Below are 72,089 nucleotides of genomic sequence, written 5' to 3'. Positions count from 1 at the left end.
ACGCTATTTTCTGTGTCTCTGTTAGACCATGATCATGAGATCAGCTCCACCCTGTGTGTGTGAAGCTATCTGGATCTGTTAGTGTGAAGATGACACATCTTCGTCTGATGTGCAGTGTTCAGCCTGGATAGACTCTATCTATCCCAGGTGATGATGCTGTGAGGGTATAGTGATGGAGGTGTGTGTTCAGTTTTTATGTCTAGGAGATGGGTGTAATGTAATCTATAACAATTGTGTTGCAAATTTCGATCCAGTTCTAAACTGGGAGGCCATATTTATGCAGTAATGTGATAGTGTGACGTGTGGAAAGGCCTTTTATAATGTCTTTTCACCCATCTCCCGAGTCTCAGGTTATGTTCTAACAATTCGGCTGTCCTGGCCTTGATCCAGGTGGGGTCCGCCCCATCCTGGCGTCCGTCCTTCGAGGAATTTGCAGAAGTAAACCTGAGACATAAAACAGAGGAGAGCGAACCACAAACAGATAATTCTAATATTTCAAAACATTAAATTCAGACGTGTAGAATTCTTTTACTTGTTAGCAATTTTAATTCCAGATGTCACATGAAACTGGTTTCATTGACCAAGTCTGAATTGTTGCTGTTGTTTCAGTGTGTTGTGACACCTGAAGCTGCTTTCTCAGTTCAGCCTTCAGTCCGCTGCATGTGCAATGCTCATTGCTCATCTCATTACAGCCAGATCTGTTATGGTGTCATTCACACATTTTAGTTAGTGCAGATATTTTTTGACCTGCAAAAAACTGTGGTACTTCTGTCTGCTGTTTAGCATTTTACACCCTCCTGGTAAATTTACTTCTCTGATTAGATTACATTTTAGTTGTTGCACACCTGTGCCACAATTCTAACCGTGTTTTAAATGCATACCCCTCCCCTTTTTTGGCACTGGGTAGCACACAAATGAAATTCTGTTTCAGAAATTGATGATTTCGAATTGACGAAAGTGACGAAAGTCACACTTCTCCAATTATTGTCCTGCTCGGCGAGTGTAATATAATGTTTATTATAATTCAAGTTATAATATAATTATAAGATCTACATTTGCCGTTTCTCTTTTTTCTTTTCTAGGTTTCAAATACCTTTTCTTCTCATTTAGTCTTTTTAAATGGCCATTTTAACGTTTGATTCTTCTATTTACTCTTTTTTAATTTGTATTTTCCGTTTATAGATAAGGAAACTATATCGCTTTGCAGTCCTTCTCCTAAGGATGCACGACACAAGTGGTCAGTCCCGAAGATCAGAAGCTGAGGCAGTTAGCTAAATAGCTAAGATTTTGCCGTAATTCCCACGTGCAACAATCAAAGATATATTCAATAGCCCCCTTGGATGCCCTTCAGGAACTTAATTCAATCGTTTTCCAAAACTATTAAATTAGAACAGAAGTCATCGGAAGCGTCCAAGCTAGGTTGATCAACCAGCATCTCGCTGATCCTAGTCGGACTAACCCATCCTCTCATCCAAGTCGCCCGCACACTTCCTGATATCAGTTATTAGCCGTGGCTAATCTCTGACGCAATCTTGTGGTAATATACGAATCCGTTAATCTTATTTGGGAAAACAAATCTCAGAGTAATTCAGAATAAATTCAAACGTAATAATTTATGATTTTTGTCCAAAGTTCAGAGTTGCTACGTTCTCTGACGCGTCTCTGGAACTTTGAATATGAAAAGGTTTTTGTTTTCAGGATTAATGAGATGCGTTCGCTGTTTCTGATTTTCAAATTCATTGTGAATCACATTATAGCCACCAAATTCAGCACAGACACACGCGTTTAATTCAGTTTACAGGATACATGGCCTAGAATACAACATCTACAACCTTTACCTAAGTGTTCCAAATACACTCACAGCAAAGCAATAGAATACAACATCTATATCACCTTTGCCTAAGTGTTTCAACTACACTTACAGTAAATCAATCCTGTGTTTCAAGAATAAACTTTAAATTAGTCTATGTGCATGTTGTAGCACAAACAACCAAATTGTGTTCTATGTGCACGAGGTGTTAAGCACAATTTCAAATTTGAAAATGCAGACAGGTTCAATGAATTTAGATGTTAAACTATTAAGCTATTTGCTATTGGGCTGCTACCCAACTAGCAAATGACGCTAATAGCTGAGGGCCTTGAGTAACCAAAGTTGTCAGGTCAATAAGAGTTTTAGATGCATTTGAGCTTAGGTTACTTGCTGAGTGCTGGTTCGTGTCATTAGATTGTGTTTGTCTGCGTTTTATGAAATAGGGTGGAGGTCTGCCTCTGCCCAGTGACCAACACTTTTCCTCTGTATGGCCTGTTTTGTGACAGGAATTACAGAATCTGTTCAGTTTGCCACAGTGTGGCTTTCTGAATTCTCCTGTAGATGGAGGATCTTCATGACATTCTAACACAGCTACCTCACCATGCATTTGTTTCCGTGACTCAATTCTTGTTGCCCAGCTAACAATACCTTCAAATGTATTTTGTGCTGGAGAAGCACCACACATGAGTGATTGCTGTACACGCGGCCCTGCATTTGTAAGTAGGAATTCAAGGAGAATTACATTGTTGTGGTTAACACCTTCAATTCCAGAATACTCCTCAAAAAGTTCAAACATATTTTCTGCATATGTCTCAAACAATTCTTCAGTACTCTGTTTCCGATTGAGAATCAGTTCCCATCCAACAGCACTACAACCACGCAGCTCGCGAAGGCATTGTTTTAGTCTATTCAAGATTTCGCACTCAGGCTCATTTTGATGCATTGACTGCACAATGGTGCCCGTCATCAAAACTTGTGGTATCTTATAGATCAGAACATTTGGAATTGAGCTGATAACAATTTGCCAAACATCTTTTGGTTCGAGCTGAAATGCATGTTTTAGGCTAACAATGCGTCTCCACCATGGTTCGAATGGCCCTTTCAGAGGGAATGGTCCGATCTCTGCTTTAAACCAGCTACATTCAGTTACTGTTAAAGGACGCCGGATGGTTGACTCTGTGCCGTTTGGGTGTTGTATCACCTTAAGGGCTGAAACAGGCACTCTTTTCATAACCTTGTCACGTGCTTCATCTGTCTGAAAAGGTACAAGATTATTAGAGCAGGCTGCCTCATCTAAGAAGTGTACATGTTTAGCCCAATCGCTGTTAAGCTTGTTGGGAGACTTGCTTTTAGCATTTAGCTTAGCCCTAAGATCTGCAATGGTGTCTTTGTGGTTTTTACACTTTTTAGTCAGGGCTAACAGCTCAGCCATTAATTTCTCTAGCTGTGTTTGAAGATCTTGAATCTTTTCCTCAGACTTTTGTGCCTCTGCATTTTTAGAATGCACTTCTTCACATTTAGCATCCATAAGCGAAGATAGAAATTTTGTTGAGTCATTTAGCCGTTTATAACTTATGAAGTTTAAAGCCTCAATTATTTCACCATGTTTTGATTTCTTCTGTTTAGTGCCAACTGTTCTCCACCAAGTGAAAATTTCATTGTCAATAGCATCCATGTTAAGACCTTTTCTACTTAGTTTGTACAGTGTAGGCTCAACCTTTTCAGCCCATAATGTAAACAGGACATTATCAGTACACATGATTTCACAATAATGGGCCTACTTAGATTATTCTGATACTTCTAATATCAGTTTCATACAATTCATGCAAATGGAGACCTTCCCTCCTAATCAGCCAGTGACACAAAACAAGGGTTAAGCGTTTTGGGCGCAGCATGGCTTTAGCATTTAGCATTAGTCTTGGGCGCAGCATGGCTTAGCATTGACAATAGCTTTTAGCATTAGCTTTGAGCGTTTTGAAAACAACATGGACAATAGCATTTAGCATTAGCCTTGAGCGCAGCATGGCTTTAGCATTTAGCGTAGCCTTGAGCGTTTTGAAAACAACATGGACAATAGCATTTAGCATTAGCCTTGAGCGCAGCATGGCTTTAGCATTTAGCATTAGCCTTGAGCGTTTTGTAAACAGCATGGACAATAGCGTTTGGTGTTATCCTTGATTGCAGCATGGCTTTAGCATTTAGCATTAGCCCTTGAGGGTTTTGAAAACAACATGGACAATCACATTTAGCATTATCCTTGATATTTGAGTTTTAGCCTGTAAATTATATCATCTTGTTTTCCCAAAATTTTCTTTCCATAAACAATGCATCGATCTGCCTTTTTATTTATAAAATCACGTGTTTTCCGATCGTTTACAAACTTAGATTTGTCTTTCTGTTGTTTGCTCATTGTCATCAAGTGTTGCTAGTGTTTAAACAAAGCCAACACAACAATGGCCAGAAAACATGCTTCTGATTTTAAAACTTTTTAGGCTTTACTTTTTCAGATCTTCATCGAGTTATTAATTATTTGGGAGAGGTTATTCTCACTTTAGGTTTCGTTTCTTGTTGCTTAGGCAAAACAAGATCTTTAAAATCTAATACACAAGGTTTTTCAATCTTCATCTGGCTGCCGCATCACATTTCTAAACAAAGCAGGGCTTTAATTCCGACCAGTAAACAATGCAAACATTTCTTCAACACTTCTATAAAGGGCAGAAAAGGTTTACTTACCATACCGGCGGAAGAAAGAGAAGATGTTTCAAAACCTCATGCTGTTTTTAGAATCCCAAATACTTGCTGGAAAGGACGTTTTCTCGTGAAACTGTTTTTATCTGTTTAGAGATCACGTTTCGGAGGTCACCACTTTGTAAGGCCTGTGAAATTGGCCCAATGGAGGTTTTCCAATAACACAGGGAAGGAATCACGTGTTCTGTCCTCACTCATGCAAAGTATTTGGTTGGTTAAATTTACAATACATTTAGTCATGTATTCTCTCGTAATTTCATCTGACTCCATAAATGAAAGGTTTTGATAATATCTGTGCCTCACTAATAGTGAGCGAATGACTATTCCTTTTAACCATTAAATGAACAATGTCAAAATCAGTTAGAATAATCACATGTAACAATTTAATATTTCAGATATTAGAGATCAATTCCACAATCAATTCGAATATCTAAAACATGGTTATACATTGGTTACACCAAATAATCTTACCCAGCTTGTACCTGAGATAGGGAGAGAGAAAGAGAAAGAAAGAAAGAAAGAGAGAGAGAGAGAGAGAGAGAGAGAGAGAGAGAGAGAGAGAGAGAGAGAGCTACCACCTATTCCGTTTCGTGACCAGCCAAGAAGAAGAGACCCCAGAGCCAGAGCTCACCTTCCTTTATTCCCTTGACCAGGTGACATGGGGGATGGGGAAGACCACCCTCAAAATGGCTTCTTATTCAGCAAAAGGGGGGTGACATTATCTGGACCAGTTTTCTCTAAACTTCTATAAACCTTATTTCCCTTTATTTTATCTATCTGGATATGAGATATCTGTACCACTCACTTTGAGACCTTTCAAATGACACTAAAAACATAAGTTATTGATCAACATTCGCATCAAACCATGTTCTTGAGTGTGTTCTTTGTTGTTTCTGAGGGGAAGTGAACCTCACTCCCTGTACGGGGGAGGTCGAATGTTAATTAGCTTGCAGGGCCCTTTGTCTCAGACCCCAACCAGTATTTTCAGTCTTACAACTCCTTCTTCAGCTTGACGGCATCCCTTACTTCCGGTGTCCACCACCGGGTTCGGGGATTGCCGCCTCGACAGGCACCAGAGACCTTAAGGCCACAGCTCCGAGCGGCCGCTTCGACAATGGAGGTGGAGAACATGGTCCACTCGGACTCAATATCTCCAGCCTCCCTCGGGATCTGGTCGAAGCTCCGCTGGAGGAGGGAGTTGAAGATCTCTCTGACAGGAGACTCGGTCAAACGTTCCCAGCAGACCCTCACAGTACGCTTGGGTCTGCCGAGTCTGTCCAGCTTCCTCCCCCGCCATCGGATCCAACTCACCACCAGGTGGTGATCAGTTGACAGCTCCGCCCCTCTCTTCACCCGAGTGTCCAAGACATACGGCCGCAGGTCAGATGAAACGACCACAAAGTCGATCATCGACCTACGGCCTAGGGTGTCCTGGTGCCATGTGCACTGATGGACACCCTTATGCTTGAACATGGTGTTCGTTATGGACAGACAGTAACTAGCACAGAAGTCCAATAACTGAACACCACTCGGGTTCAGATCAGGGGGGCCGTTCCTCCCAATCACGCCCCTCCAGGTGTCACTGTCGTTGCCCACGTGGGCATTGAAGTCCCCCAGTAGAACGACGGAGTCCCCAGTTGGAGCACTTTCCAGCACCCCTTCCAGAGACCCCAAGAAGGCCGGGTACCCGTAGGCACACACGACAGTGAGAGACCTATCCCCGACCCGTAGGCGCAGGGAAACGACCCTCTCGTTCACCGGGGTGAACTCCAACACATGGCGGCTGAGCTGGGGGGCTATAAGCAAACCCCCACCAGCCCGCCGCCTCTCACCATGGGCAACTCCAGAGTAGTGAAGAGTCCATCCTCTCTCGAGGAGTGTGGTTCCAGAGCCCAAGCCGTGCGTAGAGGTGATCCCAACTATCTCTAGTCGGAACCTCTCAACCTCACGCACAATCTCAGGCTCCTTCCCCGCCAGCGAGGTGACATTCCACGTCCCTAGAGCTAGCTTCCGTGTCCAGGGATTCAGGTTGTCGAGGTCCCTGCCTTCGACTGCCGCCCGATCCTCTCCGCACCGGCCCCTTACGGTCCCTCCTGCAGGTGGTGAGCCCACGGGAAGGCGGCCCCACATCGCTCCTTCGGGCTGAGCCCGGCCGGACCCCGTGGGGGGGCCTGGCTCCAGGGTGGGGCCCCGGCTGCGCCATACCGGGCGACGTCACGGTCCTCGGTTTAATTTTTCTCATAAAGGGTTTTTGAAAACCCTAATTTATTTAGTTTCAATTTATATTTTCATTAGTTTCTTGAAAAGCTACGTTCATTATTATTGGCACAAGAATAATTCCATAGTTTTTGCCCTGGAAAAACAATCTGCATCCACTGTTCCTAACGCTGGGTTCTTTGGGAATCTGAACACGGTAAGCTTTCCCTCACATCCAAAAACACACTTTGGAGACACTATGCAGCGCTGCCGATGATTTCCTGTTGAAGCGCGTTGATGTGCGCGGTCTCGCTCTCCTCTGGTCGGCGTGTGCGTGAGCGAGCTTTTCCAGGAGAAAATGCTCATATAAGGAGCAAGCACCAATGCTCCAGTGTTTGAGCTAATTTAAAAGTCTTGAGTGTGGAGCCAAATAAACTCCCAGGAGAGTTAATTTAACACATGAGTTTTTTGTTGTGTAGAAGTGAATTTGCGAGGTCAGGCACTGATGTTGGACGAGAAGGCCTGGCTCGCAATCTCTGCTCTAATTCATCCCAAAGGTTTTCTATCGGGTTGAGGTCAGAGACGTATGTGACATAAAACCGAGGTCCTGACTCTCTGTGGTAATTAAAAATCTATGGCACTTCTCGTAAAGAGTAGGGGTGTATCCCCGGTGCCCTGGCCACATTCCACCCATCGGCCCTTGCCAATCATGGCCTCCTAATAATCCCCATCCACTGAATTGGCTCTATCAGTCTCTCTCCTCTCCACCTGTTGCTGGTGTGTGGTGAGCGCATTGGCGCTGTTGTACTGTGGCTGCCGTCGCATCTTCCAAGTGGATGCTGCACAGTGGTGGTGTTGAGGAGAGATCCCCTGATATGATTGTAAAACGCTTTGGGTTTACAGTAATACATATGAAAGCGCTATATAAATGCCTTATTCATTCATTCATTCAAGTTCCTCCACACCAAACTCGGTCATCAATGTCTTTATGGACTTTGCTTTGTGCAGTGGTGCAGGAGCCGGAGGCAAATTCTGTGGTGCAGGAGCCGGAGGCAAATTCTGTGGTGCAGGAGCCGGAGGCAAATTCAGTGGTGCAGGAGCCAGAGGCAAATTCAGGGGTGCAGGAGCCGGAGGCAAATTCAGTGGTGCAGGAGCCGGAGGCAAATTCAGTGGTGCAGGAGCCGGAGGCAAATTCAGGGGTGCAGGAGCCGGAGGCGGAGCCAACTTCAGTGGTGCAGGAGCTGGAGGCAAATTCAGTGGTGCAGGAGCCGGGACCATCTCATTTATCTGTCTTACCCCTTCCCCTTTGTCTGCATCTTCCCCTTGACCCTCAATACCGAGTGAAGGGGTTAGGGGGAAGAACGTTCCTCTAAGTAATGAGACACCACTCGATTTACCGTTTGCAGCATTTTCTCTTTCCGCTAGCTGTCTGCTACGTCAACAGAGGTGATAAGCGTTGACATAAACAAACGAAGATGCCGTCATCTCAGGTTGTGATATCAATTGCCTGGTCTCTCTTTATCTTTGCACGCTTGTGTGCCATCAGTCAAAGACATTGTAGAAGACGAAGATTGTTTCTCAGATGCATACGACTGCTTACGGATCAAGTCATGGTATGTTCGCGAATTGTATTTAACGACGGCGCCGGCGACACCATAGCTAAGCGAAACATTAGCAACCGGCAAATAGCGCATAGCTGCTAGCTAGCGGTTAACTAGCGATTGAAAACAAAAACATTACAATTAAAATCGCTTGAACATTTTATTAAAAGTATCATAAAACACGAGTGTCATTAAACTGCTGAAAATACTTTGTGCGACTCACTTCTGAGAAATTCCTACCCCTCTCTTTCAAGTGCGATCCTCCGCAAACTTCGTTTCAATGGCTATGTAACCCTACGCCTTGGCCCTAGCCCTTAATCAAAATGAGAATTGGGACACCACTTCCCCTCACATGAACGCACAAAACCGAGGGGAAGGGGTAAGAGTAAGGGGTAAGACAGAGAAATGAGACGCAACCTTAGAGTGCCTCCAATCAAGTTCCCATTCCTCCCATCCCACCCTCTGTCTTTCATGGTTATGGTTCCCCTAAGCTGGCACCTCAAAGTTTGAGATCTGTGAGGGGAATTTTTGGGAATCGATCCCAAGTGTTGCTGTTGCCATTTTCATGTTTTCCTTTATTTCTTTTTTTTAACATTTATCTTTGGCAGATTACTGTATGAGTAATGAACGAGAAAAATTTCAAATCTATACATCCATGAGAATATAGAGAAATATTAATGAAGTTTGACAACGGAAACTTTACATGTTAATGATTTAATTACTTCTTGCAATTAATAGTTATTATAAAGTCGAACTAGTTTTAAATTGACATATTATAGTGTTGTAGTTATTTGCCTGTAGAGGTTCACAAAGATAGGTTATTTATTTAATTATTTTGTTCCATTATTGATGATTTATCCATGTTAGGCTATATTGTGAGGAATAACAGTAATGTCTTTCAATAGAGCAGTTTTACAGGCTTTTATCATGTATCCTGACTCAAATAATGTGTTTCTAACAGCAAACACTCAGAATAAAGTGAGATGATCTGCTGATGATCCTGAATGGCTTGTTGAATGAGTGTTGATAGTCTGAGGCTCATCAATATTAACAGATCTGCTGAAAACACTCTTTATTTCATGACAATAGTTCCTGTTTTCACCTCATTTATTATGCTGATGTCTTCAGATCTCCTGTAAATTGACACTTAAAGCTCATTTCATTGGTGTCAACAGACTGAGGGTATTTGATGGTTACTATATGTTGCCTATGTTTATTTCTGTTGTGGTAGAAATTGTATATTTTCTATGTGTTTGCATTTTCTTATATTCCTAGAAACTAGTTATAACTGAGACATATCTTCATTTATCCTAGAGAATAACCTTGGGGGAGTCAGGACAATAATGAAGGAAGGATGTCCTCCTCTCGCGGTCATTTGATACATGTTTGTCTTTTATTCAGTAATATAAAATTGCTTGCCACCACACTGTTTATGCTTTCAACTGTTTTTCTTACCATTATTTATATTTGGGAAAATTGACATTATTATATTCTGTAGTCCATGAACATAAAACAAATTTAGTAACTTATATATTTTTGATTTGGGCAGATCAACTCCTCACACTACAATTCATCATCAGTGAAGCTCCTTCCACAGCGGTCGCTTCATCAGTGAAGCTCCTCCCACTGTAATTCATCATCAGTGAAGCTCCTCCCACTGTAATTCTCCAATAAATGCTGTAAATTCCCATCAGCTACAAGTGAAGTCGAGCATCAGAGCATCAGGAAGAGCTGAAATCTGCAAAGACTGAGTTTATTAAAGAGGACAGTGAGAACATGAGTGATCCAGAACCCTGCAGAATGAAACACACTGAAGATCCTGAAGAACAAAGAGGTTGGTGTTTATTCTTCATTCATTCATGATGCTGAAGAACATTCATGTTAGAAACATTCAAAAACATAATCACTTTTAGATCAACAGTTAAACTGTGAAATGGCTGCAAAAGTTTCTGTTTTTTTTTAACAAATGGTCAGTAAAAGGAGGTTTCATATTGATTGTCAACATCAGGTCAAACTAAATTTAAATAGTTTAACAGTTCTATTTTACATTTATTTTATATATGGTTTACAATTTGTTGACCAGTTGACCAGTTCTCAGAGAATCTCCCACAAGAAGAAGCTTTAATTACGGCCGGAGGATCTCAGACAAATTTCAGAGAGAATCCCACCAGTAAACTTTAGAAAATTGAAAATGAGAGTTTTCTTTGATTTCAGACCTGATAGAAGTGAAGGAGGAGAGTGAAGTGAAGGAGGAGAGTGAAGTGAAGGAGGAGAGTGAAGAACTGAGTGAAGTGGAGGAGGAAAATCATGTAAAACCTGGAGGAAAACCTTTGAGTCGCTCAAAGACTAAAAAGACATTTTTAAAGAGAAGAAGAGTCAAGAAATCTTGCACCTGCACTCAGTGTGGAAAGAGCTTCACAACCAATTTTAGTCTTCAGATTCACATGAGAATTCATACTGGAGAGAAGCCGTTCTCCTGCACTCAGTGTGGAAAGAGTTTTACATGCAAACAATCTCTTAAGATTCACATGAGAGTTCATACAGGTGAGAAGCCACATGTATGCCATCAATGTGGGAATAGTTTCAGTCAATCATCAAACCTTATTGTTCACATGAGGATCCACACCGGAGTGAAGCCGTTCTCATGTGATCAATGCGGCAAAACCTTTCCTAGGGCATCATACCTGAAGTCACACCTGGCAGTTCATATGAAGGAGAAGCCGCATTCATGTTCTGTGTGTGGAAAGAGTTTTTCACTGCAGCTATATTTACAAAGACATCAGAAAAGTCATGCTGATGTAAGAGAGTACATGTGCTTTGAGTGTGAGAAGACTTTTACTACAGCGTACAGTTTAAAACTGCACCAGAGAATTCACACTGGAGAAAAACCTTACAAGTGTTCACACTGTGACAAGAGATTCAGTCAGTCAACAGATCTGAAAACACATGAGAGAATTCACACTGGAGAAAAACCTTACAAGTGTTCACACTGTAACAAGAGATTCAGTCAGTCAACATATCTGAAAACACATGAGAGAATTCACACTGGAGAAAAACCTTACAAGTGTTCACACTGTGATAAGAGATTCAGACTGTCAGGAGATCTGAAAAAACATGAGAGGATCCACACTGGAGAAAAACCTTACAAGTGTTCACACTGCGAAAAGAGATTCAGTCGATCAACATCTCTGAAAACACATGAGAGGATCCACACTGGAGAGAAGCCGCACACGTGTGATCAGTGTGGAAAGAGTTTCTCTGATAAAAGAGACCTGAAGCGACACATGAAGATCCATGCAGTGGAGAAACCACATCACCGCAGTCTGAGATCACGGTAAGTAGTTCATCTTTATGTGCTGAGAAACAAAAGCTGCTTTTCCACCTTCAGAAAAGGTTCCAGTTGTGTTTCCACTTGAGCCTGGTACGGCACGGCACAATTACAAACCGCTCTCGGCCCTGAACTCTCAGCACACTTGGCTGACCGTGCCGAACCGTGATGGTTGAATGTGTGTAGTAGTGACATCGCCACTCAGGATTGGTCACTTGTCTGTTGCCTGGTTACCAGTGTCTCTGTAGCTGGCTAAGCGACGTAAAAGCAATGTGAGCAACGTAAACACAAACTTACAATAAAATTAATAGGAATTACATGGTTTCTGTTCTCACCAACCATGTTATTTTTCAGATGCGTTTTGTCCATAGAAATGTTTTTCACTGCTGTAAATTGACATGATTGAGCATACACAATTAATCTATAATTAGCTTGGTTGTTGATTATTTTCATGATAGATTTCATCAAAAAGGTCCAGCAGCCCTAGTTAAAGTTTGTTTTGATCCTCATAAACAATTTAAGAAAATCAAACATCATATGACACTGAAGAACTAAGATTTACATTGTTTCAGGTCAAGAATATAAAAGACATTCAATTAATTATTTTGACATTTAACTTTCCTGATTTTGTCCTTTTATATTAATTTGACCCAGGAAAATCCTAAAAAAAAATTTGTTCAGATAATATTTCTACTATTTGCTTTGCCCTTTAAAGACATGTGCTGACCAGATATAAACTCTTAGCTGCTACACATTTAAGAGCATTTGGTGGCACTCATGAAACCAGCATTAAATATTGGAATTACTTTAAATAAAATATTAGCATTTCATGTACACGTTGAACTACACACTAGAAAACACTGGATTAAAAACAACCCATTTTGGGTTGTTTATTGGCCAAAATATGCTGTGACTGACTCCATAACCTGTCCATAAACAATCAGTGTACAGTTCTGAGAACACATTTTTAACTCTCTAAACATTTATATTCTGTATTGAATTCAAATTTTCAATTCAAATTTATTTGTATAGCGCTTTAAAGTGCATTTCAGAAATCTACATAGAAAAATTAAGTTAGTTAATCATGTATTAATTTAGGGCATAACATCGCTGGCGTTGAGTCGTCTCTTCACAGGCGTCTAGCGTCCCGAGATAACAACAGAAAAGCAGATGGGGAAATAATTAGCATAGCTGCTGTTCATAATATTAATGCATTCGATCTGATTCAACTGTAGTATAAAAGGTAATCATTATGTGAATGCTTGGCTAAAGAGATGCATCTTTAATCTAGTTTTAAACTGGGAGAGCGAGTCTGGGCCTCGAACAATATCAGGAAGACTATTCCAGAGTTTAGGAGCTAAATGTGAAAACACCCTCCCTCCTTTAGTGGACTTAGATATCCTAGGAATGACCAGAAGCCTCGAATTTATTGATCTTAAAGAGCGCGATGGATTATAGGGCGATAGAAGATCCGTTAAATAAACTGGAGCCAAGCCGTTTAGGGCTTTATAGGTCAGTAGCAATACCTTGTAATTAATACTAACTTTATAGGTAACCAATGTAGTGATGATAAAATTGGTGTTATATGATTATATTTTCTTGACCTAGTAAGAACTCTAGCGGCGGCATTTTGGACTAACTGTAGCTTGTTTATTGAGGATGCAGGACAACCAGCTAATAAAGCATTACAGTAATCTAGTCTCGATGTCATGAATGCATGAACTAACTTTTCTGCATCAGAAACATGTTGTTACATAGCTTAGCAATGTTTCTAAGGTGGAAAAAGGCTGTTCTTGTAACATATAAAATATGATTTTCGAAAGACAAGTTGCGGTCTAGTATAACACCCAGGTCTTTTACTGTAGTGGATAAAGTAACAGGACATCCTTCTAAATTAAAGTTGTATTGTAAAAGGTTTTGTGGGCAGTTTTTTGGACCAATAAGTATTTCAGTTTTATCTGAATTTAATAGCAGAAAATGACACGTCATCCAGTATTTTATATCTTTAACACACTCTGTCAATTTAGATATTTTAGCGTTTTCATCTAGTCGTGATGAAATATATAATTGAGTGTCATCAGCATAACAGTGGAAACTAATTCCATGTTTTCTTATAAATTCAATATATATATTGAGAATAGGAGAGGGCCTAACACAGATCCTTGCTGCACTCCATAGTTTAGAGTGTAACATTTAGCACAAGTACTTCAAACGAATTAAACCTGTGACCTGTTTTCTGAGTAACATTAAGAATATCTATATAGATTGTAGCAACACCGCCGCCACGACCAATCAGACGGGGTTCGTGCTTATAGGAGTATCCTGGTGGAGTAGACTCATTAAGACCGAAATAATCATTTGGTTTAAGCCAGGTTTCAGTAAGGCAAAGCACATCGAAACTATTATCTGTGACTATTTCATTTACAATAACTGCCTTAGGTGTGAGTGATCTAATGTTTAGAGGACCTAGCTTTAGAAATTGTTTTTGTTCACTAATATTGAGATTTTCTGGTTTAATCACAATTAGATTTTTCCTAGATCCTGCAGTAGATTTAATTTTTGACCTCACTAAACGAGGAATAGACACAGTTTATATATAATGTTCTACATTGGTACTTATGTCAATTAAGTTGGGACAGCAAAGACTGTGATTTGGACTTTGACTTACTAGTCATATGGTGTGTAACGTCTTGGAGATGTTGTCCTACAGAAGAGCCGCTCCGATTCTGCTGGGGTGAAGGCCATCGGCACGGAAGAGCCTAGGTCGCTTCCTGAACAGATTCCAATTATTTACAAAGAGCAGTTTCTGTTCATTACACCATGACATTAACCATTCAGTATCTATTCTGTATCTTTTTTTGAATAAATTCATAGAATTTTATGTAAGGCATCAGGCGTTTTCATCGTGCAAAAAGACAGACGCGAGACTTGTGTAGGTGACTCACATCACACCTCTGTATGTTCCTTAATTTGCATTAAATTATACAATATACAGAACAATAACTAATTTATAGATAAAAAAAATTATACATTTTACCGAAGACATGCACCAATTTGACAAAGCACTGCTCTCTCCTGAAGAGGTTGCAAAAAGCCTGTGATAAATAACACAATTCCTGGAGAGTTACGTCTGACCCATGATCTGGGTAACACAAAAACTACCCAAACACTGGGTTGTTACATCTGAACCCAGATCTGGGTTACACAAAAACTACACAAACACTGAAAAAATAACCCAAAAGATTGACCTAAAAGGCAAACCCAGGATTTGGGTAGAAAAAATAACCCAAGATTTTTTAGAGTGTAGTCCAAATCAGTTGAATCAATAATTATTCACTATTTCGAAGCGTTCGAAACGCCACACACTGGTCAGAACAGTGTAAATGCAACAGAAACTCAGGCTAAACATTCATCATAACACCTTTTATTAGTCGTTATTGAAGGAAATCAATCAAATGCAATCAACAAATCATCTTATATCATAAATATTAAGTATCTGTATAATATGGGAATTTTAATACATTTTCAGAGCTTGTTTTATTTTTTTCCATGGATTGCTCAGCTAAACAGACGAATAAGAGATTATTAACTACTATTATTCTTTTTAATTATTCAGATGTCTCATTAAAATGTCTACAAATGTTTAAAACTATAAATCTGGTAAAACCCATAGACACTTGTTCAATGGTTTACCACATGATGGGTTCACAGAGGTCATTGACGTTTTGAAACGGTTATGAGGCAACGAAGCCTCATTTACTGAAACCACGGGAATTTCACAGTTTGATTCAAGCTCTGAACCACCACAAATCTGAACCACTGATTTGAATCAAAAGATTAATAAAGGTGTCTGAGCTTCGTGAAGCAGTGCTTCGAAATCGCCCATCACTACTTTAACTACATGAGTAAGACATGATTAGCAAGTTGTTTGCATAAAATAGTCAATTAAAACTCACTTGATTTAATGTTTCTTTTAGACCATGGACGTGAACAAGAAAAGAAAAACAGAAGCCAAAAAATCTGTGTCCTGCCCTCAGTGTAAAAAACGCTTCACATCACTTAAGCTTCTCATTCTGGAGAAAGACCATTTAACTCAGGGGTGGGGAACGTTGATCCTGGAGGGCCATTGTCCTGCAGAGTTTAGCTCCAACCCTAATCAAACACACCTGAAGCTAATTAATGTCTTCAGGATTACTAAAGTTGCAGGCAGCCGAATGTTTTTTTCAGGGTTGGAGCTAAACTCTGCAGGACAGCGGCCCTCCAGGATCAACGTTCCCCACCCCTGATTTAACTGATCAGTGCGGTTTCATTGGGCGTCAGTCCTGAAGAAACACCTGAAGATTCACACAAAGGAGAAGATTCATTATTAATATTACAGCAGAAAAGACACGGCAGTGTGAGTTTCAGTGCTGAAGTCCTTTACTACAGAAGATGAACTTAAAGAGCACCAGAGAATTCACACTGGAAAAAATATATATATATATTTTTAAGGCAAAGTTCAGGAGCTGAAGAAGAGGCCATATTACTTTTAAGAGAGACATGAATCTGATATTAATTTTTGTTTTCATTGTTTTTCATCAGAACATCTAGTTTCTCTTCCACTTCTACTTTTCCATGCAAATACAAGATATACTTTCATGGATCTTTGAAACTGGACACTTTTCTTCTCTTCTTCTCTTGAGATGAGATCTGTCTCATTCACTTTCAATTCTAATGTTTGTATTTGCTTCATGTAATTATTGATTAAACTCTTTAGTCGTTTTATCAACATCTCATTGTTATTGTCCTTTTTTATTTTCTGCTGATTCTGAAAGCCATGAAGTAGCCTGATATGATTGCTTTTTTAAGCTTCTCAATAGAGCTTTTAAATGCCTAATAAATTATATTTCACTGCACACAACAAATTAAAAAAGATACACATTACACATACACAACTTAATATACAAATGAAATAAACAGTTCTTTATTTTTTCAGCTACAGTAGGTGTATTTAAAGGGATAGTTCACTTTGAAATTAATTTTTGATATGTTTTAGCTTATCTCAAGGGCATCCAAGATGTAGGTGTCTTTGTTTCTGCAGTAGTTTCAATTTTGATATTTTTAGGTCAAACCGTTCTTGTCTGTCAGTCATATAATGCAGGTCGATGGACACTGTCTCAAAACACAAGCACAGAGTCCAAATTAAAACAATTCCCCATCGTCCAAATTAAACAATTCCCCATCATAAGAACACATTGATGGCCTAAGACACGAAACGAGCGGTTTGTGTGTGAAAACGAACAGTATTTATATCATTGTTATCTCTTGAAAACAGCACACGTCTAAATGATCTGACGGCGCTGGCGGGTATAGATGTATATACATAGATGTCGCCTTGGCTACGCAGTTCATTGGAACGAAACCGTAGCCAAGCGACATCTAGTGTATATATCTATACCCGCCCGCGAGCGGGTATAGATGTATACACTAGATGTCGCCTTTGCTACTGCAGTTCGGAACGAAACCGTAGCCAAGGCGACATCTATGTATACATCTATACCCGCCCGCGCCGTCAGATCATTTGGACGTGTGCTGATTTCAAGAGATAAAAACGATATAAATACTGTTCATTTTCACACACAAACCGCTCGTTTCGTGTCTTAGGCCATCAATGTGTTCTTATGATGGGGAATTGTTTAATTTGGACGATGGGGAATTGTTTTAATTTGGACTCTGTGCTTGTGTTTTGATACAGTGACCATCGACCTGCATTATATGACTGACAGACAAGAACGGTTTGACCTAAAAATATCCAAATTGAAACTACTGCGGAAAAAAAGACACCTACATCTTGGATGAACCTGAGGTAAGCTAAAACATACCAAAATTTATTTTCAAAGTGAACTATCCCTTTAACAGTTGAACTGAAGAAAGTATTTAAATTGCCGGAGGCAAATTCAGTGGTGCAGGAGCCGGAGACAAATTCAGGGGCAAATTCACCTTTCAAGATCATCATTCACCTCTGAATTTGCCTCCGGCTCCTGCACCCCTGCCAACTTAAGTGGTGCGGGAGCCGGAGGCAAATTCAGTTCTGTCTTTGCCCCAAAGTCTGTCAAGCCCAGTTGGAAGTGCAGACTAGTTAGGCTAGTTCCTGTGTGCAAGAGTGCCTCCAATCAAGTTCCCATTCCTCCCATCCCACCCTCTGTCTTTCATGGTTATGGTTCCCCTAAGCCGGCACCTCCTTGGTCAGCCTTGAACTTTTTGCCCAGTTCAAGGAGTTCAGTGAAGTTGTCAATTCACATATTCAAACTTCCCGGGTCAATAACTCATAAAACACAAATTACAATTATTTGCAATCACAGTAACATAGACAATGAGCTACAACCTAAATTTCCTAAATATGAGCTTTATAATATAAATTGATCTCTATGAGCAGGCGGTTGAGAGAGTCTGAAGGCACTGTCTGCAAAGTGCAATATAACCCAAAAAACGTTAAATAGTCATTCATTTCAATATTACACACTAGAGTGTCTACGTCACCTGGCTTCTTCAGTTGGGTGCTGTTGTGGTTTCAATCTTTTTGGGAAATCACTTCTCAGAGATCTTTGATTCCAGAAATACTAGATTTTATTTCACAAACAAAGCCGAACAGGTCCTGCAGAAAGACGCTCCAGCTCAGTGGCAGCTTCTCACATATATACCTACATCCCTTCCAAAAATGGTAATATATTCTATAGATATTTTGAGAAATATTTTGTACCATGTGACATTATTGAAATAGAATTCTCTGTTGCATCAACATTCTGGCCCTTCAGGCTTCCAAAGTCAAACCCAAATACACACACAGAAAGGAAATAATAGTGTACAAATATATAGCTATCGCACCGTCTCTTCCCTCATTGAGTTTCAGCGTCAAGTCTTCTGAGGTGAGGAGAGCAGTTCACGGTATTTCTCATCTTTACACAACCATCACACACACTTTATACAGTTTGAAATTTACTGAAATAAACATTTAGTGCCGCAGCAGCGAGCATGATCTGAGCCTAACCCTAACCCTAACCCACCTGAGCGATTTTGTGTTCGTTTGTGTGATTGTCTCAATGTTTGCAGTGAGAACTGTTACTGATTGTCAAAGTTTGAGATCTGTGAGGGGAATTTATGGGAATCGAGCCCAAGTGTTGCTGTTGCCATTTTCATGTTTACCTTTATTTATTTGTCGACATTTATCTTTGGCAGATTACTGTATGAGTAACGTTACATTTTCTTTTATTTTTAAGAGTTTTATGATCATTGTCAGTTTCTGTACATACAAATCTGTAACATGTTAATGATTTAATTACTTTATTGCAATTAATAGTTATTATAAAGTCGAACTAGTTTTAAATTTACATATTATAGTGTTGTTATTTGCCTGTAGAGGTTCACAGATAAGTTATTTATTTAATTATTTTGTTCTATTATTGATGATTTATCCGTGTTAGGCTATATTGTGAGGAATAACAGTATTGTCTTTCAATAGAGCAGTTTTACAGGCTTTTATCATGTATCCTGACTCAAATAATGTGTTTCTAACAGCAAACACTCAGAATAAAGTGAGATGATCTGCTGATGACCCTGAATGGCTTGTTGAATGAGTGTTGATAGTCTGAGGCTCATCAATATTAACAGATCTGCTGAAAACACTCTTTATTTCATGACAATAGTTCCTGTTTTCACCTCATTTATTATGCTGATGTCTTCAGATCTCCTGTAAATTGACACTTAAAGCTCATTTCATTGGTGTCAACAGACTGAGGGTATTAGATGATTACTATATGTACCTTTATTTCTGAGTTTAACAATTTTTCTTATTATTATTTTTTATTTGGAATAATTTACATTAAGATATTAATGTTTTTCTTTATTTCTGCATATTGTAGAATATTCGTATTGATTATTAACTGGATCAAGTGAAATCAATGAGAATATTATCAAAGACATGATACTATTATATCTGGCTCAGGGCAGAAGCATAAGAAAAACACATGTATTGATCACCTTTGAGGTGTATATATGTTTGATACTGGACTCTGGAGTTGCTTTTGCAAAAGCACTCGACTTTGTTAGATAATTTCTTGGATAGTAAAGTTTATTTTCTGGCATCAAGACTTCAAGATTGATTTTTAATGAAGTGACAGACTCCACAACAATATGCCTATATTTGAATGAAGAAGGAGAATTACTTTAGGGTTATGAATTGAATGAGCATCACTTACTTTATGATGGACAGAAAGACATGATGTACAGATTTTTTTACAGATGTGTATTTAGTTTAAAAACACTCACTAACTGATATATTTTTGTATAATATTATTTTTATTTTAATATAATTTTATTTTGTATATTTTGGCAGATAAGCTCCTCCCACAGCAATCACATCATCAGTGAAGCTCCTCCCACATCAATCACATCATCAGTGAAGCTCCTCCCACATCAGTTACATCATCAGTGAAGCTCCTCCCACAGTAATTCTCCAATAAATGCTGTAAATTCCCATCAGCTGCAAGTGAAGACGAGCATCAGAGCATCAGGAAGAGCTGAAATCTGCAAAGACTGAGTTTATTAAAGAGGACAGTGAGAACATGAGTGATCCAGAACCCTGCAGAATGAAACACACTGAAGATCCTGAAGAACAAAGAGGTTGGTGTTTATTCTTCATTCATTCATGATGCTGAAGAACATTCATGTTAGAAACATTCAAGCGCTTTGTCACTTTTAGATATGCAGTTAAACTATGAAATGGTACAGATTTTCAACAAATGGTCAATAGAGGGAGGTTGGAGAAATTTGTATATTGATTGTCAACATCAGATCAAATTATCTCCCTTATTTACACTTATTTTATATCTGGTTCGCTTTTTTTGCTACTATTTTAGCAAAATGTCACACATCTTCTAATATAGTTTACAACATTGTGTTTAAATACAGTGTATATATTTTAGATTATTATTTTATTATTTTTTTAAGCAGCAAACAGCAAACTATCAAGTAAGTGAACTTTCCAGAATGGCTTACAGAATTGTAATTAAATTACTTTGTGCACCGATAAGACAGAGCATGCAGAAAACCTTCTACCACACCATTGGATTCAGACGTTGGGACAATTGTTTTACCTTGTTAAAAAAATCGTAACAAATACTGAGAGATACTTTTATTTGCACACCACTAGGCACTATTGTATAAATGTTAATATTACATTAAATAGTACACAAAGTAATTGTGTCATTAATCAAATATATTTAATATTTCTCACTTTTGTGCCTATAATGTCTTGAAAATAATAACTGAAATATCAATATACCTCATTCATGCAATTAATTAATGAAACCATATTATTTATCATAATATTTTATAGCAATTGTCTACTAGTACTTTCTGCCATTACATCAGGGCTCACTTTCATATTTCTCTCTTTGAATTATTGATGTGCTGAAAATTTGATTAAACCCTTTTTCTTTCATGTCAGAGCTGAGAGAAGTGGAGGAGGAGAGAGAAGAACTGAGTGAAGTGAAGGAGGAGACTGAAGAACTGAGAGAAGTGAAGGAGGAGAGAGAAGAACTGAGAGAAGTGAAGGAGGAGAGAGAAGAACTGAGTGAAGTGAAGGAGGAGAGAGAAGAACTGAGTGAAGTGAAGGAGGAGAGAGAAGAACTGAGAGAAGTGAAGGAGGAACATCATGTCAAACCTGGAGAAAAACCTTTGAGTCGCTCAAAGACTAAAAAGGCCCTTTTAAACAAAAGAGGAGCCAGGAAATATTTCACCTGCACTCAGTGTGGAAAGAGTTTATCAAGCAAACAAGGTCTTGAGATTCACTTGAGAGTTCACACTGGAGAGAAGCCGTTCACATGTGATCAATGTGGGAAGAGTTTCACACAAAAACCACATCTGACCGAACACAAGAGGATCCACACTGGAGAAAAGCCACATATGTGTGTTCAGTGTGGAAACAGTTTCAGAACCAAACAACATCTTAAGATTCACATGAGGATCCACACCGGAGAGAAGCCGTTCACATGTGATCAATGCGGCAACATTTTTTTTAGTGCATCAAACCTGAAGTCACACCTGATAGTTCATACGAAGGAGAAGCCGCATTCATGTTCTGTGTGTGGAAAGAGATTTTCACAGCGGGGTAATTTACATAAACATGAGAAAATCCACACTGGTGTGAGAGAGTACATGTGCTTTGAGTGTGGGAAGACTTTTATTACAGCGGACTATTTAAAACAGCACCAGAGAATTCACACTGGAGAAAAACCTTACAAGTGTTCACACTGTGACAAGAGATTCAGTGATTTAAAAAGTCTGAAAACACATGAGAGGATCCACACTGGAGAGAAACCTTACAAGTGTTCACACTGTGACAAGAGATTCTTTAACTCATCACATCTGAAAATACATGAGAGGATCCACACTGGAGAAAAGCCGCACATGTGTGTTCACTGCAGAACTAGTTTCAGACACAAATCATCTCTTAAGCGTCACATGAGAGTTCACACTGGGTAGAAGCGGCTCAGGCTTTCGCTCTGAAATCACATCTTCTCATTCTGAAGAAACACCATTTAACTGTGATCAGTGCGGTAAACAGTTTCTTTGGGCGTCAGTCCTGAAGAAACACCTGAAGATTCACACAAAGGAGAAGATTCATTAGTAATATTACAGCAGAAAAGACACAGCGGTGTGTGTTTCAGTGCTGGAAGTCCTTTACTACAGAAGATGAACTTAAAGAGCACCAGAAAATTCACATTGGAGAGGAAGAGGCCATAACACTTTAAAGAGACATGGATCTGATATAAATGTTTAACTCGTTCTTCATTGTTTTTCATCAGAACATCTAGTTTGTCTTCCACTTCTACTCTTCAATGCAAATACAAGATAAATTTCCATGTATCTTTGAAATTGGACACTTTTCTTCTCTTCTTTTGAGATGCTTTGGCTCAGTCAGTAAAGAGAGAGATGTGTTTCATTCACTTTCACTTTTACTTAATGTTTGTATTTGCTTCATGTAATTATTGATTAAACTCTTTACTCATTTTATCAAAATTGTATTGTCCATTTTTATTTTCTGCTGATTCTGTTTGAATCAAGAATAATTTTATTTATGAAAGCCATGAAGCATTGTTTGCTTATTGCGCTTTCCATGATTTAATTTTCTCAATAAAGCTTTGAAATGGCTAATAAATTATGTTTCACTGCACACATGACTGACATTGAATGAGATTGCTGTCTGTCTACATTATTACCGGGTTCACCTAGGGGTGGGAATCTCTAGGCACCTCACGGTTCGATTCTGGGTTAAGGAATAGAACAAAATAAACATCAACACCAAAGCACAATACACATACCAAGGGCAGAAAGTATATGGAGCAAATGATGTGCCATAATTAAACAAACAAATCCAGCATTTTGCAAACAAACTCGATCTACTTCACAAAGGAAAGCTCGACTCGCAAACAAACAGAAAGCAATGTGCAAGTACAAAGGTCAGTTTGATTGAAAATGCAGTGGACAAATATGTATTGTGTTTTACAAATATAAATAAATGAGCCAAGATAATACTTCACAAATAAATACAAACCATCCTACAAATTGCATGTAACCTTTGAACAAATACCACATCTAGTGCATACAAATGCATATCTGTCTTTTATAGTGTGACACTAGGCTTTTCATGAGATCTCTCGGCTCGATTTTCTCAGAAATGCAGTTAAGCAATTTCCTCTTCTAAAACAGTAGATGGCGCTAAACTATGGGATTCATTTAGCGCTAGTCTCCTGGAGAAGCACTGATTTGAAACTTGTCTTTGCCATAGCTGAGGAAAATGACTGGTGAACGGGTGTGTTTCTGTCTTATTTGATCTATAATTAACCTTTTTGAGGTTTTCTTTTGCAAAATGTTTTACCAATGTAGTATTAAACCTTACTTTTCTTGCGGTTAATTAATTTTAATGAAATAAAAGTGTGATGAGGTTCAAGAGTCAGGAAGGAAGACAGGGGTCGGCGTGACTGGGACTCGTACTTTATTAAAATAAAGCAAAACAAACAAAAGTCATGCACAACGCGCATTCACCGTGGCAACCGCGACGGCACAAAACAGTTCAAAAATGAGAGCTCGGATCCACAGGTTTTCTTTCTCTGCGTCCAATTTTCTCTTCAGTCTCTCTCTCGTTCCAGCGCGGCTTATAAGCGGTCTCTCCACGCGGATCACAGCAATAAGACACAGGTGTTCATCATTTGAACTTGACCTACTTGCGTCCCGCTCGTCTCGAACTCTCTCCCATTAGCTACAGACCGCACTGAACAACGCCCCCCTCGCCACAAAAAGCATGTCATTATAAAAATAGAACTTAGCCTCATCCATGAACATGATTTTTCTATTCCCGTCTGACTGATTTACATCCACGGTGGAGTTTAAAACGACAGTTCCCATCATTCCACTCTCCTTCACATCGTCATCAAGCTACGACGTTGTTGTTGTTTGGAATGTAGCGCCCTCTAGTGGCAAAAAATTATTGCGTATTGTACCTTTAAATAGTCTAACTAGTTTTAAATTCACATATCATGGTGTTGTAGTTATTTGCCTGTAGAGGTTCACAAAGATAGGTTATTTATTTAATTATTTTGTTCTATTATTGATGATTTATCCATGTTAGGCTATATTGTGAGAAATAACAGTATTGTCTTTCAATATAGCAGTTTAATCTATCCTGACTCAAATAATGTGTTTCTAACAGTAAACACTCAGAATAAAGTGAGATGATCTGCTGATGATCCTGAATGGCTTGTTGAATGAGTGTTGATAGTCTGAGGCTCATCAATATTAACAGATCTGCTGAAAACACTCTTTATTTCATGACAATAGTTCCTGTTTTCACCTCATTTATTATGCTGATGTCTTAAGATCTCCTGTAAATTGACACTTAAAGCTCATTTCATTGGTGTCAACAGACTGATGTTCTATGTGTTCAAAGGCTACAGGTAGGATTTTGGCTACAGGTAGGATTTTGCATTTTCTTATATTCATAGAAACTTAGAAAACATGATGGTAATAAAATGCACGGGATTGCATGTGAAGTCCCATGATTCTCTGCTACATTTTACATTTTTTTTACATTTTTGGATTATCACCTTTTCCTTTGAGTGCGTGTTGTGACAGGAACGAGTAGTGAGTTGAAGTCGAAAAAGATGGATACTGCAAAAAAGCTGTCGGAGGCTAAAAATAGAAAAAGAAAGGGGAAAGGAGATGGCATGTCAATTGATGTGACAGCAGCTAAATAAGTGGATGTTGAAAGGCTACAGGTAGGATTTTGTTTTGTGTGACGTCCTGGCACGTAACGTTAGGCTAACGCCAACGGGACTACCGGGAGATTCCCGGTGGGCCAACGTGCTTTTTGGGCCTGTCACGCCGCTCGGGTTGCTTCATATGAGACCACTTCAGCTTTGGCTTCGCGATCGAGTCCCGAGGTGGGCATGGCACCACGGCACGCTCCGAGTTCCAGTGACTCCGACCTGCCGTCAGACCTTCACCCCGTAGTCGAAATTCAGTTTTCTTCGGGCCGGAGTGCCCTTGGAACGAGTGTCCAGGCATGTTGTTGTGTCAACAGATGCCTCCACCACGGGCTGGGGCGCCATGTGCAATGAACATGCTGCCGCGGGCTCCTGGACAGGACCCCAGCGCCTTTGGCATGTCAACTGCCTCGAGTTGTTGGCTGTACGTCTTGCCCTGCACCGCTTCCATGCGTTGCTCAGGGGTCAACACGTACTGGTCCGATCGGACAATACCGCGACTGTAGCGTACATCAACCGTCAAGGTGGTCTACGCTCCCGCCGTATGTCACAACTCGCCCGCCACTCATCATATGGAGTCAGAAGCATCTGAGATCGCTTCGTGCCATTTATATCCCGGGAGACCTGAACCAGGCGGCCGACTAGCTGTCTCGGCTTCGGCCTCTCGCTGGAGATTGGCGACTCCATCCCCAGACGGTTCAGCTGATTTGGGATCACTTCGGGGACGCACAGGTAGACCTGTTTGCCTCCCACGACTCGTCCCACTGCGACCTGTATTATTCCCTGACCGAGGGCACGCACGGCACGGATGCACTGGCGCACAGCTGGCCGCGGGGCCTCCGCAAGTATGCGTTTCCCCCAGTGAGCCTTCTTGCGCAGACCTTGCGCAAGATCAGGGAGGACGTGGAGCAGGTAATTTTGGTTGCCCCATATTGGCCCAACCGCACCTGGTTCTCAGGTACTAGTACTCCTCGCGACAGCACCTCCCTGGCCAATTCCTCTGAGGAAGGACCTGCTTTCTCAGGGACGGGGCACCTTATGGCACCCTCGTCCCGATCTTTGGAACCTCCACGTGTGGCTCCTGGACGGGATGAGGCAGGTTTGAGTACCCTACCACCAGCGGTGGTGGCTACCATCACTTCCGCTAGAGCATTGTACACGAGACATGCCTATGCGTTGAAGTGGAACCTCTTCGTCAACTGGTGTTCTTCTAAAAATCTAGAACCCACGAAATGCCCCATCAGTGTCGTGCTTTCCTTCCTGCAAGAAGGGTTGGAGCGAAGGCTGTCTCCCTCCACCCTGAAAGTGTATGTTGCCGCCATTGCCGCACATCACGACGCAGTTGATGGTAAGTCCTTAGGAAAGCACGACCTGATCGTCAGGTTCCTGAGGGGAGCCAGGAGACTGAATCCTCCTCGTCCTCCCCTCGTACCCTCTTGGGACCTCTCAGTGGTTTTAACTGCCCTGCAGAGTGCTCCCTTTGAGCCTCTTCAATCAGTGGAGCTTAAGTTCCTGTCAATGAAGACAGCGCTCCTGGTTGCATTGGCCTCCATCAAGAGGGTAGGGGACCTGCAGGCATTTTCGGTTGACGAAGCGTGCCTGGAATTCGGACCGGCTAACTCTCACGTGATCCTGAGACCCCGGCCTGGATATGTGCCCAATGTTCTCACCACACCCTTTCGAGATCAGGTGGTGAACCTGCAAGCGCTGCCTTTGGAGGAGGCAGACCCAGCCTTGGCACTGCTCTGTCCAGTACACGCCCTTCGTGTACTCGCTTCAACTAGCCGGTAAGAGATTCTGCTCAGGTGTCTTCGCTTGCTCGCCATTCCTCTCCACGGACGGGATACGTGCGTTATTTCCTCAGGTGAGCCTGATAAGCCCTGAGTCTCCTCCAGCACTGACGACGTCAACGCCAGAGTTATGCCGCTTTATTATGTTATGCCGAGTTATTACGGCAGCTTTCGCGCTTGGCTAGGTGCCTCCATGTGCATGGTTCCCCTCCGGGTGACCCCCACATGTGTATTCCACTGTAAGCCTCTTTGAGCATGTGTCTTTCCCTTGGCAAGCCACCTTGCCACCCCTGGGGTTGAAATATTCCACCTGCGGCTGGACACCCCAGTGATTCTCCATATGCAGTTCCTTCGGGTCATATGTGTATTCTTAAGTCCCCCCTTCGGGTTGGGCATGATTGCATATTTCCACTGGATATGCTTCCCAGTGTACCTTGGTATTCCTGTGTTAAGTAGGACTCCTTCGTCCGTGCTAGTCTCACGACAGGGAGCTCAGACTTACGCAGGGCACTGGAAGACAGTCGAGAGGTGGCGTGATTACACTGGGAACCCCATTCGTCGTCATCCGACGTAACTCGGAGTGACAACGAAAGGGAACGTCTCAGTTACGGATGTAACCCTCGTTCCCTGAGTAGGGAACGGAGACGTTACGTCTCCCTGCCACTTCCGCTGTACCGCTGGAACGCCTGAGTTCAGTCTCGGCTCCTCAGCGAAGACATATCTGCATGTTGCCAGCGCACTTCCTTATATACCCCCAGGGTGGGGCGGAGTTACGCTATGCAAATTCCGCAGACCCATGGCATTTCATTGCCATTGGCTCGTTTTATATACTCGAAGATGATAGGATTTCTAAGCGAAACCCCATTCGTCGTCATCCGACGTAACGTCTCCATTCCCTACTCAGGGAACGAGGGTTACATCCGTAACCGAGACGTTTTAATTAATAAACTCAGAGGGCCCTATCTTGCACCCAGCGCAATTGACTTTGTACACTGACGCATGTATCATTCCTATTTTGCACCCGCGCAAAGAGCGCTTTTCCCTCCACAGAAGCACGTCGCTAAACTACCTTCAGAAAAGGTTCCAGTTGTGTTTCCACTTGAGCTTGGTACGGCACGGCACAATTACAAACCGCTCTCGGCCCTGAACTCTCAGCATACTTGCCTGACCGTGCCGAACCGTGATGGTTGAATGTGTGTAGTAGTGACATCGCCACTCAGGATTGGTCACTTGTCTGTTGCCTGGTTACCAGTGTCTCTGTAGCTGGCTAAGCGACGTAAAAGCAATATGAGCAACGTAAACACAAACTTACAATAAAATTAATAGAAACAACATGGTTTCTGTGCTCACCAACCATGTTATTTTTCAGATGCGTTTTGTCCATAGAAATGTTTTTCACTGCTGTAAATTGACATGATTGAGCATACACAATTAATCTATAATTAGCTTGGTTGTTGATTATTTTCATGATAGATTTCATCAATAAGGTCTAGCAGCCCTAGTTAAAGTTTGTTTTGATCATCAAACACAATTTAAGAAAATCAAACATCATGACACTGAAGAACAAAGATTTACTGTCATGGTTACAAATGACGGAAGCAATGTGCAAGTAAACTCTGTTTATTGAAGAAATATAATAAAGTCCGGTAATGAAGCTGAGCAGACTGGTGACACAGCGACTAGATGATCAGCAGTGGTGTCCGTGAAGTGATGCAGACATGACGATCCAAGTGAAGACGATATCCAGGTGAACAGAGAACGGGAACACGAACACGAACACGAAACGCCGACAGGAACAGGATCACACACGGGAGACATCAAACAACGATCTGAGGAGACCCCGGTGAGGAGAGTGCGGTGAGGTTTTAAAGGTGCGTGAATGAGCTGCAGCTGGAGTGATGAATGAGATCAGCTGGAGCGCTGATCAGTCGGGAGGAGCGGTCACGCCCACTCACACACACCCATACACACATAACAACAGAAACACGAGACAAGAAGGAAACAATGATTTTATGAACCGTGACATTTAGGCCACATTTACACATAGCCGGGTATTTAGAGAAACTAATATTTCTCCCCCTCCGTTTTCAAAAATAACATCGTGCACACAACATCGTTTTCAAAAAAAGTTGTCGTTTACATCAACCCGCATAAATACAATGGGCGGCAGTGTAGGGAGAAGGATAAAGCCATGCAAGCCAATCAGAATCCTCAAAATCGACAACAACGAATAGCACGAGCGACTTCCTGTTCCATTCAAAACAACAGACATGGCGCGAGGTTCGTTCGTGTGGACAGACAGCGAAGCAAATGCAAACAGGCCAAAAGCGTTTGCACAAAAGTAAAAATGAGTACCACTTTAACAGCATCCATGATCAAATAGTAGCCAAACAAACTCTAAACATAGGGCGCTCACATGACGTAAGCATTTTCTGGCGCATAATGTGACGTTTGAGAACCTAAAACCCCGTTTCTCCCAGTTGACACGGCAACACATAACCGGCGTTTTCAGAAATCTCCACTTTGGCCGGAGTTTTTAGAAATAATCGTTTTCTGGGATAATACGGCGTTTTCGTGTAAATGACAGGCCAAAACGCAGGGAAACTGCGTTTTCCCATCGTGTAAACGGGGCCTTACATTGTTTCAGGTCAAGAATATAAAAGACATTCAATTAATTATTTTGACATTTAACTTTCCTGATTTTGTCCTTTTATATTAATTTGACCCAGGAAAATCCTAAAAAACAGGTGAACTGGGAAGTCTGAAAGCCTTTTTACACTAAACACAAATGTTTTGTTCAAGCTGATTTTGAATAAAGCAGTGTTTTTTTGTTCAGATAATATTTCTGAATAATATTTTGCCCTTTAAAGACACGTGCTGAGAGATATAAACTCTTAGCTGCTACACATTTAAGAGCATTTTGTGGCACTCATGAAACCAGCATTAAATATTGGAATTACTTGAAATAAAATATTAGCATTTCATGTACACATGTAACTACACTCCATTTTGGGTTGTTTATTGGCCAAAATATGCTGTGACTGACTCCATAACCTGTCCATAAACAATCAGTGTACAGTTCTGAGAACACATTTTAACTTTTTAAACATTTATATTCTGTATTCAATTCAAATTTATTTGTATAGTGCTTTTCACAATACACATTGTTTCAAAGCAGTTTTACAGAAAGTGCATTTCAGAAATGTACATAGAAAAATAAAGTTAGTTAATCATGTATTAATTTAGGGCATAACATCGCTGGCGTTGAGTCGTCTCTTCACAGGCGTCTAGCGTCCCGAGATAACAACAGAAAAGCAGATGGGAAATAATTAGCATAGCTGCTGTTCATAATATTAATGCATTCGATCTGATTCAACTGTAGTATAAAAGGTAATCATTATGTGAATGCTTGCCTAAAGAGATGCGTCTTTAATCTAGTTTTAAACTGGGAGAGTGAGTCTGAGGCCCCGTTTACACGTACATGGTTATTTTGAAAAACGGAGACATTTCCCTTCGTTTGCGCCCTTCGTTTACACGCAAACGGAGGATTCGCCAATGAAACCGATTCTTTCTAAAAACTCCGGCCAGAGTGGAGATTTTGAAAATCTTCGTTTGCCCGTTTGCATGTAAACAGAGAAAACCGGAGTTTTAGGCAGCGACGTCACAGAATGTGACTATTTTCCGGATTCTGATTGGCTAAGGTGGGCTTGAGCTTCTCGTTACACTGCCACCTAGAGGTTTGGCATGCTCTTGACAGCATATACACAGGTTCGTGTGCACGATGTTATTTTTGAAAACGAAGAGTGGTGAAAAGTCCGTTTATGAAAATAGCCACCTACGTGTAAACGTAGCCTGAGCCTCGAACAATATCAGGAAGCCCATTCCAGAGTTTTGGAGCTAAATGTGAAAACGCCCTCCCTCCTTTAGTGAACTAGATATCCTAGGAATGACCAGAAGCCTCAAATTTCGTGATCTTAAAGAGCACGATGGATTGTAGGGCGATAGAAGATCCGTTAAATACACTGGAGCTAAACCATTTAGGGCTTTATAGGTCAGTAGTAATACTTTGTAATTGATACGGAACTTAATAGGTAACCAGTGTAGAGACGATAGAATTGGTGTTATATGATCATATTTTCTTGACCTAGAAAGAACTCTAGCAGCTGCATTTTGTAGCTTGTTTATTGAGGATGCAGGACAACCAGCTAATAAAGCATTACAGTAATCTAGTCTCGAGGTCATGAATGCATGAACTAACTTTTCTGTATCAGAAACAGATAGCATGTTCCGTAGCTTAGCAATGTTTGAGGTGGAAAAAGGCTGTTCTTGTAACATATGAAATATGATTTTCGAAAGACAAGTTGCAGTCTAGTATAACACCCAGGTCTTTTACTGTAGTGGATAAAGTAACAGGACATCCTTCTAAATTAAAGTTGTATTGCAAGAGGTTTTGTGGGCAGTTTTTTTGGACCAATAAGTAATACCTTCGTTTTATCTGAATTTAATAGCAGAAAATTACACGTCATCCAGTATTTTTTATCTTTAACACACTCTGTCAATTTAGATAATTTAACGTTTTCATCTGGTCGTGAAATTGAGTGGCATCAGCATAACAGTGGAAACTAATTCCATGTTTTCTTATAATATTACCAAGTGGCAACATATATATTGAGAATAGCAGAGGGCCTAACACAGATCCTTGCGGCACTCCATAGTTTAGAGCATAACATTTAGCACAAGTACTTCAAACAAATTAAACCTGTGACCTGTTTTCTGAGTAACATTAAGAATATCTCTATAGATTGTTGCAACACCACCGCCACAACCAATCAGACGGGGCTCATGCTTATAACAGTATCCTGGTGGAGTAGACTCATTAAGACTGAAATAATCATTTGGTTTAAGCCAGGTTTCAGTTAGGCAAAGTACATCGAAACAGCAAGCATGATCTGAGCCTAACCCTAACCCACCTGAGCGATTTTGTGTTCGTTTGTGTGATTGTCTCGATGTTTGTTTGGAGTGAAAAATGTTACTGATTGTCAAGTCAAAGTTTGAGATTTGTGAGGGGAATTGATAGGAATCGATCCCAAGTGTTGCTGTTGCCATTTTCATGTTTATTTCTTTGTGGACATTTATCTTTGGAAGATTACATTTACTTATTAAAACTGACTTTATATTTCCCCTGTATGAGTAACAAACGAGGGAACTTTCAAATCTATACATCCATGGGAATAAAGATACATTTTAATGAAGTTTAACACTGGAAACGTTACATTTTATTTTATTTTTAAGAGTATTATGATAATTGTCAGTGTCTGTACATACAAATCTGTTACATGTTAATGATTGAATTACTTTATTACTATATTATAAAGTCGAACTAGTTTTAAATTAACATATTATAGTGTTGTAGTTATTTGCCTGTAGAGGTTCACAAAGATAGGTTATTTATTTAATTATTTTGTTCTATTATTGATGATTTATCCATGTTAGGCTATATTGTGAGGAATAACAGTAATGTCTTTCAATAGAGCAGTTTAACAGGCTTTTATCATGTATCCTGACTCCAATAATGTGTTTCTAACAGCAAACACTCAGAATAAAGTGAGATGATCTGCTGATGATCCTGAATGGCTTGTTGAGTGAGTGTTGATAGTCTGAGGCTCATCAATATTAACAGATCTGCTGAAAACACTCTTTATTTCATGACAATAGTTCCTGTTTTCACCTCATTTATTATGCTGATGTCTTCAGATCTCCTGTAAATTGACACTTAAAGCTCATTTCATTGGTGTCAACAGACTGATGTTCTATGTGTTTGCATTTTCTTATATTCAAAGAAACTTAGAAAACATGATGGTAATAAAATGCACGGGGATTGCATGTGAAGTCCCATGTGTCAGGATAATAACCAGGAGATCAGAGGTAAGTGGTATAAGTGAAGTTTTATTCACAGATGATCAGAGTGCAAGGTGAGTATATATTCAAATCAAGTGCAGATTTCGTGATGAGTCGAAGTGCGGCAGACAGCAGGTAAGCAAGTTCACTTTAGATGAGCTGATGTCAAGTAGTCACTTGTTCAATAACTTTGTCTCTTCTCTTTCAGATGCAGATAGCAGTAAGCGGATTCGGAGGACATACACTGGAACTCTTGAAGGAGCATAGGATCTCTGACAGCATGGATTCGGGCAAGGATTCTGAAGACGGAACAACAGGATACGGAGGTTAGTATGTCAGGTAAGTATACATTACATCTTGGAGTCTGAAAGAATCAGCGGCAGCAAAGACAAAGGCATGTGAACTGTTCCTGTTGGAGACTTGACAAAGACTGATACCATTGTGAGGGTTTTATAGGTTGGTTGATGAGGTAATTGATGATGAACAGGTGTGTGGAATTAATATTCTGGAGAGAGTGATCTTTGAGTGGTGGACTGAAACGGACTTGATTGATTTCTGACATTACCCCCCCCTCCAGCGTCCGCGCCAGCGGACCTAGGATCTCGACGTCGTGGGGGTCTACCTCGAGGTCTTGGAGCAGGTCTTTCAGGATGTTGTAAATGGAATTCAGTGAGTAGCATGGGGTCGAGGATGTCTCTACGAGGTATCCAACACCTCTCCTCTGGTCCATAGTCCTCCCAGTCGACCAGGTACTCCAACTGACCACCTCGACGTCGGGAATCCAAGATCTCCCTTACAGTGTAGATGGGTTCTTCTTCAATGGGGGGTACTGGAACATTATCATCCTGAACTAGATCTGTAGACGGAACAGGAACAGATGGATGATGGGATTTCAGAAGAGAGACGTGAAATGTAGGGTGGATGCGATACTGGGCCGGTAGACGGAGCTGGTAGGTAACTGGGTTAATTTGTCTTACGATGGGAAATGGACCAATGTACCTTGGACTCAACTTGCGACAGGGTAGTCTCAAACGAATGTCTTTGGTTGAAAGCCAAACCAGTTGTCCAGGTTGATATCCAGGAGAGGTACGACGATGAATGTTTGCAAAGCGTTGTTGACGGTTCAGGGCTTGTTGGAGATGTTGATGAGCTTGATTCCATACCTGCTCACTTTCTTGGAACCAGGCGTTAACTGCAGGGACTTCTGATGGTTCACCGGACCATGGGAACAATGGCGGTTGGTAACCTAGGATACATTGGAATGGTGTGAGATTAGTGGAGGTTTGTCGAAGAGAATTTTGTGCGTATTCTGCCCACACAAGATATCGGCTCCAGAGATGTTGATTGGTGTGGCAGAAGGTACGAAGGAATCGACTGACATCCTGGATCTTCCGTTCCGCTTGACCGTTTGACTGCGGGTGATACCCTGAAGTTAAGCTCACAGTTACATTCATTAAAGCAAAAAAGGCTCGCCACACCTTGGAGATAAACTGCGGTCCCCTGTCCGACACAATATCTTCCGGGATGCCGAAGTTCCGGAAGACGTGCTCCATCATAAGTTCCGCAGTTTCAAATGCAGTAGGTAAGGCTTTCATGGGAATTAACTTGCAAGCCTTAGAAAAACGATCGATGGCCACCAGGATACACGTATTCCCATCTGAGGGAGGAAGGTCAGTTACGAAGTCGACTCCAATGTGTGACCAGGGGCGTTGGGGAACAGGTAAAGGCATCAGTTTTCCAGCTGGCAAGTGTCGGGGATTCTTGTTCATGGCACAGAGAATGCATCCTTGAATAAAGGTCTTGATATCCTGCATCATACTGGGCCACCAGTAACGATTCTGGAGAGTACAACAGGTCTTGTTAACTCCAGGATGACCGGTGCCAACAGAGGAATGTGTTGAAGAAATCAGAGAGGTGCGGAACCTTTCGGGTACATAAAGCTTACCAGCTGGACACTCTGGAGGATTGGGTTGATGTTGAGACCATTCAACTAGCTGTTCATTTAGATCCCACTGAATGGGGTTGACAAACATCTTTTCAGGTAAGATATTTTCAGGTTCTTCATTGGAAATTTCAGGGGCATGGAGCCGAGACAAGGCATCAGCACGGACATTCTTCGAACCAGGGCGATAGGAGATCTGGAAATGGAAGCGAGCAAAAAAGAGTGCCCATCTGGCCTGGCGCGGATTAAGTCTCTTAGCTTCCTTCAAGTATTGAAGATTCTTGTGATCTGTGAGTACCAAAAATGGACGCTTAGCTCCCTCTAACCAATGCCTCCACTCTTCTAAAGCAAGCTTCACCGCCAAGAGTTCCCGATTGCCAATGTCGTAGTTGATCTCTGCAGGGGATAACTTGCGGGAGAAGAATGCACAAGGCATAGGTTTGGATGACGAAGCAGAATATTGTGAAAGAACAGCTCCTACTCCCGTAGTAGAAGCATCAACTTCGACAATAAACCTTTCTTCAGGATTTGGGTGTTGGAGTAATGGAGCTGTAGTGAAAGCTGTCTATAGTGACTGAAAAGCATACTCGGCTTCAGAAGTCCAGAGTAGCATCTTGGGTTTTCCTTTGAGGAGAGAGGTCAGAGGAGCAGTTAGCATGCTGTACTGGTGAATAAATCTCCGATAGAAATTGGCAAATCCTAGAAATCGTTGTAATTCCTTTACTGTCTGTGGAGTGTTCCAGGAAGTAATGGCTCTGGTTTTACGATCATCCATTTCTACTCCTCTTTCACTGAGATGGTAACCGAGGAACTCAACTGACGTTTGATGGAACGAACACTTCTCTGCTTTCAGGAACAAGGAGAATTCACGTAGTCGTTGGAGTACTCGAGAGACATGTCGTTGATGTTCCACTGGGTTTCTGGAGAAGATTAGGATATCGTCAATGTAGATTATTACAAAATGATTCAGGTAGTCTCGGAACACTTCATCCATGAAACTTTGGAAGACTGAAGGGGCGTTTACCAGGCCATAAGGCATAACGAGGTACTCATAGTGTCCCGCTGGTGTGATGAATGCGGTCTTCCACTCGTCGCCCTCTCGGATTCTGATGAGATTATATGCACTTCTTAAATCTAGTTTGGTGAATATCTTGGCTTCTCGGAGTTGCTCAAGAGAAGAGGGAACCAATGGGAGTGGATAACTGAACTTCACAGTTATTTTGTTCAAGGCTCTATAGTCTATACATGGCCGTAAACCACCATCCTTTTTAGGGACAAAGAAAAAGCTGGCAGCGGCAGGTGACGTGGAGGACCGTATGTAACCCTGTTTCAAAGCCTCTTCAACGTACTGTTGCATAGCCTCTTGTTCCGGAATTGACAGAGAGTAGATTCGACCCTTGGGGATGGATTCCCCGGGAACCAGATTGATGGCACAATCCCAAGGTCGATGAGGTGGTAACTTGGAAGCTTCGACAGGATTAAATACATCGGAGTATTCAGAATAGCAAGAAGGAATGGACACAGACAGATTTTCTATGGGACTTTCAATGGAAGTTGAATTCACTGGACAGGAGTCTGGTAAGTCAACATCATTCGAGTCTGATAATTCGACGTCCGTGGAAGCACACCGGCAACCCCATTTCAATACCTTGCCTGACTTCCAGTCGATGTTAGGTTGATGTCGTATGAGCCATGGACGTCCAAGGATAATATCAGTCTGGCTATTCTCAAGTATGAGAGGTTCAAAAAGCTCATGGTGTGTTTCTTCTACACAGAGTAGGATAGGTTTAATCTGAGAAGTTACGTACCCCTTATTGATGGTTTCACCAGTTACTGCATGGATGGAGTAAGGCTTGATGGTGGTACACTTTTGGAGTTGGAGCTTCTGACAGAGCTGTCCGGAGATGAAATCTCCTGCCGACCCGGAATCCACAATGGCTGTGGCAGAGATATGGAAGTTAGTGGATTTTAGAATCACTGATATCGTTAACGGAGCTGATACAGAAACGGACATTAGCACTGGACTCACAAGCATTCTAGGAGGTCGTGTAGGGCATGAACGAAGGAAATGTCCTCCCATTCCACAGTAAAGACATAATCTTAACTCTCTACGTCGAGAACGTTCTGTTTGAGACAGTCGATAAGTATCTACCTGCATCTTCTCTACAGTTGGGCTGGAGGAACTTTCAGCAGCATTTTGAGGAGGTGAAAAAATGGGTTGTTGAACTTCGCGATAGCAGCCTTGAGATCTTTGATGCACACGGAGGGCTTGTTGTATGAATTTCTCAAGTCCCATGTTGTCATCATAAATCGCGAGTTGGAGGCGAAGAGCAGGATTCAAACCACGTCGATAAACAGAGATGAGAGCCTTCTCGTTCCACCCACTTGCAGCAGCCAAAGTACGAAACTCCAGTGAATAATCGGAGACTGATTTTTTGCCCTGATACAATTGTAACAGTTTATCACTGATGGATGAATCTTCCACTGGGCGTCCGAAAACTTCCTTGAAATGATTTACGAATTCTTGTACCAAAGAAGTAACAGTAGATTCTTGCATCCATAACGTTTCAGCCCATCGTAATGAAGCTCCTGATAATTGTTGAATAATAAAAGCAACCTTCGATTTTTCAGTGGGATACAACTGGGTTTGTTGTTCCAGAGCCAGTGAGCACTGCAATAGGAACCCGTTGCAATCCTCCGCCCGGCCGGAGAACGACGCTGGACGAGAAGTGGAACTTGCGATGCAAACCAGAGAGGAAGCGGAGTTTGCGGAAGCATCGGGTACGGGCTGACTGGGATTCACAGCGGCGGCGATGGGTTGTGCAGGATTGTCAATATCGATGCCAAACTCCATTGCACTGTTACTTCTCTGTTGTTGTTGGTCAAGTCTTCTGTCAGGATAATAACCAGGAGATCAGAGGTAAGTGGTATAAGTGAAGTTTTATTCACAGATGATCAGAGTGCAAGGTGAGTATATATTCAAATCAAGTGCAGATTTCGTGATGAGTCGAAGTGCGGCAGACAGCAGGTAAGCAAGTTCACTTTAGATGAGCTGATGTCAAGTAGTCACTTGTTCAATAACTTTGTCTCTTCTCTTTCAGATGCAGATAGCAGTAAGCGGATTCGGAGGACATACACTGGAACTCTTGAAGGAGCATAGGATCTCTGACAGCATGGATTCGGGCAAGGATTCTGAAGACGGAACAACAGGATACGGAGGTTAGTATGTCAGGTAAGTATACATTACATCTTGGAGTCTGAAAGAATCAGCGGCAGCAAAGACAAAGGCATGTGAACTGTTCCTGTTGGAGACTTGACAAAGACTGATACCATTGTGAGGGTTTTATAGGTTGGTTGATGAGGTAATTGATGATGAACAGGTGTGTGGAATTAATATTCTGGAGAGAGTGATCTTTGAGTGGTGGACTGAAACGGACTTGATTGATTTCTGACACCATGATTCTCTGCTACATGAATATAACAGTGAACTGTTATTAACCCTTATGCATGTATGATAAATTATGTAACAATGCGTAAGTTAGAACTGAGACAAATCTTCATTTAGCCTAGAGAAATAACCTTGGGGGAGTCAGGACAATAATGAAGGAAGGATGCCCTTCTCTCGCGGTCATTTGATACATGATTGTCTCTTTAGTAATAGAAAATTGCTTGCCACCACAGTTTATGCTTTCAACTATTTTTCTTACCATTATTTACATTTGGGAAAATTGACATTATTATATTCTGTAGTCCATAAGCATAAAACAAACTCTGTAACTTATATATTTTTGATTTTGGCAGATCAACTCCTCCCACTACAATTCATCATCAGTGAAGCTCCTCCCACAGTGGTCACATCATCAGTGATGCTCCTCCCACAGAAGTCATATCATCAGTGAAGCTCCTCCCACAGCAGACACATCATCAGTGAAGCTCCTCCCACAGTAATTCTCCAATAAATGCTGTAAATTCCCATCAGCTACAAGAGAAGACGAGCATCAGGAAGAGCTGAAATCTGCAAAGACTGAGTTTATTAAAGAGGACAGTGAGAACATGAGTGATCCAGAACCCTGCAGAATGAAACACACTGAAGATCCTGAAGAACAAAGAGGTTGGTTTTTATTCTTCATTCATTCATGATGCTGAAGAACATTCATGTTAGAAACATTCAAGAACTTCATCACATTTAGATAAACAGTTCAACTGTGAAATAGCTGCAATAGTTTCAATTTTTTTAACAAATGGTCAGTAAAAGGAGGATTCATATTGATTGTCAACATCAGGTCAAACTAAATTTAAATATTTTAACAGTTTTATTTTATATATGGTTTACAATTTGTAACAATAGTACTAGAATTTTGACCAGAATTTTGTGCATATTTTTACAAAACATGTATACTGTGGTAGATGTTTTCCCTATTTCGCACCTGACCTAAGTCTACCTGGGTCTCGTCTACAATCGACGTCCCCAAACGCCTTCAGTCGACGTTAGTTTCTATGGGTCGCGACTACAGTCGACGTCCCCTATCTCTAACTTGTTCCCCTAACTAACTTTCTGCACAGCAATAATAACCGACACACTTCAGACAATGTCTTTTAAATGCTTTAATCACGGCCGGGAGAGTACTCGACCAGTTCTCAGAGAATCTCCCCCAAGAAGAAGCTTTAATCACGGCTGGAGGATCTCAGACAAATTTCAGAGAGAATCCCACCAGTAAACTTTAGAAAATTTTAAAATGAGAGTTTTTCTTTCATTTCAGACCTGATGGAAGTGAAGGAGGAGACTGAAGAACTGAGTGAAGTGAAGGAGAAACATCATGTCCAACATGGAGGAAAACCTCGCTCAAATACATTTTTAAAGAAAAGAAGAGTCAAGAAATCTTTCACCTGCTCTCAGTGTGGAAAGAGTTTATCAGGCAAACAATCTCTTAAGATTCACATGAGAGTTCATACAGGAGAGAAGCCACATGTATGCCATCAATGTGGGAAGAGTTTCGGTCGATCATCAAACCTTATTGTTCACATGATGATGCACACTGGAGAGAAGCCGTTCTCATGTGATCAGTGCGGGAAAACATTTGTCTGTGCATCAAACCTGAAGACACACCTGACAGTTCATACGAAGGAGAAGCCACATTCATGTTCTGTGTGTGGAAAGAGTTTTTCACAGCGGCACACTTTACAAAGACATCAGAAAAGACACACTGGTGTGAGAGAGTACATGTGCTTTGAGTGTGAGAAGACTTTTATTACAGCTGAACATTTAAAACTGCACCAGAGAATTCACACTGGAGAAAAACCTTACATGTGTTCACACTGTGACAAGAGATTTAGTCTGTCATCAGATCTGAAAAAACATGAGAGGATCCACACTGGAGAAAAACCTTACAAGTGTTCACACTGTGACAAGAGATTCAGTCGGTCTTCAAGTCTGAAAAGACATGAGAGGATCCACACTGGAGAGAATCTGCACAAGTGTGATCAGTGTGGAAAAAGATTCAGTCAGTCAACAGATCTGAAAACACATGAGAGAATTCACACTGGAGAAAAACCTTACAAGTGTTCACACTGTGACAAGAGATTCAGACAGTCAACATCTCTGAAAACGCATGAGAGGATCCACACCGGAGAGAAGCCGCACACATGTGATCAGTGTGGAAAGAGTTTCTCTGATAAAAGTCACCTGAGGCGACACATGAAGATCCATGCAGTGGAGAAACCACATCACCACAGTCTGAGATCACGGTAAGTAGTTCATCTTTATGTGCTGAGAAACAAAAGCTGCTTTTCCACCTTCAGAAAAGGTTGTGTTTCCACTTGAGCTTGGTACGGCACGGCACAATTACAAACCGTTCTCGGCCCTGAACTCTCAGCACACTGACCGTGCCGAACCGTGATGGTTGAATATGTGTAGTGACATCGCCACTCCGGATTGGTCACTTGTCTGTTGCCTGGTTACCAGTTTTTCACTGCTGTAAATTGACATGATTGTGCATACACAATTAATCTATAATTAGCTTGGTTGTTGATTATTTTCATGATAAATTTCATCAATAAGGTCTAGCAGCCCTAGTTAAAGATTGTTTTGATCATCAAACACAATTTAAGAAAATCAAACATCATGACACTGAATAACTAAGATTCACATTGTTTCAGGTCAAGAATATGAAATTCAATTAATTATTCAATTAATTATTTAGACATTTAACTTTCCTGATTTTGTCCTTTTATATTAATTTGACCCAGGAAAAGCCTAAAAAGTCTGAAAGCCTTTTTACACTAAACACAAATGTTTTGTTCAAGCTGATTTTGAATAAAGCAATGTTTTTTTTTTGTTCAGATAATATTTCTACTATTTGCTTTGCCCTTTAAAGACAAGGCATCATGTTTCCATCATGCAAAAAGACAGACGTGAGACTCGTTTAGGTGACTCACATCACGCCTCTGTATGTTCCTTTATTTGCATTTAATTATACAATATACAAAACAATAACTAATTTATAGATAAAAAAAAATTACACATACACATTTTACCGAAGACACGCACCAATTTGACGGAGCTGCACTGCTCTCTCCTGAAGAGGTTAAAAAAAGCCTGCGATAAATAACACAATTCCTGGAGTGTTACGTCTGACCCAGGTTCTGGGTAACAAAAACCTACCCAAACACTGGGTTGTTACATCTGAACCCAGATCTGCGTTACACAAAAACTACACAAACACTGGGTTGTTACTTCTGACCCATGATCTGGGTTACACAAAAACTACCCAAACACTGAAAAAATAACCCAAAAGATTGACCTAAAAGGCAAACCCATGATCTGGGTAGAAAAAATAACCCAAGATTTTTTATAGTGTAGTGATGGGAAAAACTAAGCTCAAAGTTGAATCAATAATTATTCACTATTTCGAAGCGTTCGAAACGCCACACACTGGTCAGTACAGTGTAAATGCAACAGAAACTCAGGCTAAACATGCATCATAACACCTTTTATTAGTTGTTATTGAAGGAAATCAATCAAATGCAATCAACAAATCATCTTATATCATAAATATTAAGTAGCTGTATAATATGGGGATTTTAATACATTTTCAGAGCTTGTTTTGTTTGTTCCATGGATTGTTTAGCTAAACAGGCGAATAAGAGATTATTAACTACTATTAAATTATACAGATGTCTCATTAAAATGTCTACAAATGTTTAAAACTATAAATCTGGTAAAACCCATAGATACTTGTTCAATGGTTCACCGCATGATGGGTTCACAGAGATCATTGACGTTTTGAAACAGTTATGAGGCAACAAAGCCTCATTTACTGAAATCACGTGAATTTCACAGTTTGATTCACACTCTGAACCACTGATTTGAATCAAAAGATTCATAAAGGTGTCTGAGCTTCGTGAAGCAGTGCTTCGAAATCGCCCATCACTACTTTAACTACATGAGTAAGACATGATTAGCTGTTGTTTGCATAAAATAGTCCATTAAAACTCACTTGATTTAATGTTTCTTTTAGACGTGAACAAGAAAAGAAAAACAGAAGTAAAAAAATCTGTCTCCTGCCCTCAGTGTAAAAAACACTTCACATCACTTCTGCTTCTCATTCTGGAGAAAGACTATTTAACTGATCAGTGCGGTAAACACTTTCATTGGGCATCAGTCCTGAAGAAACACCTGAAGATTCACACAAAGGAGAAGATTCATCAGTAATATTACAGCAGAAAAGACAGCGGTGTGTGTTTCAGTGCTGAAGTCCTTTACTACAGAAGATGAACTGAAAGAGTGCCAGAAAATTCACACTGGAAAAAAATTAATTTGAAGGCAAAGTTCAGGAGCTGAAGAGGAGGCCATAACACTTTTAAGAGAGACATCAATCTGATTTTAATTTTTAATGTTTTTCATCAGAACATCTAGTTTATCTTCCACTTCTACTCTTCCATGCAAATACAAGATATACTTTCATGAATGGATCTTTGACACTGGACACTTCTCTCTCTACTTCTCTTCTCTTTGGCTCTTATAAGTCAGTAAAGAGAGAGATCTGTCTCATTCGCTTTCAATTCTAATTTTTGTATTTGCTTCATGTAATTATTGATTAAACTCTTTAGTCATTTTATCAACATATTGTTATTGTCCTTTTTTATTTTCTGCTGATTCTGCTTGAATCAGGAATAATTTTAGTTCTGAAAGTCATGAAGTAGCCTGATATGATTGCTTTTTGAGTTTTCATTTTCTCAATAGAGCTTTTAAATGCCCAATAAATGATATTTCACTGCACACATGACTGACATTGAATGAGATTGCTTTCTGTCAACATTATTAACAGTTTCATATCCAGTATCATATATACATTTCAAAGAGTTTGTTCTAGTCAGTTTGAAGTTCATTCACACCATGAGGCTTCATGAAGTCAGAACAATCACTATGAACTTTAAACAACACCAGCCCCGGCTCCAGCTTTGAGATGTAGTGAAACTCCTAGTTTTAACATTAGCACAACATACACAACAATTAAAATATAACCTTTTAGAGGTTCCTAGAACAATTAATATGCAACATGCCAAGCCTAGTCAAAGTTTAGAGGTAATATTAAATAGTCTTTAAAATACAAAACTGGATGTGCTCTATCAGCATAATTGCGTAATCAGTGGCTGTTGGGTGTAATGCAGTACTAACTAATTCATTAATTACTGTAATTTAATTACTTTTTATTCTAAAAGTAAAATAAGGAATTACTCTTTAAAAATAGTACAGTAATCTTATTACACTGTTGAAGATGTAATTAGTAGCTTTTAGTAGAATAAAGTAAAAGTTACGAGAATACCTAGTCTTCTGTGTGTTTATTTCAGTGTTTTGGAAATGTCGAACTGCCTCATGGATCTAAAAATAATAGAAGCTTTCTAATTTTATCTTTCAACAAAAGGAAATTCTACAGGTGCTAATCTACCGACATGCCTTTACTATTTGTCTTAGGACGCTACAGAATAAACTGAGCCGGATTTTACAGGCCAAAACACTTTTCAGACTGGATGGAGGTGATCTTCCTCTGCTTATTCTGACTATTTTGTGCTTCACTTGAAAAAGTTCCTTTCACCTTTAGTAACTGGAGTCACTTCAGTTCTAAAATAATAATAATGGAAGGCTACTAGTAAAGCTGAATCTGCGTGGCCCTGATTGGCTGCGGGGGTGTCCCGTACGCGCGTGCGTTGGCGGCCGATGACGTCACCGCTCGCTCGCGCCGTCTCTCTTCCCTCATTGAGAGTTTCAGCGTCGAGTCTTCGGAGGAGAGAGGAGAGCAGCTCACGGTATTTCTCATATACAACCATTGCACACACTTTATAGAGTTTGTTTAAGCGACAGACTCATTTCTGTATTGTTTTCATCGATCACAGCGATACTTGCGCGTCTTTTCTGGCGTCTTCCTACTGAAATAAACATTTAGTGCAGCAGCAGCGAGCATGAGGAGAAAGCCTATGTTGAGTTCATTCAGACCTGAGCGATTTTGTGTTCGTTTGTGTGATTGTCTCGATGTTTGTGTGAGAACTGTTACTGAATGTCAATTTAAAGTTTGAGATCTGTGAGGGGAATTGATAGGAATCGATCCCAAATGTTTACCTTTATTTCTTTGTCGACATTTATCTTTGGCAGATTACTGTATGAGTAACGAACGAGGGAAATCTCAAATCTATACTGACACAGGAAACGTTACATTTTCTTTTTAAGAGTTGTATCATCATTGTCAGTTTCTGTATGCACATATGTGACGGAATGTGTCAAAATATGTGACGAAAATATCACGGAAAGTAGGGACACAAGTCGGTTCTGGGGCATTTTGAGTTGTTCTCGATGTGTAACACATGGAAATCTGATAATATTTGGATAAGTTGTGGCCATTTGAAGGTAGGCACTCAAAAAAGTTTAAAGGGGAGAAAACAGCCTCTAAAGAAGGGAACTCTAAAGTTCTCACCTCTCTCTACTGCTGGGAGTGACAATAGGGCTCATTTACATCTCATTTAGATAAGCGATACCCCCTGTAAAGCTGTAAAGTACAGGGGGGAGCAGAAAGGTCAGGAAAATGTGCCATCAAAGAAAAATATAAAGTTTGCAAACAGGTAGCCTAATATATAAATAAATGTCTCTTAGCATCTACCGATAAAACTGTATGCAACTTCTTGTGTACACTGGATAAAAAATAAGATAAACTCTAGACAATGTTCAAATCAAAAACAGGATGTGCTATGTGATGTGATGTGATACAGGGCTCTAGTTAGAGTGCGACCAATTTGGTCGCATTTGTAAGTGTGCGACTAACATTTTTCCTAGGTCGCACCGGTGCACCTAACGTCCTCGCATCCGCTGCCTCTCCACGAACGTTTGTTGGCGTCTTCTCTCACGCGATGCCACAGCTCGCACAACACGACAGCCCTGTTTAATGAGTGACGACGGAGGACAGAATTAAAAATTCAAACGTAGCCTGGTTACACTTAAGGTCTGTTATATTAGTCTGATTTTATTTTAAATTTCGGCTTCCAAAGATTATAAAAAATAATATATTGAGGTAAAACCATTAAAAACTAACTACGCGCAACTTCTTCCCTTCGCAGCATTACGCTGTCATTTCTCCCTAAAACTCAGAATCAGCACGATCGGTGATTGTTTTAAATGCAGTCTAGCTACTGTTGCTAAATTGCGGGACGCGTTTAATAATTGAAAGAGCTATTAAAAACACAAAAATCTGCGCAAGAGATGTTGTTCGCATGGCGGCGCGCGCTCCGAAACAGACCGAGACAAGCAAATTATACTTTCGGTTTCATGTGCAGATTGTGCGCGTCTAAACGATCAATTGTACACAAAAGCGTGTCAAAATTACCGGCTTTGAGATTCACTAAAAACAGTTTATGTCTTAAATGGACGTAGTTATGGAAATAGTTGGGAGAATATGGTGCATCAGTAGCCTATTAGATCTGCACCCGGTCTTAAAGGGGCCGCAGTCTAATAAACATGCTGACGACTGCGCCATTACTGCAAATCAAACAACAAGAGAAAAATCACTCACAGCTCTTGAAAGAATAACTTCAGCTTTAATAAGCATTGATCTATTTATGATAAATTTTACAGTGTTATTTTACATTTTATTACTTTATTAGATTTCTTTTTAGACCATGCCTGAACAGTAGTAGGCCTTCCTGAATTGTGTAGGCCTATATAAAGTGTATCTTTGTTTAATTGCTTATCTTTTGTTTATCTATTGTTTATCTTTGTTTATTATATATAAAACAAAAAGAACCATAAGAATACAGTTAAAGTACTGTATCGATAAGCAGTATCGGTAAGAGTAGGAATACCGTTAATAATTGTGCTTCAAAAAATAAATAAAAGTTTTTACCTACACCTTCTTGTTTAAATTAATTTACATAATATATATGAATGTGTATAGAGTGTGATAAAAAGGTGACCTTAAAATTGTGGCGTTAAAGGTGATACACTTTTTTATTTAGGTGCACCAGCACAAAATTTGGGTGCACCCAAATTTTGTGCTGGTGCACCTAAATAAAAAAGTTAGGCGCACCAGTGCAACCAAGGCAAAAAGTTAGTCTGGAGCCCTGTGATATATATATATATATATATATATACACACATATACATTACCGGTCAAAAGTTTTAGAACGGTAAGATTTTTAATGTTTTTACAGGAAGTCTCTTCTGCTCACCAAGGCTGCATTTATTTGATTAAAAATACAAACAAAACAGTAATATTGTGAAATATTATTATAATGTAAATCATCTGTTCTCTATGTGAATATACAGTAAAGTGTAATTTATTCCTCAGATGAAAGCTGAATTTTCAACATCATTACTCCAGTCTTCAGTGTCACATGATCCTTCAGAAATCACTCTAATATGCTGATTTTATGCTAAAAAAAACATTCATTATTATTATCATTGCTTAGCTTGCTATCATGATAACAGTTAACATAGCCTACTTCTCTGTCCTCTGCCTTGACGTGCGCGTTTCAGCGCCCTGTCTCTGCGGTAACATAGATAGCATCGGTGGTGTTAGTACTTGCCATTGGTCTATCGGTCTGCCCTGTACTACAGCCTGAAAAGTTTAACATTGACGGAATGGCCTCAGGTTTAGCCTAACCCTCACCAGTGAACCTGTTGTATTGAAAGTAAAACTCTCTAAATAGTCTGTCGCTAAAAAATGCTCACTACGGACTCGAAATCCAGGGGCTGCATGCAATGGCTGCTCTGCTAGTGTTGGTTAGCAACGGAGTAGCTTACCATTCCAGTGACGTTGCCGAATGTTGAAATCCAACATGGCGGCGCCCGTGTAACAACAACAACATTTTCAACATACCATTTTATCCCTTTTAACAAATTCTGCCACTTTAAAAATTGTACCAATGAGAATAAATAAAATACATCTGTTATATCACCTTTACTCAAAATTCCAGTTCATTTCATCTTTAAATACTTTTTTTCTTTATATTTTGTTTACACATAGGCCAACTGTTTAATGTTTTCATCTAAAAGAAAACTTAAACATATATATTTTAAGCTTGTTGTGTATATTGCCTAAGCTTGTTAAGAAATGGTGACGACAACTTTTTTTTAAAATGTAGGCTACTTAAAATAACGTCTTTTTCATTAAACGTCATTTAAAGGTGCCGTAGAATGGATTATTTTATTATTTTATAATGTTTCCTGGGGTGCCCTTATAATGTTAGTATGTTTTTTAGATCAACATTTGTTATAATTTAGAAATAAAAGGCATATTTCCTAGCCTGATTTCATCACCTGATTTGAACACTCTGTTTGAGGGGGCGTGTCTGCTGTGAGACTGCAGTGTTGTTGCCCACTGCTGTGATTGGCTGACATGCTTGCATATGAAATATCTGGCATTACATGTAGAGCTATCTGGAAAACTTTTACTATTACAGCTATTAGGCTATACGTTTTTACTATTACAGCTATCGGGATTAACGAATCATGATAAGTTTTTAAAGTATTTAGATCTATTCCAGCATTGAGCAGATGACAGCCTGTTGATCGCGTGAATGAAGATCTTATCACTGCAAAGCGATTTACTGATGCATAAACAGTGTTGAACGACTTTGAGAGAAAGATTATCGGTCTGAACTTGAACAATTACACATTAGAAATTCACATAACCCACTGGTTCTCCAGAGGCTCGGATGAAGAAGCTAAAAAAATATTTTTGTGTTCATTTGTACATCCAAACACTGAGAAACTGCCATGCTTCGTTCACTCGTTTGCAAGCCATGATGTCTCTCGAGGAAAAAACAATATCGTGCTGGATCTAGATAACACAGTGTAAATTATCGTTAATAAAATCATTACTTACCGCTTGCGGGAATATAACGTTAGTTGAAATTGCCCCCTTCGTCCGTTTGAGACGCAGAGAGAAGCCTGGCTGCTTGATATTGTTCCAGGTTAGAAAAACAGTCTCGAAAACAGTCGAAATGGGCAGAGCAACTAACAACTTTGAATTAAACTGTAGCGGTATCCGATTATAGATAGATCTGCCATTTTCCCTCCTGCTTGTGTCTTCACCTGCAGAACTTCTGATGATTCGGCTGCGCAGTTCCGCCTTGCACTGAGCATGGGCTGGCATATGCAAATTTTTAGAGGCGTACATATTAATGATCCCAACTGTTGCGTCACAGTCGGTGTTATGTGGAGATTCGCCTGTTTTTCAGGGGTGTTTTTCAAAAACGAGATTTAAATAAGAAAGAGACAACTATGGTGTTTGAGACTCACTGTATGTCATGTCCATGTACTGAACTCTTGTTATTTACCTATGCCAAGATAAATTCAATTTCACATTCTAGGGCACCTTTAAATAAACTAATATTCGAGTATTCGATTTTTATGAGCCTGAATATTTGAATGCAATATTTTTGAAAAATGCCCATCCCTAGTTTCTAACAGCAAACACTCAGAATAAAGTGAGATGATCTGCTGATGATCCTGTATGGCTTGTTGAATGAGTGTTGATAGTCTGAGGCTCATCAATAACAGATCTGCTGAAAACGCTCTTTATTTCATGACAATAGTTCCTGTTTTCACCTCATTTATTATGCTGATGTCTTCAGATCTCCTGTAAATTGACACTTAAAGCTCATTTCATTGGTGTCAGCAGACTGAGGGTATTTGTTGGCTACTGTACGTTTATTTCTGTCTTTATGCTTTTAACTGTTTTCCTTAACATTATTCATATTTGGAAGAATTATAGAATTATTTAAATATATTCTTTTCTATATTTCTAGATACCTGTATTTTAACGAAGAAGCAGAATAATGTTAGGATTAGTAATAAACATTTTGAAAAATAATGAATTGGCATCAGTTACTGTATGATTAATAGATAGAGTGTCTTAGAAGTGTTATTTATTATAAAAACTCAGTGATTTATATTTTTGGCAGATAAAGTCCTCCCACACTGGAATCCATCATCAGCAAAGCTCCTCCCACAGTAATCACATCATCAGTGAAGCTCCTCCCACAGTAATCACATCATCAGTGAAGCTCCTCCCACAGCAATTCTCCAATAAATGCTGCAAGTGAAGACGAGCATCAGAGCATCAGGAAGAGCTGAAATCTGCAAAGACTGAGTTTATTAAAGAGGACAGTGAGAACATGAGTGATCCAGAACCCTGCAGAATGAAACACACTGAAGATCCTGAAGAACAAAGAGGTTGGTGTTTATTCTTCATTCATTCATGATGCTGAAGAACGTTCATGTTAGAAACATTCAAACACTTCATCACTTTTAGATTTCGATAAACACATTTAGATAAACCGTTCAACTATGACATGGCTGCAAACTAGGGCTGTCAAAATTGCTCAAAAATGACGTTCGAATATTCCCTCTAAAAAACACACGAATATTCAAACTATTCGAATATCTGGTTGCGCATTTTGTCAATGACGCACATTACGTCAATAACAGGACAAATTAATACAAAGAGACATAACAAAACTAGGTAGTTTAAGTTTAAACATATTTGACAACATATTACCTACACAAAAACAAACAAGTAAATCTCCTAATGGCCAAGACCGCAGACCTCACTCTCGCTCGCTCACTCACAGGCACTCTTTCTCTCTCTCGCCCTCACCCGCTGCGTTCATTCGCACACCAAACGCGAATAGAGCATCTGGCGTGAATGATTTCAATGTTAAGTCAATGTAAAGACGCGTTTACGCGCGTCTGGAGGTCTTGTGGCGCGAATGAGGCGTCACGCTCTCCGCGCATCAAACTTTTGCTTTTCAAGAGTCCAACTAGACACGGTAGACGCGAATCCGACATTGAACGCTCCGAGCGAGCTGTGCTGTGGTAAAAATTTAACTTTTCCTTGACATGAAATGGTAAATAATCAAACCAGTGGAAGCCTGCAGTGCATGAAACTGCTGTATCTAACCTACCTTATTCATGCTGTGCAATATCTATTCAGTCAGTACAGTAGCCTACTCTTTAGTAATGTTTCTGTTTAACGTTAACGCCTTCTTCCTGTGACCTGTCCCTGACCCACCTGCAAAGCAGACAGCCGCGCCTCTGCTACCGTGGGCGTTTTTCCACATTCGAATATTAATTTTCACATTCGAATTTCTGTTTTTTAAAACTATTAGAATATATATTCGAATTTAGAATATTGGTTGACTACCCTACTGCAAACGTTTATTTTTTTAACAAATAGTCAGTAAAGGAAGATTTTTTTTAGTGTGTATTTTTACGAACACGTATAACAAATAACAATAAATCAACATTTGTGTTCTTTCTCACAGTGAAATTCACTTGATCTTGTGTTTCTTGTGTCCCACTTTCACATGCATGTAAAGTCTATGGAAGAAGTTCAGTGTGAACGGCAATAATCAAAACGTTTTAGGAGTTTTTAACATAATTAAATATCGATCTAAAAGTTGGTGTTAAAATATGCCATTATTGTGTATGTTAACACCTTGAGGTCCCGGCAAGATAGGCTCATTTTTTTCCTTATCAGTGCAAAAAAGAATCAAAATACTAATATTAATTTTTATCTTATATGCTTGTTATACATCAATCGATCCTGTTAAGTGTGCATTTTTTTGTGTATACTCATAATAAAAGCAAAGTTTTGTGATTTTCACCATATAAAGAAAAATAAACATGATGCGAGTTCTGCCTCCTCTCTGTCAGTGCAGTCCATTCTGAAACGTGTCCGAAAATGAACTGTAACTCAGCGAATACTCAGTCAAACAGACATATCAATCAATCAATCAATCAATCAATCAATCAATCAACTTTTTATTCAAGACACAGAGGTCCATAGAGACAACACAGTACAGATATATACATAAATACAAAACAATACAAAACATTTAAGAATGATGCAGATGAGGCATCATTAAAACATATACAGGCTGGTCCAATGTTTCCAAAAGCAAGATGTGTACCTTGTGTCACTCTTAGGCTACGTTTACACGTAGATGGCTATTTTCATAAACGGACATTTCACCCCTCTTCGTTTTCAAAAATAACATCGTGCACACGAACCTGTGTATATGCTGTCAAGAGCATGCCAAACCTGTAGGTGGCAGTGTAACGAGAAGCTCAAGCCCACCTTAGCCAACCAGAATCCCGAAAATAGTCACATTCTGTGACGTCGCTACCTAAAACTCCGGTTTTCTCTGTTTACATGCAAACGTACAAACGAAGATTTTCAAAATCTCCACTCTGGCCGGAGTTTTTAGAAAGAATCGGTTTCATTGGCGAATCCTCCGTTTGCGTGTAAACGAAGGGCGCAAACGAAGGGAAATGTCTCCGTTTTTCAAAATAACCATGTACGTGTAAACGGGGCCTTAGAAACATCAACTATGGACACAATGATCATATTCTTAGACCCTGTCAGTCTGCACATGAATCTATACATAAAATTTCTTAAAACAGCATTAAAAGTGGGCACATTGTTAGACACAAACATTTCACTGGCACTACTCCACCTAGGAATTTTAAGCACAATTCTCAGTGCATCATTATAAGCCACTTGAAGTTTTTTTTCATTTTCGACTCACTAAAATTACACCACAGGTGGGCAGTATACAGTGGAGTGCAATAGGTTTTGAAGAGTGAGATTTTAACATCAGGAGTGCACATGTGGAATTTGCGTGCCAACATGTTTGCCTGCCCATACAGTTTTCCACACTGACGCTGCACATCATCATCATCATCATCACAGAGGTCATCTCTTATCACATGTCCCACATATTTAACTTTCTTTACAACCTCTAGTGGTTCACCTGCCAATGAGAAAGAAGGATAGACACACTTCTTATCCTCCTTGGTTCTAGCGATCAGCACCACACTCTTCATTGAGTTAAATTTTATATCAAACATTAGTCCATATTGAGAGCATATTCTAAGTAGTTGCTGCAGGCCAGCACTAGAGGGAGACAGTACCACCAAATCATCAGCATAAAGCATATGATAAATGAGACTATCCCCCACCAAGCAGCCAGTTCTACAACCCTTTAGCTCCCTAGATAAATTATCCATGTACAGATTGAATAGCAGCGGAGACAGAATTCCGCCCTGCCGCACTCCATTGGAGACATAGAAGGGTGTTGACAAACTCATCATAGTTTGGTGAGAGTACCAGAACTGCAATATCCTGATTAGGTAAGAGGGGACACCACGCTCATGTAGTTTACCAAACAGTTTCCCATGGTTGATACGATCAAAAGCCTTTGACGCATCCAGGAAACACATGAAGACTGTGCTATTGCGTGATCTGTACCTATGGACAATTTCTTTAAGTGCATAAATACACAGATCAGTTCCATGCTTGTTCTTAAAACCAAACTGATTATCCGTTGACGCTATGTATTCTGCTAGCCTATCCATAAGGATCCCTTCTAGTACCTTGGATAGTATACTTGCAAGTGCAATAGGTCTAGAGTTATCTATACTAGTTAATTTACCAGTCTTATTTTTAACTACAGGTACTAGCAAGACAGATAACATGGATCCAGGAAGTATGCCATACATACAGACACACAGGCATGAAGCTTGAATTCTCTTCTTTTAAATTAAGTAATTTCTATAAAAAAAAAACAAATATTCTCAGTTCATGTACTATGTATGAAAAGAGAGAGATGTCAGTTGTTCTCATCTCAGCTCATTACAGATGGTGGACAACCAGAATGCCTATTACCGCCGCGCCAGCCGCCGCGGTGATTTCGCCAAATAAACCAGCCGCATTTCAAAGTCATTCCCGAAATGACCGCCAGGTGGCACAAAGGGACATTGTGCAAAACAGCAGCAATTGCCGTATTTTAAAAAGTAAGTGGGTTAAATATAAAACCCTAAGCCTAATAGGCATATTTTTCATATAAATAGGCCTATTGGGCTACAACAGAATAGAACCAAAGATAGAATCAATTTTAGAACTGAAAAAATATAATCAAATGTTAAAAATAGAGACATTAGAGATCTTAGGAGCAATGACGCTAAATATTTTTACTATTCTATTGAGGAATTAGATAAATGAAGAGCTCTCGTGAGCGATACAATTGCATAGTAATTTATAGTGATTTCAAAAGCAGTCCTTAAAAAAAAAAAATACATGGAGTAGTGTGGCATAATTTTTGAGAGATTACGCGGAACGCGTTTTAGTTAAGATCCTGGTTTCAATGCCCTTAATGTATATAGGCTAGGCTACTGCTTTAAAAAATGTGACAACGCGTTTTGAGATTGTTTTGAATTAAACATTGAAGTTTAAAATGTAGTGTTTTGGCACACCAGGCCGAGTGGCGTTACGCATTGTTCAAAAATCAGGTTTTATTCTGGCATGTTGAAGTGGCGTTAGATTTTTTTTTTTTAGATTTATTAGATTTAGATTTTAGATTCTCTTAGATTTATTTTTCTCATAACAGCTAAAATAACTTAATATATGCCTTGTCTTAATATGATCTACTTAATATAGGCAATAGGCATATAATAGCCTGTATAATAAATTAGCAAAACTTGGCTACTAAATATTTAATTTTCAAATATTTTAATTATCACAATTAAAGTTTTAATTTTATTAAATTGAACAAGCGCAACAATCAGCATTTATCAAATATTCTAAAAGATGTATTATTAATAATAATGTTATTTCAACAGAATATTTCGTTTTTTTCTACATATGTGTGCTTGCAACAAGCAAGATGTGTATTTGTAAATCCGGTGATGCGTGCATTGATTTTTATCAATAAACTAGTGTTTTCTGACAGTGTCGACTGCAAAGATGAAGTTGACGATCGCCATATTTGTAGTGAACACACCTAGAGAGAAATGCACAAAGACATAATCAGAGAGTAGCCTTATTCTTTTCGTTTTGAATTATTTCGTTTGAAGACATTTCAAGCTTTGTGTATTTGATGTATTTATCATGTGTGTGTGTGAGGCATACGCTGAGTTTCGTTAAGTTAGGAGGATGAGATGCGCTCCAGCTGACGTGCAATGCAAGTGACCGCGCGGGCGCCTCCATGATTAGTGTCTGTTATATTTGCTTCTCTTACTTATTAAATCCAGGCAATTGGTTGATGAAAAATTTATTAAAATTAAGATACAATTTATAGAAAACGAAATTCACTTTAAAGAAAGGTTTTCTACTAAACAAAATTTAATGAAGTGGTCAAAATCATGTCTGACCCACTCCATATCCATCTCTCGATATAATGCATCCTATCTTACTCGTGCTGTTCACTTTTCATATTCAACATAGATGGAAAAAAATAACATTATAATGTTTTAACAAATATGATACTAAATGAGATTATTTAATGGCTACAACAGTATAGTAGGCCTATAGACTCTATTTGTACAAATTGCTGCACATTAATTTAATTAAATGAAACCTTGTAACGAATTCACACTGTAGGGTAGACTGTGTACAGTAGGGCTGTAGCGATACACTAATCTCACGATACGATACGATATTCAGCTCACGATACGATATATATCACGATATTCAGCCAACGATACGATTCGATATAATTCGATACGATTCTATATAGTTCGATACGCTTACATCATTTTCTGATAGATTTAAAGGGGACAGAGTGATTTTGGTGATATCTTGTGAGTGTTTCATTTACTTGGATTGAATTAATTGAAATGAAAACTCAAAAAACATCAGACAGCTTGCAAAATAAATGCTGGACAAAATTAATCAAAGATGTGTTGAGAAAATTAGTTCCATTTATTAAAACAGTGCAAACTGTAGCTTACAAGCCTTTGAAATGTAAATAAAGTGCAACATTGCAATTTGCAATTAACAATAACGATGACACATTTCGGAGCACTTTATTAAACAGAAATTTCATGTTTAATCCCATGCAACAAGAGATTAACACGTTTGCTAAATTGCTTTATGTTACACTTACACTCACATCAGCTGTTGTGTAAACAGTAGGGGTGTAATGGTTAACAAAATTCGGTTCGATATGATACACTTGTGTCACGGTTCGGTTTGGTACATTTTTGATACAGCAAAAAGAAAAATACCAGAGAAATTTCCTGGATTTAATTTTTTTTAATCTTTTTTTTAAATTTAAAACTAACACAATAAAGTATGATGTTTTTTTACTTTGAGCAATTCTGGAGCTATAATTGACTCTTCTTAGGTGCATATAAAACAAAACGGCTCCTTGGAAAAAAATATTGTAGTAGTTATAAACAGGTTTTATTTTAGTTCAGAATGATTAAAGGGGGGGGGGGTACAATGGTGTTTCATGTATTCAGAGTTGTTTACAGTGTTAAAGAGATGGATTCTCATGCTTAACATGGCCAAAGTTTTTTAAAAATATTTTGGACGAATAACGGAGAATTTCTGTGCCGAAAATCTTACTTCTGGGTTGGTACAAGTTTCGGCTGGTTTTTTTTTCGACCGTGGATCTAATGACGTAGACCAGAGTGGAACTCCTTATATGAGCATTTCTCCCGGAAAAGCTCGCCCGCGCACACGTCGACCAGAGGAGAGCGAGACCGCGCACATCAACGCGCTTCAACAGGAAATCATCGGCAGCGCTGCATATTGTCTCCAAAGTGTGTATTTGGATGTGAGGGAAAGCTTCCCAAAGAACCCAGCGTTAGGAACAGTGGATGCAGATTGTTGTGTAGACTGTTTGTTCCCTGCATTTCGATGATAAATGTTTTATAAACAAAGCCCAGATCGACCATGGAGATCGACGGATTCTCATTTCGCGAACGACTTTGAAATTTGATTGGTTTATTTTTGCTGCGGTTGATTATTTATTAAAGAATTCAATTGATAATCATAACAACATGTAAGCCTATTTAATTCTGAATATAACAAAGAATGCTTAAACCGACTAACATCGGTTAGTAACTGCAAGTCCTGAAAATGTTTTAATTTTACAGTAAATTATTTTAATTTATTTCACTGTTATGTTTCAGTTAATAAATCTACAAACACATTAAAATAACACGAAGTAAATGACAAGTAGGCTAACCTATTGACATAGCCTTTCTAAATTATAGAAAAACTGGGCACACAATGTTAACGTGTGTCTACTTTGTTTAAATTTAATGAATTTGAATTTGTTTAACCACAATATTTATCTTGAATTTATCTGCGACCTCAGCTCAGATTACTGCCGCGGCAGATTACGTCATAAAGAGAATAAACTGACACTTTTCAAAGTCAATAGCCGTTTCTCAATACCAAGTACGCATAGTTCGGACTTGAGTCCTTGGTAGTTCGGACTGACAAGTTCGACTCAGGAGAACGAACTCCCGAGGACGGGAGGACGCGAGTCCGATAATTCTGCAAATGGAACAGCGGCGTACTTGATAGCGTCACTCAGCTTGCTGTGGCTACTCCGGTTATCTCTTTATAGGCTACAAAAAAAAAAAAAAAAAAAAATGTTATAAACCACCACTTTACCTCTTTTCATTTTCATTTAAAAAAGATCTTTAACATAATGGCCACACAAATGAGGTTCAGGCAACGCAATTGATTATCTTCACTGCATATTTACAACAACACGAAATATAAAGCACAACCCTGACTCTTTTTGTTTTCATTTTAAAAATATGATGAATAAAAAGCATTATAATATTGATCAATAAATCGAACATTTAGCAAAAAGAGACAGGGTTGTGTCATATATGTATACAGTGAAGAGAATGTAGGCAACATGTAGGCTATTATAATAAAATATTTTATATGTTTTAAATATATAAAATAAAATGACATAACCTTTTTTGCTAAATGTCAGTTTTAATGATCAATAATAGCCATTCTAAAAGTATAAGTAGCCTAAAAGGTATAAGAAGCTATACAATAATAAAGCCAACGATTCATTCAAACATAAGTCAGCTCTCTAGGCTACATAGTTAAATAGACTAACGTTAAATAAAGCTACAACTTCACTTTGCCCTCAGCTAAAACGTTTTGCCAGGGAACAAATAATACATCAATGAGACAAATAAAATAAATGAATCGCCTGTTGGATATACACAAGACGATTTAAATCTCATGTTATACCCAGACTGTAAAAGGTTATACCACTAGACTAGAGACATCCAGGCCAACGGCAAGTCAGCAGCACTAGCCGAGGAAAGGCTGTTCTCGGCGGGGTACGAGTGCCGAGCGTCCGATTTCCTGGTTCTCACAACTCCGAAAACGTCAGATCAAATTTTCAAATAGGCGCTATCTTTATAAATAAACCAAAGATTTGAGCTTTAAACTACTACATTCTCGCCTGAAATACTCTTAAAACTACATTTCGTGACACATTTATAGCAGTATTTTTGAAATTACGCGGGGTTTCTCCTCTGCTATTGACGCTTGCTGGTTGGTGGTGTGAGATGCATTCTGGGATACCTGGCTTGTCAAGTCCGCACAAGTCACCTCTTGATGCATCCTCGGTAAAAGGGGCGGATCAAGAACACATCCGGGGATTCGACCTGGACTTGGCTAGATGTGAACTTTGAATTGGCACAGTACTAGGGCAGCGACTGATGACGTTTCACAAGTCCACCAGAACACAAGTACAGACAAGAACGCATATTGAGAAACGGCTTGTGATTACAGCGCCACTTAGCGGTAAAAGGCAGCAAATACACATCCCAATTTTGCCGCCGCGGGAACGGCGGCGGTAAAAGTCTCAATCTGGTTGTCCACCATCTATAAGTTGTAATGTGACTCCGCCTTCAGAGAGCGCGCTCTATTCAATCGCAAATGTGAGGCGACCCATGTAAACCTGTGAACGCCCCCACATCAGCTGGATAACACACACCGCGAGTTCACTTTCAGTCTCATGTACTTTACAACGCTGTGAGGAATAATACTATCTTGATGATAATCCTGGAAAATTTACCTCAGAAGTGCTAGAAGTTTCATTTCGAGGAGCAACAGACCCAGCTGAGGAATAGGTCAGTTCATTTCCCTTTGTTCTAATAGCAATAGTATCTGTACACGCAGAAAGACTGTAGAAGTATGAATCGCGTTTTTGAGCGTGAATGAATAAATGCACAGATGCGCACTGTTATGCTACTACAGCTGGCAAAAATACTGTTTAAAAATGAATCGCGTTTTTGTGTGTGAATGAATGAACAGCTTTTAGCAAACTCTATTGCTATACTGAGATGAGGAATATATATATATATATATATATATATATATATATATATATATATATATATGAAGCAAAGTGCGTCACCCCCCCAAATAAGCATGGCGGACGGAAAGGAAGACCCAAAAATGGTCATGACAAGTGGAATCACAAAATAAATATTCTTAAAGCACACTTGCTACAACACACCTGAATGAATGGCTCATTAAGTATATAGGCGCATTCTCATCAGGTGTGAACTACTTAATATGCATGATGGTGTTGGATCGTTGACGCCCCTGCACATATTGCCTTTCCAAACAGAAAGTGTCTTACAAAATTGAAATCAATGTATTGTTTTATGTGAATGATTAGGCAGGATGATTTTCAGATAATTTTGAAGAAAAAAACTCTAGGTGACGACATCCATTAGTCAAAAGTCTTGTTGACACATATTTAGTGTGTTTTGTGGCCTTATTTCAGAAACGTTCTTTTTTTTTTTTTTTTTTTTAAGAACCACGCATAAACATTATTCTCTTAAAAATTCAAACACACATAAATGTTGTTCACATATTATGGTAGCCCTGTTTGTGCTACATAGAGTGAATTTACACCTTTGCCATTAACATGTTTAGAAATCACTGAAAAAAGCACAAATGTAAGGGCATGTCAGAACATCTCAAGGACCCCAAAAACACCACAGACCCCAGAGGGTTAATGTTTATATCATGTTAGATAATTGTGTCATTGATCAAACATATTTAATATTTCTCACTATATATAGAAACATTGGATTTGTGCCTATAATGTTTTAAAGATAATAACAGGAAGATCAGTGTATCTCATTCAGGGAAAGTTTCAGGGACGTATTATTAATTTATAAAAAGACAAATTATTGTGATATTTTATAGAAGTTTTCTGTTACATCTGGGATCATTTTAATCTCCATTCACTCCATATTTCTCTCTTTGAGTTATTTTGATTATTTAGAAAATTTGAAAATGAGTTTTTCTTTCATTTCAGATCCGATGGAAGAGAGCGAGGAGAGTGAAGAACTGAGTGAAGTGAAGGAGGAGAGTGAAGAACTGAGTGAAGTGGAGGAGGAGAGTGAAGAACTGAGTGAAGTGAAGGAGGAACATCATGTCAATCCTGGAGGAAAACCTTTGAGTCGCTCAAAGACTAAAAAGACATTTTTCAAGAAAAGAAGAGCCAAAAAATATTTCACCTGCACTCAGTGTGGGAAGAGTCTCAAAACCAAACAAAGTCTTAAGATTCACATGAGGATCCACACCGGAGAGAAGCCGTTCTCATGTGATCAGTGTGGAAAGAGTTTCAGTCAATCTTCATCCCTTAATTTTCACATGATGATCCACGCTGGAGAGAAGCTGTTCACATGTGATCAGTGCGGGAAGAGTTTCAGTCAATTATCATCCCTTAATGTTCCCATGATGATCCACACAGAAGAGAAGCCGTTCTCATGTGATCATTGTGGAAAGAGTTTCAGTCAGTTATCATTCCTTAATGTTCACATGAGGATACACACCGGAGAGAAGCCGTTCTCATGTGATCAGTGCGGCAAAACATTTCTTAGGTCATCAGAGCTGAAGACACACCTGACAGTTCATACGAAGGAGAAGCCGCATTCATGTTCTGTGTGTGGAAAGAGTTTTTCACTGCTGCCATATTTACATATACATGAGAAAATACACACTGGTGTGAGAGAGTACATGTGCTTTGAGTGTGAGAAGACTTTTAGGACAGCTGAACATTTAAAACAGCACCAGAGAATTCACACTGGAGAAAAACCTTACATGTGTTCACACTGTGACAAGAGATTCAGTCAGTCATCAAATCTGAAAACACATGAGAGGATCCGCACTGGAGAAAAACCTTACAAGTGTTCACACTGTGACAAGAGATTCATTGACTCATCAGATCTGAAAACACATGAGAGGATCCACACTGGAGAAAAACCTTACAAGTGTTCACACTGTGACAAGAGATTCAATCAGTCATCAGATCTGAAAACACATGAGAGGATCCACACTGGAGAAAAACCTTACAAGTGTTCACACTGTGACAAGAGATGCAGTCAGTTAGCAAATCTGAAATCACATGAGAGGATCCACACTGGAGAAAAACTTTACAAGTGTTCACACTGTGACAAGAGATTCAGTCAGTCATCATCTTTGAAAATACATGAGATGATCCACACTGGAGAAAAACCTTACAAGTGTTCATACTGTGACAAGAGATTCAATCAGTCATCAGATCTGAAAACACATGAGAGGATCCACACTGGAGAAAAACCTTACAAGTGTTCATATTGTGACGAGATTCAGTGACTCATCATCTCTGAAAAAACATGAGAGGATCCACACTGGAGAGAAGCCGCACACATGTGATCAGTGCGGAAAGAGTTTCTCTTTTAAAAGTGACCTGAAGCTACACATGAAGATTCATGCAGTGGAGAAACCACATCAACACAGCCTGAGGTCACGGTAAGTAAGTTTATCTTTTTGTGCTGAGCAACAAAAGCTTATTTTCTATTGTCGTGCTGAACGGTTTATAGAATGGTAAGCAACGTTTCCAGTTGTGTTTCCACTTGAGCCTGGTATGGTACGATTACAAAACGTTCTTGTCACCGAAATTTCGGCCCGCTACCAGTTTCTCTGCAGCTGGATAAGCAACGTTAAAGCGATTTGAGCAGTGTAAACTCAAATTAATAATAAAATTAAAAGAAATATGTGATCATCCTCCATAACATGGTCACTATTTACCAGTTTCTCTGCAGCTGGATAAGCAACGTTAAAGCGATTTGAGCAGTGTAAACTCAAATTAATAATAAAATTAAAAGAAATATGTGATCATCCTCCATAACATGGTCACTATTTACATCTCATATCATCAGTAAACCGCTGCGTCACCAAGCGAACAACTGACGTATTTGTATTACATTACAAAGAGCTCCGCTATCAGCCCACGGTGGAGAATGAAACCATATCTGTACCGGCTGGACCGGATCGACACGGACTGGAATGGTTCAGCAAAGAGAATGGTTTGGCCCGGCGGTGGAAAAGCGGCTAAAGTCTCTTCTGTGTCAGTTAGTTTCCTGACAGCCACGATGAGTGGCAGGACAGTTTTTTGGTTGCTTTGTTTGCTTTGTATCTGCTTGGAAAGTTTCTCATTATTAGAAAGTGTCTTATTATTATTATTATTATTATTATTATTATTATTATTATTATTATTATTTAGATCTAAGTCATTACAATGAGAAATTCATAATTATGAGAAAGTTTCAGATTCTTTGTTACTTGCATATTTAAATTTTTGTACTTTGTCCTGCTGACGTCACAAGATATAGATTAATACAAAGTCAAATCACCTTCATATATAGAGCGCTTTTACCAACATAGATTGTTTAAAAGCCACTTTACAGTGATAATGGGAAATTACAGTAACTTGTTTTGGCTTTACAGCAGCTCTAAAATAAAGTTATTGTGCAGCTAAACAAGTGAATTATTTGTTAATTTAGGGTCCGCTTACATGACATTCAACTTGCTTTTAAATATCCCAAACAATTTGGACATAGGGAACTGAGCTCCTGCGGGAGTGGAGTAGATGACACTGCTGCGGCAGTGGAGCAAGTTTGGACGGAGTAACGGAGCTCCTGCGGGAGCGGAGTAGAAAGACTTGGTTTTGACTTGCTTTTAACTGTCCGATGAGCCAGTTGGGTGTAGAATGGGCTCCTGTTGGAGGAAGAGATGATGCTGCTGTGGTGTTGGAAACAACTTACTTTCAAACTGTGATCCAAAAGGTGAGTGGGGCAGAGATCTGAGCTCCTGCTGAAGTGGAAAATAGTACTGCTGTGGCAGTAAAGCGAGTTAGGATGGGGACCGTGGCTCCTGCAGGAGTGATGGCCTGTAAGGTTGGGTGTATGAGAAGTTGACAAAAAGAATTTAGCTGATGAGGGTTCGTTGGGCACGTTGAAACGACCACAAAGTCGATCATTGACCTCCGGTCTAGGGTGTCCTGGTGCCATGTGCACTGATGGACACCCTTATGCTTGAACATGGTGTTTGTTATGGACAAGCTGTAACTAGCACAGAAGTCTAATAACAGAACACCTTTCTGATTCAGACCGGGGGGGGGGGGGCATTCCTCCCAATCACGCCCCTCCAGGTGTCACTGCCCATGTGGGCTTTGAAGTCCCCCAGTAGAACGACGGAGTCCCTAGTCGGAGCACTTTCCAGCACCCCTCCCAGAGACCCCATGAAGGCCGGGAACTCTACACTGCCGTTTGGCCCATAGGCGGACACGACAGTGAGAGACCTATCCCTGACCTGAAGGTGCAGGGAAGCGACCCTCTCGTTCACTGTGGTGAACTCCAACACATGGTGGCTGAGCTGGGGGGCTATAAGCAAACCCACACCAGCCCGCTGCCTCTTACCATGGGCAACTCCAGAGTGGTAAAGAGTCCATCCTCTCTCCAGAGCCCAAGCCGTGCGTGGATTCGGAACCTCACGCACAATCTCTGGCTCCTTCCCCGCCAGAGAGGTGACATTCCACGTCCCTAGAGCTAGTTTCCGCGTCCAGGGATCGGGTTGTCGAGGCCCCTGCCTTCTATTGCCGCCTGATCTACTACGCACCGACCCCTTACGCTCCCTCCTGTAGGTGGTGAGCCCGCAGGAAGGCAGTCCCACATTGCTCCTTCATGCTGAGCCCGGCCGGACCCCATGGGGGGAGGCACGGCCACCTGGCGCTCTCATACGAGTATCAACCCCGGGCCTGGCTCCACGGTGGGGCCCCGGCTGCGCCAATGCGTCACGGTCCTTGAATTTATTGACGGTCCTTGAATTTATTGACATCATAAAGGGTTTCTGAACCGCTTTTAGTCTGACCTGTCACCTAGGACCTGTTTGCCTTGGGAGACCCTACGAGGTGCATATAGCCCCAGACAACATAGCTCCTAGGGTCATTCGGGTACTCAGACCCCTCCACCACGGTAAGGTGGCAGTTCAAGGAGGGGTCACATAAATGTGTTTTTGCAAAATGAATATAAATCCAATCTTCAATTCCCGTGCTACTGTATATGCAGATTAAATGGAGTACACGTCACCGAAAGCAACAGATGTGAGCTGCATTTTATTGATCATTAGCTAAAATTTCGAAATCAAAGACCGCAATAAGAGAGCGGCAACAGCCCTGGTAAGATCATTTCGGTTCTTTACTTTTAATGAAGATTATTGTTAAGCGTCTGCAACTTACTTTAACTTTGATTTGCGGTAGTTTGCACGTTGGCTTGATGAATAGATGCTACTCTGCGGCGATGTTGGTTTTGACTCTCCTGTCATATCTGGTTATAACATGACAACATACCCTATCACGTGCTCTCACTAGTTTATTTTTTAGCATTTTTTGGAGGAGTAAAATTTACATATGTGGTTTCAACAACCAGATGCAATTACACTTGTCCAGTTTCATCTGGAATGCAGCCCAGACCACCTCCTGAGGTGGTTTGAGCGATCGGATTCATATTCGTCTCAAATTTACATGGTTTGAATCAATGGATTACATGAAGATGCTTCTCTGTTTCACAATCTCTAAATAAAGTTTATTCAATCTCTAAATAAATTAAGGCAACTCCATGCATTTCCCAAAAGCCCCAATATGAAAACTTTGCGGTTTGCATGATCAGTCGGAAGAGGAGCAGTGGGAGCTAGAGGTAGAGATGGAGCAGAAACAACAGAGCAGGGCAAGAATGCGTTTTATCTTGGAAATTCAAACAGCATTTCACATTAAAAAGAGAGAAGGGAGAACAAAATATAACTGTGCAGTGCAACCTCTTCTTGCCAGCAACCAACCTCCTTTCAGTGTCCAATATCAGTGTTCTGTAACGGAAAACGTTACAAATGACATTTTTTGGCATGTATTCTGTAACGAAATACGTTTTGAAAGTATCCTTCCCAACTCTGCATAGATATATATGATATGATATGATATGATATGATGTATTATTTTATTGGTTGAGATAGTGATACTCTCTCCATATTCTTACTATATATTCCATACCCAGAGTTTTGGGAGTTGAGCTCTTACTTCCCAGCGCTGGTTAACCTCTTATAATGGAACGGCTGAAATTTCATGTTTTTTATCTAAACGACATACCCAAATTAAAAGTGGTACAGCTCCCATATACTTTGACACTCAGGGGTGTGCCTGGTATCATTGGAAAGGAAACAATCTCTGGTTTCTGATACAAGTGTCAGGGTGATTCTAGACCTTACTGACACAGAGTTACAGAGGCTAGAATGGAGGGTTTTTATTTCCGTCAAAGTCATTCATCTGTAAACTGACTAAAATACACTGCTGTAAACACATCTAATGAGATAAAGACAAACTCAAGGTCATAGCCACATGTCTTAGCTTACTACAGAAAAAAGTTTGAAGTCAAAAGACTAAAAAATGGATTTTATATGAATCTTTTTCTACAGATATGTCTGTGCGTTTTTGTTTTGTGCCATTTGGAGACTCCAAAAGGAACTTTGGTTACCAAGACAGCATGCTGAGTTTCAAAGGCTTATAACTTTTGAACCCCTTTGCCTAGAAACATAATCTTGGTATCTGATAAAAGCTAACACTCTGATGTATTTTGTTATGTACTTGGATTTGATGTCAGTCACTTAGGCACAACATTACATTAGCATAACCACACAAAACCCATATTTTCTTCCATTCCGCCTTAGAGATTTTGATAAAAAAGGGCAAACAAAGTGCACTGTCAAAGTTTTTTTAAATAGAAATATTAGAAAATTGAATAACTAAACTATGCAAAATACAAATACACACACACGAATGATAAAAAAACTATGACCGAAGAGCCTGAGAAAATTACAAAATTACTAAACTATACAAAATACAAACACAAAACCCATATTTTCTTCCATTCCGCCTTAGAGATTTTGATAAAAAAGGGCAAACAAAGTGCACTGTCAAAGTTTTTTTAAATAGAAATATTAGAAAATTGAATAACTAAACTATGCAAAATACAAATACACACACACGAATGATAAAAAAACTATGACCGAAGAGCCTGAGAAAATTACAAAATTACTAAACTATACAAAATACAAACACACACACACACACACACACACACACACACACACACACACACACACACACACACACTGCACAGGTCAAATAGACCTATATTCAATGTGTACAATGGTTGATACAACACACACACACACACTGCACAGGTCAAATAGACCTATATTCAATGTGTACAATGGTTGATACAACACACACACACACACACACACACACTGCACAGGTCAAATAGACCTATATTCAATGTGTACAATGGTTGATACAACACACACACACACGGTCACGTCTTCTCTGATGTCTGATCTCCACACACACACAGACACACAGAGAAACACACATACACAAACACACACACACGCATGTCTCCTCTGATGTCTGATCTACACACACACACACACACACACACACACACACACACACACACACACACTGCACAGGTCAAATAGACCTATATTCAATGTGTACAATGGTTGATACAACACACACACACACACACACACACACTGCACAGGTCAAATAGACCTATATTCAATGTGTACAATGGTTGATACAACACACACACACACGGTCACGTCTTCTCTGATGTCTGATCTCCACACACACACAGACACACAGAGAAACACACATACACAAACACACACACACACACACACACACGCATGTCTCCTCTGATGTCTGATCTCCACACACACACACACACACACACACACACACACACACACACACACACACACACACACTGCACAGGTCAAATAGACCTATATTCAATGTGTACAATGGTTGATACAACACACACACACTGCACAGGTCAAATAGACCTATATTCAATGTGTACAATGGTTGATACACAGTATCCCACCGGTCACAATTGTGACCGATCATAAATCACACTTTTTCACACACTTTTCCATGAACTCACAGGTTGGGGTGTGAGGGTTTCAGAACGCGCACAAACTTCCTAGAACTGTTAACAGTGTTTCTGGCATTGAAACATTCTGTGCAGTTCCTAAGAATCCAACATTTTGATCAGATCACACAGGTCTTGCACCGTAACCGATTGTGTGGGGCATGACTCATTTCCAGTCGTTAAAGGGCAATGCATGTCCCGGGATTAAAGAATGTGGGGCCGGATCTCCTATCAAGAGGAAATCCTCTTTAAGGCGAGACACGGCAGGCAAAAACATGTTTTTTTTTCACTGGTCAATTTTGAGATTTTGAGTTATTTGTCTTCAATAACATGTATTCTTTCAGACTTTCTTTCAGACCAAAATACACATTTAGGTCTTTATTTTACTACACTTTGTCTGTTTGAGTGTGCAGATTTCACCTAAATTCATCAAAAGTTGGTGTTCTAAATAATCCCGCTGCTCCGCGATCGCTCTCTGTACCCCTTCATCTCATACACCGTTGGAAAGCTCTCTTTCTTCTGTACAATGCTGTCGGATCCAAATATGGTCATTTCCTGTCTATCAGCAACCAATCATGAAAGTAAAACAGGTGATTTAACTCCAGTGTTTGGAATAACGCCGTTTAAAAGAACGGCGTTAGGTAACGACGTTATTTTTTCAGTAACGGGGTAATCTAACTAATTACTTTTCCCGTCGTTACAACGCCGTTAACATTACTGGACGTTAAATGCGGTGCGTTATTATGCATTGATTGAATAAACTGTGTAATCCGAAAGCACCCCTAGCTGTCTCGCACAGCGAGTGAGGAGGTGGGTTAATAACAAGGTAAGCGATTATGATTGGCTAAGGCAGGGTCATGTGTTTCATGGTAGCCAATCAGAGCCAGTGTTTTTACACACATGCCAGCACACGCGCCACACACACACACACCAGCTAAACAGAAAATTCATTGAGGTCAAAGGCAAGAACTAGGGTTGGAACGGTACATGTATTCGTATTGAACCGAGAGAGAGAGAGGCGCGGGCGCGATCGAAAAGTTGCAAAATGTTTACATTTGTGTGTGTGTGTGTGTGTGTGTGTGTGTGTGTGTGAGAGAGAGAGAGAGAGAGAGAGAGAGAGAGAGAGAGAGAGAGAGAGAGAGAGAGGGGGAGAGAGGGGGAGAGAGAGAGAGAGAGAGAGAGAGAGAGAGAGAGAGAGAGAGAGAGAGAGAGAGAGAGAGAGAGAGAGAGAGAGAGAGAGAGAGAGAGAGAGAGAGAGAGAGAGGGAGGGAGGCGCGGGCACGATCGAAAAGTCGCAAAGTGTTTACATTTGTGTGCGTGCGTGTGTGTGTGAGACACGGACGCGATCGAACAGTGGAAACAAAAACATAATCCGTAATTTTGTACAGGACATTCAAACTGCAAAGTGTTTAAGTTACTGCTAATTAAAATTTTAAGGAAAACAAATATATTAATCTTATATAATGTGCACAGTCGTGCACTACAAATAAACTGGTTCAATGCCTTTACTTTATTAATAAACGTTTTAATAAAAGAGGTTGATTTAATTTACAGAGTTAAGTGCACTTTATATGGTGTAACTGTTTACTTTTCTTACAAAGATAATGCTTGAAGTGCAGGATAAACCTCTTGCTGTCTGTCGACGTGCAATAAATATCTAAAGTTATGTACAAACGCCTGTCTGTTCTACTCATTTCAACTGACTTGTGAAAACTGCTCAAAAAAATTCAAATTCTTTGACATATAGCAACTTTTTTTTTTTTTACAGTAACGCAAATAGTTACTTTCCCTGGTAACGAGTTACTTTTATTATAGAGTAATTCAGTTACTAACTCAGTTACTTTTTGGAACAAGTAGTGAGTAACTATAACTAATTACTTTTTTAAAGTAACGTTCCCAACACTGTTTAACTCGAAATGCACAATCTCATTGGCTGATGCCAATTTCTGACAACGCGATTCGTCCAGAATCGTCACGTGACGCGCTCTGACATTTCCACGGTAGTTCAAAATGTCGAAAGATATGCGTGTAAAATTCTCTCAGAGAAGCCGAAAACAGTTGCCATTAGCTAGAAGACACAAGGGATTACCAACAAAGACAAAAGATGATGAAATGCCATATGAAATACCAGAACAGCGGAGTGTGTGTGGACAGAAGTGCCTGAGCTTGTGTTTTGGGTTAAGCTGCATTGCTTTGACATTGTGAAAAAATAGAATAGAAACAAAATGTTTTAGCCTTTTTACCCGTTATTATCAATCTAAATTAATCTCATTTTTAATTTAACTTAATTTCTTTTTTCTTTATTTAAATTTAGTTTTTTTCTTTATTTAAATTTCATTTTTCTTTATTTAAATCTACGCTTTACTGTGTCAGCAATTTGTTAGTCAGAAAAATATTACATTACCTTATTAAAAGTATTGCTTACGTTCACAGACCTGTGTGTGTGTGTGTTACGTGCGAGTGTATTTACTTTGTGTTGTTCATGGGGAAGATGTGTTTAATATCACTTGTGCAGTGTCCGTTCTCAGAGCATATAAGCCATGCCCGCGTGTGGTGCGCCGCTTCCCGCTCGCACTGTTTTTTAGTTTACTAAAAGTTTATTAATTCTGAATGTGTGGCGTCTCTATCTATATTGCACCAAATGCGACACTGCACTCCCTTGTGAAGTCGATTGGATGAACGGTTTCTTGAAATAATGAGAATGCAAACGGACAGACAGACCAACGCATTCTCATCCTTGGACGTCACATACTGACCCTTGTGACATTTCGTCTACATCGAACGCACATGGCACCCTTTAGCGTCAATATGACACGCACAGGATATGGGTAGGTTTAGTTCTGGGGTAGGTTTAGGGTTAGACCGCTAGGAGGCGCCTTCTGGCTCATTTCTATCGGCGTCTCATATTGACGATAAAGGGTGCCATGTGCGTTTGATGCAGACGAAATGTCAACAGCGTCAGTATTATGACGCCTTGGGATGAGAACGGGCTGGACAGACACATAGAGAATACTGCCTTTATTAGAGAGAAGAATATGTTCAGCCCCTTCTCTCCGAAGCTTCGAATATTCGATGTTCATTACTACCGAGGCTTTGAAGCTCATAAAATGGTGTTCAGACCAGCCCTAGTCTGTGGTCCTCAGCCCCTTTTGAGCCTATAGGTAGTATTGATTTAAAGCTCCTTTCGCTAAAGGCTGCTTTATTATTGGCTCTTTCAACTGTGAGGCGGGTAAGTGAACTTCATGCTTCGTTGGTTCATAACTCCCGTATTCAGTTCTCAAAACCAATCCAGTGATTGTGCTTAAAGTAAGCTAAATGAAGTCTGATCTAGCCTGTCAACAGTTTACCTTTGACACCTTTTATCAGAGGATGGGCGGCTTCACTATACAAACAGAACGAAAATACAAAGGAAGAGAAATCAGTTTTTTCTTGAGCTGATAAGGGTAGGCCTAAACATATTTCACTGGGTAGTGGAAGCTAGATTAGGTTATAGACCTTATGTAGCCCCGCTCCTTTTCAGCACTGCGCTCGATGTCTTTTGACTTCCGGTCTGTATTTTGCGTGGTTATGAATGAACAGCTCGTTTTCAAATCTTCCCGGTCGACTGACATTTGTTAAGTCATCTGCTTTAAACATTACAGTCCTCATGATAGCTTTCGTTAACTTTATATTAAGTAAATCCTCTTCAAAAGTTAATTAGTCCTGGACATAAATGCTACAGAAATATACAGAGCGACCGCAAAACGGAAGTTAAAAGACAATATTCTAAAGATGGTAGCGCATAAGGTCTATAATGGCATGGGACTCTTCCGGAGGGCTCAAAGCTCATTCTGCCAGAGGTATGGTGGATTGTTAAAAAAACAATAAAGTTAACTGGGAAATCTGAAAGCCTTTTCACACTAAACACATTTTGAATAGAAACAGTGGAGACATTCTTGCTAGGCTGGAATATTCACCCACTAATGAAGCAATGCTTTTATTCTTAAGAGAAAATGTCTATTTTCTATTTTCTTCACTTATCATTTCACGTTTGTCTCTCATTTGAAATCTCACTTGATTTTATGTTTCTTTTAGATCTGATGGAAGTGAATGAGAAAGGAAAAACAGAAGCTAAAACTGCTGTCTGTAAATCAAGTCTGAAGATTCACATGAGAGTTCACACTGGGAAGAAGCGGCTCAGGCTTTCGCTCTGAAATCACATCAGCTTCTCATTCTGAAGAAAGACCATTTAACTGTGATCAGTGAGGTAAACAGTTTCTTTGGGTGTCAGTCCTGAAGAAACACCTGAAGATTCACTCAAAGGAGAAGATTCATTAGTAATATTACAGCAGAAAAGACACAGCGGTGTGTGTTTCAGTGCTGAAGTCCTTTACTACAGAAGATGAACTGAAAGAGTGCCAGAAAATTCACACTGGAAAAAAAAATCATTCAGGAGCTGAAGAAAAGGCCATGAAACTTTTAAGAGAGAGACATGAATCTGATATTAATCTTTAACTCATTCTTCATTTTCTTTTTATTTGATCATCTAGTTTCTCTTCCACTTCTACTCTTCCATGGAAATGCAAGATATGCTTTCATGTATATTTGAAACTGGACGCTTTCCTTCTGTTATGCTTTGGCTCTTCAGTAAAGAGAAAGATCTGTCTCATTCGCTTTCACTTTTACTTAATGTCTGTTTGCTTCATGCAATTATTATTTGTTTTTTTTAATTAATATGCAACAAAAACAAAACATACATAACAACCAACATGGTGTGTGAGTGTGTGTGTGCAAGTGTAACTGAGTGTGTGAGTGGAAGTCATAATAAAAAATATTAAACATAAATAAAAAACATAAATATAAAACATTTATGACAGTAATATTGATGAAGATAATATTAGTCAAAATAATAACTTGACGATGAGGAAGAAATAATAATATAGTCTTATATAGTAATTCAATAATACTAATAGTTGTAGCAATAATAACAGCAATTAGACTTTTCATCAGGAATGATAATGAAAATAATAATAGTAACAATACTAGTATAAGGCTATTACTAATATGGTATTAAAAGGTTGCCTCTGATCCCTCCTTGGCCATAAGCCAGACCCTCACCCATGCCACACTACAATGGTCCACCAAGAAGAGGAGCACATACATGTACTTTTTTTTTTCTTACCACTTGTTTAAGCTCCCAATCAATGTGTATGCCTTCTAAATATCAAATAAGTTGAATGACTTCTCTGGAGATTTTACTTTGTTATAGAAGTTACCAGTGTGATCACTGAAATGTTATTTTCATGTTCTCTTTAATGTCAGTATTTGATATCTGAATGCAGTAACAGTGGTTGCTCATTTAGCCCGGCTTCCAGAAATGAAATAGGGACATGTTTTGTGTTTGAGCAAGGTCTTCAATGTGTTAAAGGGGTCATATAATGCCATTTTTGTACAAGCTAATATGATTCTTTAGGGTCTAAAATAAAAGTTTGTAATATACTTTAATTAAAAATTATCATTAGTATTGTAAGAAAACACTCATTTTACCTGGACAAAAACAGCTGTTTTCAGCATGCCGTTTAAGTGCATGTGTCTTTATATAAAAATGAGCTTTGCTCAACCCACCCCTCTGTTCTGTGGGGTGTTTTGACAACAGTTGAGGGTGACTATTGTTTCTACAATGCTCCCCGTCCTGCTGGCAGGGATGGAGGGCTAGCTGTCATTACTAAAGAAAGCTTTGGAGCACGCTGTCAAATGCTACCCTCCACTAACCCCACAAGTTTTGAAGTTCAGCTATTATTGCTTGACTGGTCTCAACCTATTGTCATAGCTCTAATATATAGAC

At 39.7% G+C, this 72,089-nt stretch overlaps 2 protein-coding genes across 2 annotated transcripts; both read left to right on the top strand.

The window, feature by feature from the left end:
* Positions 1 to 20,211: 20,211 nt before the first annotated feature.
* LOC308692698 (uncharacterized protein) lies at positions 20,212 to 22,737 on the top strand. The gene is made up of 2 exons (XM_081368975.1): positions 20,212 to 20,341; positions 21,168 to 22,737. The coding sequence occupies exons 1-2, from the start codon at positions 20,284 to 20,286 to the stop codon at positions 22,202 to 22,204; spliced, it is 1,095 nt and encodes a 364-aa protein (XP_081225101.1). The 5' UTR covers positions 20,212 to 20,283; the 3' UTR covers positions 22,205 to 22,737.
* Positions 22,738 to 43,863: 21,126 nt separating this feature from the next.
* On the top strand, positions 43,864 to 71,067 carry LOC308689423 (uncharacterized protein). Its single transcript, XM_081363115.1, has 4 exons — positions 43,864 to 43,920; positions 49,066 to 49,336; positions 59,269 to 60,746; positions 70,340 to 71,067. The coding sequence occupies exons 2-3, from the start codon at positions 49,279 to 49,281 to the stop codon at positions 60,588 to 60,590; spliced, it is 1,380 nt and encodes a 459-aa protein (XP_081219241.1). The 5' UTR covers positions 43,864 to 43,920; positions 49,066 to 49,278; the 3' UTR covers positions 60,591 to 60,746; positions 70,340 to 71,067.
* The last annotated feature ends 1,022 nt before the right edge of the window (positions 71,068 to 72,089 follow it).

The sequence above is a fragment of the Scardinius erythrophthalmus genome, assembly GCF_964197995.2.
Source record: "Scardinius erythrophthalmus genome assembly, chromosome: 1".
In the NCBI taxonomy this organism is placed as follows: Eukaryota; Metazoa; Chordata; class Actinopteri; order Cypriniformes; family Leuciscidae; genus Scardinius; species Scardinius erythrophthalmus.
Note: the sequence above shows the minus strand (reverse complement) of the source record. Positions and strands in the feature narration are given on the sequence as shown.

Excerpts from the sequence above, each read along its gene's own strand:
- LOC308689423 (XM_081363115.1), top strand. The coding sequence starts at position 49,279 with ATGAGTGATCCAGAACCCTGCAGAATGAAACACACTGAAGATCCTGAA. Across the intron at positions 49,337-59,268 it reads AGATCCTGAAGAACAAAGAG|ATCCGATGGAAGAGAGCGAG; the intron begins GTTGGTGTTTAT and ends CTTTCATTTCAG.
- LOC308692698 (XM_081368975.1), top strand. The coding sequence starts at position 20,284 with ATGAGTGATCCAGAACCCTGCAGAATGAAACACACTGAAGATCCTGAA. Across the intron at positions 20,342-21,167 it reads AGATCCTGAAGAACAAAGAG|AGCTGAGAGAAGTGGAGGAG; the intron begins GTTGGTGTTTAT and ends CTTTCATGTCAG.